This window comes from Pleurodeles waltl, chromosome 5 (assembly GCF_031143425.1).
Source record: "Pleurodeles waltl isolate 20211129_DDA chromosome 5, aPleWal1.hap1.20221129, whole genome shotgun sequence".
In the NCBI taxonomy this organism is placed as follows: domain Eukaryota; kingdom Metazoa; phylum Chordata; class Amphibia; order Caudata; family Salamandridae; genus Pleurodeles; species Pleurodeles waltl.
This window is the reverse complement of record NC_090444.1, coordinates 1,566,406,282-1,566,478,370: the sequence shown is the minus strand read 5'-3', so window position 1 is coordinate 1,566,478,370 and position 72,089 is coordinate 1,566,406,282.

The following is a 72,089-nucleotide window of genomic DNA, read 5'->3' as shown; positions in this document are numbered from 1 at the left end:
TGCATGGATCCCCTCTCCTGCTGAGCTGTGTGGATTCTGCATTACGGGTGGTAGATTGAAGAAGTCTTGACAGTCCTGATGTCCTACTGTCCAACTTTGGTGGAGGTAAGTGCTTGCCTCTCTACGCAAGACAGTACCCCGTGCACCACATGTTTTGCAGTTGCCAAGCCTTGTTGGCATCCTTCCACAAAGTTCTTCATGCATCTTGCAGCTCTGGTACCCAGCACCCTATCCTGGGACACACAGCTTCCTGAGTGGTTCTCGTCGGCGTGGAAACCTTTGTCATAGTGCTGCGTGGGCCTCTTCTTGCACCTCCTTTGTCCCCATGCTGTGGGTGTCCTGTGTACGCTGCCTGGTCTTCTGTGGGCTTTCTGAGATGCTGGGAGCCCCCTCTGACTCTCCATCCTGGGTATAGTCCATCTGGTCCTTTCCGCTGTTGGCGGACTCCAGCGACACAAACCAGACTGCAATCCTCCATCCAGCATGGGACATCACTTGCACCAACCAGGAACCTGACTCCATCTTCTTGGGTGCAATACTGACTGTTCTTTTTCACCAGTAGTTCTTCTTTTGCACCTTCATCCAGCTTAGCAAAGGCACTTGTTCTTCAAGGACTCTTCTGTGCTTCTTGGACTTGGTCCCCTTGTTCCACAGGTCTTCAGGTCCAGGAATCCACTGTTGGTGTTTTGCAGTCTTTTCTGGTTCTTGCATAATCTTTCTTGTGTCTCTGTGTATTCTGGAAAATTTACTATGGTTACTCCTGCTTTCATGGACACTGGGGTGGGGTTTAGTACTTACCTTTGGGGATTTCTAGAACTCCCAGCACCCTTCTACACACTACACTTGCCATGGTGGGAAACCAACATTCGCATTTCACTTTCTTAGTATATGGTTTGTGTTGTGGCCCATTTCTAACTATTGTGATTTTCATTAATTGCACTTTTTTATGTTTTTGTACCTGTTTTTGCATACTAGTGTATAAAATGTGTGTAGTACTTACCTCCTAAAGGAGTATAGTCTCTATGGTATTTTAAGCAATTTTGTCACCAAAATAAAGTACCTTTAATTTTGTAACACTGAGGCCCATATTTATATTTTTTTAGCGCCTCATTTGCGTTGTTTTTTGACGCAAAATCGGCGCAAACGTACAAAATGCAATTGAATTTTGTAAGTTTGCGCAGATTTTGCGTAAAAAAATGATGCAAATACGGCGCTAAAAAAGAATAAATATGGGCCTGAGTGTTTTCTTTAAGGTGTCCAAGTACTGTCTGTGACTACTGTGGTCTTGCATGAGCTTTGCATGTCTCCTAGAGAAGCCGTGACTGCTCACCTACAGCTACCTCTAGAGAGCCTTGCTTCTAGACCCTGACTACACTACACGTATAAGGTATACCTGGACGTGGTATAAAGTATAAATACCTTGGGTACCCACCACACACCAGGCCAGTCTCCTACAGACCACTTTACTGTCCCCCAGAGGGTGTGCAAGGACCAGTCCTCAAAGATCTTCATAATTTAAATAAATACAAGTTGAGAGTGTCTTATGATTCCAACAATGGGTTTAGTTATGAGGTAACAATCCATCCGTGTGTATTGCAGATTCTATTGCTTCTGATACCCTCTTCCTTGTGGGACTTTCTAAGTTGGTGACGACAAAAGGTCAAGGGAGACAGCCGTCTGAGAGCTTCAAAAGACCTCCTGCACAGATTGATGACAGAAGCCCGGCTACTCACCTATTGGTTCTTGAGGAAGGTGTCAGGAGTGCTTCAGTCCACATAAGGGACTATGGTGCATTGAATTCAGATGATAGTCCACCAGTCTCCCTGTACAGATGTCTCAAGAGACAGGATAACAGAACTACCTCAAGAATAAGGTTGGAAATGGAGAAAGATGGGATTAGCAGTAAAGGAAATGAGAGAGAACAAAACATGCCTGCTTTTGTACAAACAAAGCCTGATGGCTTATGGGATTTGTTAAAAGAGAAAGAGAATAAAGCACACCTCCTGCAGAACACAGGCGAACCCCAAATGCAAACTAGATCATATCTCCCTTGCAGATCCAATCTAAAGAAGTCCTTTGTGATCCTAACCGATGCATTCATACAGAGGTCAATAACAAGGGCTTCTAATTGAGAATGGTCATGTGTCTGAGTTCACGGTGGTTAATGCATGTTCTCTAGGGCTCATCTGATTTTGAAATTAAGAGTATGGGGGTACCAGCAGGATAAGTTGAATGCCTGATAAATCTTTCCTCATATTTCCTTTCCAGATATTCATTAAACATTTGATATTTTTAAATGGTTATAGAATATATTTCTGAGGAATTACAGCACCAAGATCTAGATCAATGGGATAGTGATACTTCCTATTAGTTTGCATTGAATCAGCTTCAGGTCTACTAACTATGTCAGACAATTGCTGATAAACTACTGGGATGGCATGTGGCATATGTCCTGCTTGCTTCAGATCTAAACAAATGATATTCTTTTGCTTTGGTTGCCCAGGTTAATGTCAGCACATTGCTTGTAAAGTTTATAGGAAATGTTAATAGCATAAATCCTCCAAGTAATTATGAGATTTTAGTTCTCAACCATGATGCCCACAGCACAATGGGAAATGAAGGTGCATTAATCAAATCAAATGTAAAAGATTCCAAGTCATGCTGAAGTTAAAATCAGAACATTGCTTGTGAAATGTTGCTGGACATCAATGGTTTTACATCAATCTCTTTAATGGGTTCAGCTTTGCTTTTGTCCTGGATGGGATTTGCAGCCCATTTTGTAATGCATGATCTATAAAACAGCCAAGTGCTTTGCAGTCAAGACAAAGTGTACAGGTTCCAGTAGAATCCAGTAGGTGTGTGCTTTCCGCTGGTAAATAGTAACGAGATTTGGGAGAGAGCAAACTCTTTTTTCCCTTGTGTAGGGTTTAAGGGACTTTCTTTCAAAAGGCCCCCGTTTCCCATGATCAAGACCAAAGCCTTCTTTGCACCATTGAACTTTTGTTTATTTGGCTAAAGGTGTCCATTTGTTTTCAATTTTAATGGGCTCCTCTACCAGTATATTCAGTCTCCTTGACAGCTAAGGTCGCACCCAAACTCACCATTCATTCTAACAATTTTATTGTTTTGCCTATATTTGATGGGTAAAATCAATCAAAGCCTCTGTTGTACTGAGAGGATTTACAAAAAGGACCAAAATGTATTTCATTTGTTTTCAGAACTCACTATAAAAAGGAGCTGCAGCATCTTCATCTGTGCATCAAATTTCACTTTTCAATTGATAAGATTTGCTAGGAAGCTGGCCTGGTGTGTGGTGGGTAACTAAGGTACTCATACCTTATACCAGGTCCAGGTATCCCCTATCAGTGTAGTGTAGGGAGTGTCTAAAAGCCAGGCTCCCTAGTGGTAGCTGTGGATGAGCAGCTATGGCTTACCTAGGAGACATGCAAAACTCATACAATACCACTGTAGTCACACAGCACTTAAACACATGAAAGAAAACACTTAGGTGGTCATTACAACCCTGGCGGTCGGTGTTAAAGCACCGATAAGACCACCGATAAGACCACCAACAGGCCGGCGGAAAACAAAAATTGAATTACGACCGTGGCGGAAACCACCAACAAAGACAGCCACTTTAACACTCCGACCGCCACAGTGGTACAAACAAACAGCATGGCGGTCACCACCAACAGGCAGGCGGAGGACAATGTTTCGCCCACACTATTACAACCTACCAATCCGCCACCTTTTCCGGGGTGGATTCACCGTGAGCAAAAACACGGCGGAAACAGGACTTTGAAGGGAAAACGCTCACCTCTGCATACCCCACGAGGAACCAGGATGCCATGGAACCAGAGCTCCACATTTTTCCAGCCATTATCTTCTTGCTCCTCTACCAGGAGCACGAACGCCGGCGGCGAAGACCACGGTGAGTACTGCACCTACGGCACAGGGGAGGGGGGAGGGAAAAAACAGTGACACACACATGCAACACGCAACACGCCCACCCTCACCCGCGACAACACACACACACTAATACAGCATGATACATTACAGTTACACCCCCTAAGCCCCCTGGAAGAATGCAAAGACAAAACGAAATGAGGTGAACGATTGTACTATATTAAAATTCAGTATTCAAATAATATACATACACTAATTACAAATATATACACCAAGAATATTAGTCCAAGGTATTCCACCCTTAAAGTCCGTGGACCACTGGGCCCACAATGTATGGGCGAGGCCCACACAAGATACCCGAACAAGACGGAGAGAACACTGCAGGGGCATCAGATAGAAATAAAACAGACACCTCAGGGGGAAGGGAAAGGGTGGGCACCTCAGCCGGTTGAGTGCACAACGCCAAATCCACGAGAGGGCCACATGCCCACTGTTACATCCTGGGGAGTGCAAAGTCACAGTCTCTCAAGTCTCTACAGTGGGTGGGTTGCCCACTGTTCAATCCTTGGGAGGGCAAAGCCACAGTCTCTAAAGTATCTACAGTGGGTGGGTTGCCCACTGTTCAATCCTGGGGAGTCCAAAGCCACAGTCTCTCAAGTCTCTACAGTTGGTGGTTTGCCCACTGTTCAATCCTGGGGAGTGCAAAGCCACAGTCTCACAAGTCTCTACAGTGGATGGTTTGCCCACTGTTCAATCCTGGGGAGTGCAAAGCCACAGTCTTTCAAGTGGATAACAGTCTCCACTGGTTCTGGAGGGGGCTTAGTGGGCAGAGTGCTTCATCCTGCCAAGGACAGAGGTAGTGGATGTCTTTCTCCACTGGTTCTGGAGGGGGCTTTGTGCCCAGAGTGCTTCATCCTGCCAAGGACAGAGGTAGTGGATGTAAATCTCCACTGGTTCTGGAGGGGGCTTGGTGCCCAGAGTGCTTCATCCTGCCAAGGACAGAGGTAGTGGATGTCTTTCTCCACTTATTCTGGAGGGGGCTTTGTGCCCAGAGTGCTTCATCCTGCAAAGGACAGAGGTAGTAGATGTAAATCTCCACTGGTTCTGGAGGGGGCTTTGTGCCCAGAGTGCTTCATCCTGCTCGTGGCGGCCTCAGTAGCGTCAGAGCTTTTGGTGCTCATGGGCCTGCGGTGCTTGTGGCGGTGGTGTCTTTGGCAGCCATGCTTGTGCCGGCGGTGTCTTTGCCAGCGGTGCTTGTGGCGGCGGTGTCTTTGGCAGCGGTGCTTGTGGCGGTGGTGTCTTTGGCAGCGGTGCTTGTGGTGGCAGTGTCTTTGGCAGCGGTTCAGCTGCTGGCAGTCCTGTCTTGGGCAGCGGGGCTGCTGACGGTCACCTCCTGGGCAGCGGGGCTGCTACTGGCGGTCCTGTCTGGGGCAGTGGGGCTGCTGCTGGCAGTCCTGCCTGAGGCAGTGGGGCTGCTGCTGGCGGTCCTGTCTGGGGCAGCAGGGCTGCTGCTGGCGGTCCTGTCTGGGGCAGCGGGGCTGCTGGCAGTCACCTCCTGGGCAGCGGGGCTGCTGCTGGCGGTCCTGTCTGGGGCAGCGGGGCTGCTGCTGGCGGTCCTGCCTGGAGCAGAGGGGCTGCTGGCGGTCGCCTCCTGCGCAGCGGGACTGCTGCTGGCAGTCCTGTCTGGCGCAGCAGGGCTGCTGGCAATCGCCTCCTGGGCAGTGGGGCTGCTGCTGGCAGTCCTGCCTGGGGCAGCGGGGCTGCTGCTGGCGGTCCTCTGGGGTAGTGGGGCTGCTGCTGGCGGTCCTGTCTGGGGCAGGGGGGCTGCTGCTGGCGGTCCTGTCTGGGGCATTGGGGCTGCTGGCAGTTGCCTCCTGGGCAGCGGGCTGCTGCTGGCGGTCCTGTCTGGGGCAGCGGGGCTGCTGGCAATCGCCTCCTGGGCAGAGGGGCTGCTGCTGGCGGTCCTGTCTGGGGCAGCGGGGCTTCTGGCAATCACCTCCTGGGCAGCGGGGCTGGGGGAGGTGAGGGAAAGAGGTCAAGTTTGGCCAGGAAAAGTTTCTTAGGAACACTGGGACAGGTAGCTGGAGGGGGTTTGGGAGTGGAGGAAGAGGTAGTGGTTGTAGGAGATGTACGTTTGGTGACTTTGGGTGAAGGTGCATGGGCTGGAGGCTGTTGTGAGGTGGATGGCTTTTGGGTGTGTGTGTGGCAGCGTTTGTGTACCTTGGGAGGTGGCCTCACAGACACACTGGCAGAGGACACAGGGGATGTGTGCATGGTAGTGGGGGTGGTGACTGCACGTGAGCGGGGTGTGGTGGTGGGTGTGCTGGTGATGGAAGTAGTGGCTGTAGAAGTAGTGCATGCAGGTGTGAGTGGGACTGGGAGGGATGAGGCAGACGAGGAGTAGGGGGACACAGTGGAGGCAGTGGATATTGGTATGTCTGCATGTGTGTGATGCTTGCGTGAGTGCCTGTGGGATGTGTGGTGCTTATGTTTGCCTGAGCTTCCTTTGTGTGTTGAAGTATGTGCATGCTGGTCTGATGGTGTGCTTGGGATAGGCTGAGGTACAGGTGATTGGGGTTTGGGTGGAGGAAGTTGGAGGGGGGAGGCTAGAGACAGGGACAATGGCTGCCATCAGTGCTGAGGCCAGAGTCTGAAAAGCTCGCTGAAGGGCTGCCTGACCAGAATGAATGCCCTCCAGGAATGCATTGGTTTGTTGCAACTGCCACTCTACACCCTGGGTGGCATTCAAAATGGTAGACTGCCCAACAGTGAGGGACCTGAGGAGGTCAATGGTCTCCTCACTGAGGGCAGCAGGGGTGACTGGGGCAGGGTTTGAGGTGCCTGGGGCGAAGGAGATGCCCACCCTCCCGGGTGAGCGGGCACGGGGCAAAGGCTGAGGGGCTGCTGGGAGGGCAGCGCTGGAGGGGGGGTGACGGCTGTACCTGTAGATGCAGGGGGCATAGATGGGGCCGCCAACACCAGGGAGCTCCCATCAGTGGACGAGTTCGTATCACTGGTGTCAGCTCCTGTCCCCGCCGTCGAGCTCCCCTCGCCCTCCGTCCCACTGGTGAAATCAGACTCCGTAGTGTCGCCCTACAGGGCCATGTGGGATTCAGCTCCCTCCTGCTCCGGTGCCACTGCTCCTCCGCCTGATGATGCTACGCCAACACAGTTACCTCACACCCCATTGTTCCACTTTACAGGTCAGGCAGCCACCATTTCAGGGGCCCACATGGCTTTATTTTTAAGTGTGTCACACATACCTAGGCCTTGGCTCAACACTCATACAGGCAAATTTTGGGTTATGGATAGTAAGCTGTGTTTACGTACCTCTGAGTTGGTTGACTCACTGCTCGCTGTTCTCTTCCATAGAGCACGTCCGCTGGGGCAGGTGAGGAGATGGCGGCATCCTCCGGTATACAGACCGCTAGTGGACCTGTCGACAATGAAGGAAAGACATGTAATCATCACCTACAGGCTTGATCGTGCCGCAATCCTGGAACTGTGTGCCCAGTTGGAGCCAGACCTGATGTCAGCTACCCGCCATCCCACAGGAATCCCCCCTCAAGTGCAGGTGCTGTCAGTACTCCATTTCCTTGCAAATGGGTCTTTTCAAACTACAGTGGCCATAGCATCAGGGATGTCCCAGCCTATGTTTTCCAACGTGTTGTCCAGAGTGTTGTCTGCCCTACTGAAACACATGCGGAGCTACATCGTTTTCCCTCAGTTGGAGGATTTGCCTACAGTGAAAGGTGACTTCTATGCCCTGGGACATATCCCCAACATCATAGGTGCCATTGATGGGACATATGTGGTCTTGGTCCCCCCCGCAGGAGTGAACAGGTGTACAGAAACCGGAAGAGTTACCATTCGATGAATGTGCAGATGGTGTGTTTGGCAGACCAGTACAACTCCCATGTGAATGTCAAATTTCCTGGCTCAGTGCATGACGCTTACATCCTGTGGAATAGCAGCATCCCTTATGTGATGGGGCAACTACAGAGGCACCGGGCGTGGCTATTAGATGAGCACCTGGAACCAAATCAGTGGGAATAGTTGTCTGGGTCTGGGGATATCCCTAAGAGTTAGTGTGTGTCTAACAGTTGTCCCTCGCCATTTGCAGGTGACTCTGGTTACCCCAACCTGTCATGGCTACTGACCCCAGTGAGGAATCCCAGGACAAGGGCAGAGGAACGCTACAATGAGGCCCATGGGTGAACTAGGAGGATTATAGAGAGTACCTTCGGCCTCCTGAAGGCCAGGTTCCGGTGCCTCAACATGACAGGTTCCCTATTCTACTCACCAAAGAAGGTGTGCCAGATCATTGTGGCCTGCTGTATGCTTCACAACTTGGCTTTGCGACGACAGGTCCCTTTTCTGCAGGAGGATGGTCCAGATGGAGGTGTTGTGGCAGCTGTGGAGCCTGTGGACGGCGAAGACGAGGAAGCAGAAGAGAGGACATCGACAACAGGAACTCTGTGATCCTGCAATACTTCCAGTGAGACACAGGTAAGAAGACAAACCTGCCCACCACATGTACTTTAACACTACTACCTCTCTACTGTCTGTCCTTTTCACCCCGTGTATGGTCACTGAGTTGTCACTTTCCCTCACGATTTCACAGATGTGGGTCCCACTGTGTGACATATGCTTTGTTTCCTCATGGACTAGAGCTGTGTGACATAGGTATGTCGACAATACAATGGATATTGCATTTTTCCTCAGTTATTACAAATACACATTTTCGGAATCACAGACAGACTCCAGATTGTTTTGTGCTTTAAGGGTGTTTATTTAAGTGCTCAATATTGGAGAGTGTTGTAAAATGGTGAGGGGTGATGGTGGAGGAATGTCCATGGCAGAGTCCAGTCTATTAGTCTCACAGGTGCATTGTCCAAAGGGGCATAGGAAGTGGAGCTGGTGCAGTTTGAGGATGGACAGGGTGACAAGGTGGGACAAGAGAATGACATTCAGGGTGGTCTCATTTCTTGGCGGGGGTCTTGGCATCATTCTCTGTCTTTGCCCTGGATCTCAGGGACCGTTTGCGGGGTGGTTCTCCCTCTGCAGGGGGTGGGGTGCTGGTGTGGTGGTCCTGTGGCGGTGCCTCCTGTCCACTAGTGCCGGCGGATGTGGTGGGCAGTTCATCATCCAGGCTAGTGTCAGGGGCCCCTTGTTGTGCCACAGTGTACCTCCTGGTGTTGAGGACTTCCTTCAGCACCCCTACGATGGTACCCAGGGTGGAATTGATGGATCTGAGTTCCTCCCTGAAGCCCAAATACTGTTCCTCCTGCAGCCGCTGTGTCCCCTGATATTTGGCCAGTACCATTGCCATCATCTCCTTGGAATGATGGTAGGCTCCCATGATGTTGGAGAGGTCCTCTTGGAGAGTGGGTTCCCTGGGCCTGCCCTCCCCCTGTGGCACAGAAGCCCTCCCAGTTCCTCTGCTTCCCTGGGCCTCTGTCCCCTGAACGGTCCGCCCACTGCCACTGCCCCCAGGTCCCTGTTGTTGGGGTGGTGGGTTAGCCTGGGTTCCCTGTAGTGGTGGACACACTGGTGATTGACGTGTCCTGGGGACAGAGGTATGGGCCCGCTGGGTGGGTGCTGTGCTGGTGTTTCCAGAGGGGGGAAGCTCTGTGGTGGCCTGTGACAGTGTCAGGGGAACCGACTGTCCCGAGGTCCCAGATGGGCCGGGCTGGTCGTCTAGATCCAGTTGGACAGAGCAGATGTCATCACTGTGGGCCTCTTCTGTTGGTGGTGTGGACATGTCTGGACCCTCCTGTGCGGTGACGTTGGGTAGGGGTCCTGCAGGGGTGTAAAAGCATGATTATTGCATCTGTCTGTGCCATGGTGTGGAATGGGTGGGTGACAGTGTACCCCAGTGCTTGCATTCCTGTGTGGGACCTGGTGTGATGATGGTTTAGGAGTCAGTGTGGGTATGTGCAGTGGCCATGCATTGGTGATGGGTGTCCATGCTTTGTTGTTGCATACAGGGCTTGGTGTTGGGATGGGTCGTTTGTGATATTGGGTCATTTGTGAGGAGTTGGAATGATGGGGGTGAGGGCGAGGGTGAGGGTATGTGATGGCATGCAGGTAGGGTGGGGGATGTAATAGTAAAGATTTGACTTACCAGAGTCCATTCCTCCAGCTACTCCTGCAAGGCCCTCAGGATGCAGAATAGCCAAGACTTGCTGCTCCCATGTTGTTAGTTGTGGGGGAGGTGGTGGGGGTCCGCCGCCAGTCCTCTGTTCCGCAAGGTGGTGTCTTGAGACAACGGAATGCACCTTCCCCCGTAGGTCGTTCCACCTCTTCCTGATGTCATCCCTATTTCTTGGGTGCTGTCCCACTGCGCTGATCCTATCCACGACTCTTCGCCACAGCTCCATCTTCCTAGCTATGGAGTTGTGCTGCACCTGTGATCCGAATAGCTGTGGCTCTACCTGGATGATTTCCTCCACCATGACCCTGAGCCCCTCCTCAGAGAACCTGGGGTGTCTTTGCCGTGCCAAGGGGTGGTGTGCGTGATGTGTGGGTTGGTGTGTGTTGTGATGTGTGGGGTGATATTTAGTGGTGTGTTGTCTGAGGTGCGTGGATGTTGTGTGAGTGATGGTGTTGAGTGCCTGTGGATGCTTGTTTGTAGATTGTGGTGTCTCTCTCTGTGCCTCTTTCTGAATTTTTGGTAGTAGGGGTTTGTGGGTGATGTGGGTGTGGGTTTTATATTGTATTGGAAGTGTGGGAGTGGTGTGTGTATGTGTATCAGGTGTGTGTATTTTGAATTGTCCAATGTGGTTGTGTTTTGTAAATGTGTGTGTATTTTGTGCGTGGGGGTGTGTACCACCAATGGAATACCGCGATTGAAAGACCGCCGTGTGGATTCGTGGGTCGTGATAGTGTTGGTGTGACAGTGGTGGTTTTGTTTTCACCAGTTTATCACTGACCTTTGGTGTGGCGGACTTGTGTGGGTGTCTAAATTTTGCCAGATTCCGACCTGTGGGTCATAATGACCACGGCGGTGTGTTGGCGATCCTCGGCACAGCGGTAAGCGGCTTTTACCGCCAATGTTGTAATGACCCCCTTCGTGTTATAAAAATAAAGGTATTTCATTTTAATGACACAATTCCGAAAAAGTACTAGAAAGGCAACCCTCCAAAGAAGGCAAGTAACATACTAGATATGTACAATAGTAATCAGAAATAGTCATTAATAGTAGTAGTAAACAGTGCAAATATCAATAGACAATAGTGACCCTTTGGGGAGCCCAAACCATATACTAAAAAACTGGAATGCAAATGCAGGACCCCCACCTAGGTAAGTGGATGATGCAGGATCCAAGCAGCAAAGGATGAGAGGATGTCCATGCAGCTAGTCATTGTGACTGGAAGTGAGTGTTTAAAAAGTTTCAACTCTTTGTCCATCATCTTATTTTGTGATATTGCCTTGTGTGTCCGAAGTGGCTAAGGTATCCCACATGTGGGTCCCTTTCTTGCTGCACCACTGGATTCAAGCTACTCTGGCTGCTAAAGGGTGATACCCTGAAACCGGTCCTGGGATGCCTGAATCCTGTCCATGGAGGACATGCCTTGCAGTTTGGGCTGGATTGCTCCCATTGGGATCAGGGTCAAGATTGATTTGCATGTAGCTGGGTCCAAACTGGGGTGACGTGGCATGCAAAATAATAGTGGATTAAACCCAGATCTGTGACTTAAGGTGAGTGTTTGAAAAGCTTCATTTGTTTTCTGATATTGCCTTTTGCGCCCTAAGACCCATATCAACCCTCTGTTTGTGCTGGATTTGCGTCATTTTGTTTATCCAAATCCAGCGCAAACCCAACTCCATATTTATATTTTGACACTAGACCCATCTAACATCAAAAATATGGAGTTAACTTAATTTTATGGATGTGTGAAACTGCCTTGCACCAATGAGATGCAAGGTAGGAGTTCCTGCCCAAAAAATGACTCAAATACCCTAGCGGCATATTTATCCAACAGGGCAAAAATGACGCACGGTTGGGAGGCAGAACTAATCTCGATTTGCATCAAAATGTAACATCCTGGTAGGGGCAGGTGTTAAAATTAGGGAAACAAACCACTACTTAACGAAAACACACACAAGCAACACCATAGACCAACAGGACAACATGGAGGTGGTACTGATGCAGCTTGCAAGACAACGCCGAGCACAGGACCAACGGCTGCAGACACCACCACACCAACACGGCCCACAAAGGCAACGCAGAAGGTAGGAGAGGGTCTCCAGGAATAGGACAACCCTCCATTGCCTCATGTAACAGGACATCATCCGGAGGTATCGACTGAACTGGAAAGCCATATAGCAGCTGCTGCACCATATTGAGCCACCACTAACAGCTAACCTGCAGACACCACACAACATACCACTGGTGACCAAGCTACTACCTGTCCTACATATGTTGGCAAGAGGCTCCTTCCAGAGAATGGGTGACCTCGTCGCTGGGGTATCACAGCCCTCATTCTCGATCTTCCTGCCCAACGTGGTATATGCCATAATCTCCCTCACATCCACAACATCAGCTTCTCTAGCACCCAGCAGAAGCAGGAGGAGATAAAACAGGGCTTCTACCAAATTCATTGCTTCCTGCATGTGCTGCAAGTGACTGCACCCATGTCCGCATCATCCCACCAACAGCAACAGAGCACCTATTCCGGAACAGAAAGCACATGCATTCCATCAATGTGCAGGCCATAGTTGACCACCAGGGAATGATCACTAACATCTTGACCAAGTATCCTGGGTGTGTGTTTATGATTCTTTCATATTCCGCCACAGCAGGATCAATCAGCACTTCCAAGACCGCCAATTTGGCAATGGCATTCTTGTCAGTAAGTCAATAAACCTAGCAATATACACACAGCACAACAACGCTGTGGGACAAACAAAACATACACCACTACATTGACACATGGGCAGGATGACACTGAAGAGTGACACTGGTAGTTATGTTGTACACCCTTACACAATGGAATACACACCTCTGGACAAATGACGGCTGCCACAAACATTAGCTGCCACTCTAGAGCAACAAGAGACCAATGTCAAAGCCCACAGTGACAATGACATGGCATACCCTGGAAGTAAAACATGGAAGATGAACCATTTACAATTACATTAGGCCACATAGTCAATCCGACACCCTCCCAAGCAGTATGTAGCATGGAAGGGGTGTGCAATGTGTGTTGCAGCAGGTCTAACACCATGAGACACATAGCATGATGATGAGGACTCACATGTAGGTGACACAGAAATACTGAGGCACTCCCAACATCATACATCACTCCTGGGGTGCTGTTGCCAGGTAGCAATAAGGAAGTGTGCTGTGCTTTGAACTCATATTGATGTGGCACAAATGCAAACTGCACATTGCTGCACATACTGAAAGAGCCAATTGTCCATCAAAATACCATATGTACAGGGAGATGGCCCTTCCTGCACAGATACATCCACCTTCCCAAGGCAGTTAGCCAGGATCCCTGGGAGGTGCACGGTTGCACATAAGCCACTGGCAGAGGGAACAACAAAGGCTTGCCTAGAAGCAAGTCACACGTGGGACAATTGTGCATTGTTACTACTGGGCAGCTCAGTGCTGCCAACTTATGGAGATGTGTTGTGCATTGTCACCTAGCCAAATCAAAGGGCCTCACTGTTGCATTTCATCTGCCAAGACATATGTCTAAATGGATGGGAGGTCAAGGACATGTAGTGCAACCATGTTACTACCACATCGGAATATATTGTGTGTGTGGAAGTATCATGTTGCCTCCAGTGAAAACACATTAAAACATGTTGGACAATACACAATGCATGGTACATACATACTGACCAACAGTTTGGAAAAAATCATAGATCCCAGATCAATGATTCAAACACAAGTTGTCAAGTCAAACAACCCACAGCAGAAAAAAAACTCACACAAGTCTAGGATCTCATTCAATACCACAAACACATATGAGTCACAGACGACACAAGATATCAACTGCCATGCTACATGACATTCCTGTTCAAGCACTAACAAAATACTCACTCCTATTAACTTGTGCAGCGGATCACGGTTACGGGATCCAGCCATGGATCATGACCCGATTCCCCAATCCAAGCACAGCAGCAGATTGTGCCCATAATAAGGCACATCGGAGGGCACGCACCATTGCGGAAAGGACCATTGGCATCCTGAAGTCCAGATTCAAGTGCCTGAACATCACAGGCGGCAGCCTCTTATATGCCCCACACATTATATGTAAAATTATACTTACCTGTGCTATCGTGCACAACATTTGTGTGAGGAGGATCATCCCTCTATAGGAGCCAGAGCAAGAACTGCCCGAGGAGAAGGATGGTGCCAGGGAAAATGAGAGGGAACAGCAGATCACAGCTGCAGGAATGCGCCGCAGACAACAAATTGTACAAAACTTTTTCACTCAATAGTCACTCTAACACCTTGTTAAGATATGTAAATAAATAAGCACCTTACTTGATCACACAATCCTGCTCAGGGTTCTTCATTTTCCATTACATGTTCCCTAGGAATGTGAGTATTACCTCAGGGAGCATGTTACAAAGACAAATCTGACTACTTCTGATGCAACATCACATGTGATCCAAATGATTGTACAGCAAACATCGACCCTTTCTGATTCCTGTTTGCTTCCCTTTTCCACATGGGATGCTATAGAAGAACTACATTAGCTTGCATGGACTTTAGGTCTCATAATGCACTGCCTGGTAGTTTGTAAGACCTTAAATCTTCTGTCCATTGCTTCCTATGAGAAAAGTCAGGTTGTCCCTTTATACTGGATTCTCTCCTCCAGGACTTGTGAGAGACAGAAGCTGCACATACCTGTGACCTCTCTTGTGCAGCACAGCCATGTGACTCTGCCTTGGCCTGCTGCTGCCTGGAACTGCTTATAAGCTGCCATTCCCTGAAGCTCCTCATCGTGTATTGGAGTACAATTCCTTTGTTGTCCAGACCCCTGGTTGGATTGTGTTACAGTTGTGATTCAGCCTGAACCTGCTCTTTGTTTACCCAGTCCTGTTCCTGCTTGTTCCAGAGTCTGCTCCCTGTTTTGCAGCCTTGCCCATGTTTGTTTCTGCCAGAGCCTGCTTTCTGTTTCCCAGACCTGTCCTAGCCTTTGCGTCAACCTGACCCTGTTCCCTGTTTCTGGCTTTGCCTCCTAGTTGTTTTTTTAGCTTTCTGTTTCCTCTTTGGTTATCATGTCTTGTAAGTGCCCTATCAGTCTCTACCTGTGTGGAAGTGTTTTCCTTTGTACTTGGGTTGGCATCTGGTTTCCAGGAGGCAAATCCAACCCCATCCTTTGTCTAGTGTTGCATGTAGTCTTTAGGGCCTAACAGTGACAGTGTGCTATAGCTGTATTCTAGGAATTCCCACTGTGTCTCCAGCCGGACCACCTTTCTGCTGCCCCCTTTCAATGGGGCTTGTGTGGTGACTATCTGTAAGATTAATCTGCACAGAGGCACTGACGTTCCCTGTTGCTGTGGAAGGTTCTGAGCCCTACCTTTGTATAGCCTTAGTGATAACCCCAGCATGTTTGTCCATTACTGACCCGTTCCATATTTGTTCACACTAAGATTGCTGTGCCTTCATCTTTCTGTTTTCTCTGCCTTACTATAGCTGGCCTTTTCCCTGGTATGCCTTTAGCTGCTCTTCTGCCTTGGTACACTACCTCCTTGTGAGGAACTTTGTGAACTCAAAGGGTGCCCTTAACAGAGTCCTAAGTCGACCCGCCCGAAACCGGGACACCATGGAGCCCAATCCTGACACAGGGTACACATTCCAACACACCTGAACTGGACACTTCTGTGAAATGCACATCTGAAAATATGTGAACACTTGCAACCAGGGCAGCAGGTACACCACAGTAACACAAGTATCATAGGTAATTGTAACTAGTCAAACTGACGTGTGCCAAACATTTTATGGGTGGAATTAAGGCACAGAGGCCCTCATTATGACCCTGGCGGTGTTGCACCGCCAGGGCCAACGGGGGCGGGAGCACCGCCGACAGGCCGGCGGTGCCCCCTTGGGCATTCTGACCGCGGCGCTTTGGCCGCGGTCAGAAATGGAAAACCGGCGGTCTCCCGCCGGTTTTCCGTTGCCCATTTGAATCCCCCATGGCGGCGCAGCTCGCTGCGCCGCCATGGGGGATTCTGACACCCCCTACCGCCATCCTGTTCCTGGCGGTTCGCCCGCCAGGAACAGGATGGCGGTAGGGGGTGTCGCGGGGCCCCTGGGGGCCCCTGCAGTGCCTATGCCAATGGCATGGGCACTGCAGGGGCCCCCGTAAGAGGGCCCCGCCAGTATTTCACTGTCTGCATAGCAGACAGTGAAATACGCGACGGGTGCAGTAGCACCCGTCGCACCTTCCCACTCCGCCGGCTCGATTACGAGCCGGCTTCATGGTGGGAAGGACGTTTTCCCCTGGGCTGGCGGGCGGCCTTTCGGCGGCCGCCCGCCAGCCCAGGGGAAAAGTCAAAATACCCGCCGCGGTCTTGTGACCGCGGTACGGTATTTTGACGGCGGGACTTTGGCGGGCGGCCTCCGCCGCCCGCCAAGGTCCGAATGAGGGCCAGAGTCTCAAACATAGTATGTACCAAACATGTTCACATGTCAGACATTTGTGTAGTCCACACACAAGTCACCATGAAGTCGTAACCAACAATTAATGACATATGAGGGGTACCACATCCTACATAGCACTCATCAGCCATCCTCAATCATACCTGAGTTTTCTCTTCTGAAATGTAATGTCCCCAAAATCAAATAACTACACACATCACATGAGTCAACACATATTACAAACACATATCATAACTGTTGTAGATCAATAATTGCCATCAGATGTTGATAAACATTTGGAACACATTCATACATTTGCATGACGTCCACTATGTTCCATGCTGTTCCTTCAGAAACACACATATTGTTGTTACAGATCATTCACACCCAAAACACACAGTTGCATGCTCTAACACATGTGGCTAACCACTATACCACACACTGCGGGCCATACCATCCTATCTTCATGTTGATACAGGGTGCATGCATGTTAAATATTAGAAAATCACGCAATAACAGATTGACTAAAAAATCTTGATGCATATAAGAGTAGCAGATGTTGTGCTGCATGCAATGTTTGTGACCATGTTGAATGCAAGCAGAACAAAGTGTTAGTGTCTCAGTACTGATATGGTTTCCACATGTCTATACATGTTAACAATGTAGGCCTGAGGTTTGTTGAGTCATTTACAACAATCACTTAGGGCCCACTGTACAAAGCTATTTTTAATTGTCACATAAGGCCTATTTTTTTTAATTTGTGTGTTTACGTCTAGAAAAAAATGTTTATTCCAGTGCACATACCCAATTCTTCCATTCTACAATCACACTGCCAAATCACAAAACAGGTTTTGCTGGTGGCAATTAGGAAGGGGCGTTCCCTTCCTATTTGCAAGTCGCAGACCGCTGATTGATTGTTTGGTGACCGCGAATGCCATCACAAAACAATTGCAGTTTCCACACGTTTCAAGTTGGCACTAACCCATTCACAAAATGAAAGGAGTCCTCTGCATGTGACTGCATGCCAAAAAATTGTATCAGAGCAGGCAGTGGTCCCACGGACAATGTTGCTTTAAAAAAAAAAAAAGAAAAATGTTATTATATTTGTTTTTGACATGCTTGCTGTTTACCCTTAATGAACTAAGGCTGCATTTAAAAAAACTGAAAATACATCTTTATTTAAAAGTCACAGACATGATGGAGTTCTGCTGAGACCAGCAAGCCAGCATCCATGTGAGTGCTGCCATTCCCAAAGGGTTTGCAAAATGAGACCTACCTCATTTATATTCATGAGGTAGGTCATTTGCTACCCCATTTGTGATTTGCAAACAGTATCATTGACAGTGTTGTACACCAGATTATCGTACTCCCAAATTACGAGTTGCTAAGTCTTGCAATGTGTCACTCGTAAAACCTGATCTTCGTACATGTAGCCCTTAGTCACACATTTGAGGTGCAATGGCAACACCTGTGCCCATGCATTCTGTCAATGATGACAGACTCCATGGCAAAATTTCAATCTCTCTCTCTCTAGCATGAACATTCATCACAAGAGGTATCTTGACATTTTAATTGTTTCTTGAAGACTAAACACACAAGGAACTTTTCCGCAGGTGCTTTTAAATCTCACGTTTCGGAAGTTATTGCTAAACCCGGCGCCGTCCTGAGGTCAGCACCCGGTGCGGTTGCACCGCTCCCACCGCCTAAAAGCCGGCCCTGCTTGTGCATCAAGGGACACTGAGTTAGTGTGTGATGGACATGTGGCTCAATTTTCAGTCTGCAATTATCATGCATTCAGTGGTCCATGACAGATGTGGCACAGTTGTATGGAGGTAATAAATGCCCCATTGGCAGTGTACCCTAAGCTGTGTATGCCCCCTTTGCCAACATAATAGCAGAGATCATATGTGTATAATGATGACAATGTAGCGCTTAACATGGATTTCCCACCTTGCTGTCCTGAAACAGTGAATTGTAGTATGCCGACAGTGTTTTACCTGATCATCATGAGCCAAAGACAGAAGAAACTCCCTACAGGGGTGTGGAATTGATTAAAATATCTACTTGTCCAGGGGACAGGTTGCTTCTCAAATCTACTTGTCCTGTAAAAAGATCTACTTGTCCCTTTGGTGCCATGTAGTGTGGTGACAAATTATGGCAGCAATTAATAGCCTCTCTGATTATGCCAGGGCTACTACCATAGTAGGGCTTGAATACTTGGAGTTTCAATCCCTACTGTAGCAATTTCCTTATTTTGCCACCTTTCTGCAGATCTGCATACTGGGGCTGGAGGAAGCAGTAAGCAATAGTTCCAGGGCTGGAATGCCTTTGAGTCTGCAAACCTACTAACCTGCATGTTTTAAAGATTTTTACCAGCTTCTCTCTAATATTTTCCCATAATAAGAAAGGTTGGACATTTACTCCTGACAATGGCAGAATTAGAACTTCTTCCAGGGTTGGGAAGAAAGTGGCTGGAGGGAAAATGAACTTGCAAATGCTCAATAGATTTTCACATGAGCAAATCTACACATCGTATTTACCCATGCTAAAATACAGTTCACAAATATTTTATAGGGGTACGACATATACCATGGGTGCACTTTTGTGACTTTCTTTAAGAATTTGGGGCCACATGTAGGTAGGTTCAGATTTGTGACCTGCAAATTGCGAGTCGCAAATCCGAATGTAGGATGGTGTCCTTAACGCCATCTGTGATTCGCAAGTGCTTTGCAAATGCCCCTATCATGAATAATCATGAGGTGGGTCGCAATTTGCGACCCCCTCGCGAATGGTGGCCTCCTGGAGACAGCAGACCACCATGTCTGTGACTGCTTTTCAATAAAGCAGTTTTTTTTGTTTTTTTTTGTAATGCAGCCCGTTTTCCTTAAAGGAAAACGAGATGCATAACAAAAACGAAAAATGAAACGTTTTCGTTTCATTTTTTCAGAGCAGGCAGGACCACTGCCTGCTCTGAAAAAATGTTTACAGTGACATTCACAATGGGGAAAGGGTCCCATGGGGATCCCTTCCCTTTTGCGAAAGTGTTAGCACCCATTTGAAATGGGTGCAAACTTCGATTGGTTTGCGCCCGCGTTCACGGTCACAAAACAATCCTACATTGCACTGCGAGTTGCAATTAGGAAGGGAACACCCCTTACTAATTGTGAGTCGCAAACCCGTTTTGTGATTCGGTAACCAGGTTACTGTATCGCAAAACTGGGTTTGTGCATCGCAATGTGCTTTTTGCACGTCGCAAACAGCTAAAGTCGCTGTTTGCGACATGCAAAAAGCTACCTACATGTGGGTCTTGGTCCCTAATTAGGTCTGGTGTTAACAAAGACATTTTGTTTTTATTAAACTTCTATTTCTCTCTTTTTCGGCTGGCTTTACTGTGAGTGATCGCATTTTGCTCTTCCACAAGGAGCATATTGCCACACAAAGTAGTTTTGTTCAGTGTCAGGAACTACAGTGGCAATCAGTGACGTAACGAAACTGGAGGGTGCCCCTTTGCAAAGGACATGGAGGAGCCCCCTCTCCAGACTCACTCAGGGCAGGTGCTGTGCTGAAGGGGCCCCCTGGAGGGCGGCTGCGGGGCCTTTGTTATGCCGCTGGTGGCAACGTGTGCTTTAAGAGTTCAAAAACTTTTTTGGGGGGTTTTGACAATGTTTGTTACAATGTTGAGGGCCTGGTAGCTCCCACAACAATAAAGTGTTACAAAAGCCATGTCAAAACATGACACGCATTGATGAAACTAAAAGACTTATAAAAATAAGTCAGATCAGTTGGCTTTGTCAGTGTTTGTTTATTTTCATGCTTCCCATAATCGTGTTGAAAATGGTTACACTGATTTTCCATTAGAAATATTTTTGGGAAATGCTAGCATGCATCAACACATTTTACTAAATGACACTTTGTTTGCATATAATCAGAGAGCATTCTGGGAGCATTATACTTAGCCTCTTAGCCTAAACTTTTCAAACATTTGTGTACATGTTTTTTTTTTCTGTACTGGAACCAACGTCAGTAGTGAAGTGTGACCTTAAAACATTTAATTACAGCACGCACCCTAATAATGAAGGCTTTCAAATAATGAACCATAAATACAAGTTCGAACAGCATTATCTTTTGGAAACATGTTACCTCAACTGCAGAGAGTTCCACTCTCTGTAAACAGGCAGCCAAAGGTTTTGTGCTGCAGGGGGTTGGAACTACTTGTCCCAAGGACAAAGTAAACATAAAAACTTGTTGCCCTTGACCCCAAACAAGATGTGTTGGGTGATAGGAATTCCACAATCTTGTCCTTATACTGCAAAGGGATGGCCACTCTCCTGGCAGCTCCAGGTTTAGGGTCCCTTGACTCAGTGTAGAGGAGGTTATCTTCCCAATCTACTTTATGGCTATCAGTGATGTCCCCATTCTGCTGACTGACAGCTTGCTGTCTTAAACCCTCTAGGGTTGGGCAGGTCTGTTGTGCCACACTCCGAACTTCCCTAGCAGCCCCCCCCTTCACCCACAAGCTCAGCAGTGTCTGCTGCCAGCTCATCTGGTGTAGGTTCTGGACAGAGAGAGGATTCCTCTTCCTCAAAAGGGGAATCTTCTGGAGAGGGAGGGATAGTGGGCAAGGATTTACCCTTTTTACCCCTAGCTTTTGGGAGCACTTGGTCCATTTTCTAGGATCCAATTTTCCCTGTCCTCCTTGCTTCTGGGCCTGAGCCGTTGTGAGAGCAAAGATATGCCCTGGAATGCTCAGCATTGCTGCATGAGCCTCCAACTCCACTTCAGCCCAAGCTGATGTCTCCAAATCATTTCCTAGTAAGCAGTCTACAGGTAAATCAGTGGCTACCACAACTTTCTTTAGGCCTGTAAACCCCCCCTCCCCCCCAGTTGAGATTCACAACAGCCATGGGCTAGCTAAGACTGTTGTTATGAGCATCAGTCACTTGGCACTGCTGACCAAGTAGGTGTTGTTCAGGGGCAACCAGTTTCTCCATCACCATGGTGACACTGGCTCCTGTGTCCCTGTAGGCCTCAACCTCAACACTATGTATTAGGGGTAGTTGTTTGTACTTACCCATATTAAGGGGACAAGAAACGAAGGTGGCAAAATAAATACCACCATCAGAGACTACAACATCCTCTGTGGTCTCCCTAACAAGACCAACCCCAACTACATTACCAATGGTGAGCCCAGCTACAACCTTTGATTTGCTTTTTGTAGTGTTCCCACCACCACTGCTATAACTAGGGGCACTAGTGTACGCAGTTGGGGTTGTGGTGGTGGGAACCTTGGTGTTTTTCTTTGGACAAGTGGAATCTCTTGCCCAATGGCCTTTACTTTTACATAAATAACACCATGGCTTCTTTTGATTGTGTGAAGAGCATTTGGACCCAGCTCCCCCAGAGGATTTTTGTGGGCCTGATGAAGACTCAGAATTCTTTTTGTCTTTGTCCCAAACCTTGTCAGAAGACTTAACATTCTTCTTCTTTCCATCCTTGTCACCACCTGTATGAGCTTTTCTGCTCACTCTTGTTCTTACCCATTTGTCTGCCTTCTTTCTCAATTCTTGGGGAGAGGTCAGATCTGAGTCTACCAAGTACTGATGCAACAAGTCAGACACACAATTATTCAAAATATGCTCTATCTAAATACGATAATATAGGCTTTCATAGTCAGTCACCTTACTGCCATGCAACCATTCCTCCAAGGCCTTCAATGAACAGTGTACCACGTCTGTCCAGTCTTGAGAGGACTCTTTTCTGGTATCTCTCAACTTTATCCTGTATTGTTAAGTGATTAAGACAAATCCATCTAAGAGTGCATCTTTCAAAACTTTGTAGTTGTTGGTATCACTCTCTCTGACAGAAAGGAGTCTGTCCCTACCTTTGCAAGTAAAAGATAGCCACAAGGTAGCAGCCCACTGCCTTTGAGGGTCAAACTGTAACATACAGCCCCTCTCAAGTACAGAAAACCACTTGTTTATGTCATCCCCCTCCTTGTAAAGGGCGACAATCTTATGCAGGTTTCTTGAATCTGTTTCTCTAACAGAATGACTATCATGATTGCTGCTGCTGCCTCCATGGGGAACTAACCCCAACTTCTGTCTTTCCCTCTCTACATCTAGGGATTCCCTATCTAAAGCCACCTGCTGCTGTCTTAGCTTCAGTCTGGCCTCTTCCAACCTCACCTTTCGGAGTTCTCTGTTTAGGGTGTTATCCTCAGGGTGGGAGGTTTGGGAATTGTCTGACACAGAGGTAATGTGAAATTGAGCAGAAGTGGACCTTTCTCTAACTATCTGAACCCTAGTGACCTGGCCTTTTGTAGTGAAAGGTGCCCTACTGATGTGTGACCCTCTCCCACTACCAGCTTCACTAGGTGGCCTGATAACTGAAAGGTCTTTGGAAGTACTCTCCCCAGAGTCCTCAGGGCCCTCCCCCTGATTCTATATGAGTGCCCCACTCCTCTACCTCTTGATCCTGGTTTTGACAAGTCTGACTCTGGTCACTTTCAAGGAGAAGGCTAAGAAGGAGATCCTTAGTAGGGTTCTTACCAATCCCTAAACTCCTTTATATACAGAGGCCCCTCAAACTTTTAAAGTTTAGATTCTCATAAGTTGTCTTCACAAATTAAGGAGTGGCCTCTACCACAGACAAAGTGGAAAGAAAGAGGTTAGGGAAGAGAAAAAAAGTTTAGAAAACGTTTGAAGAAAAAAGAAAAAACTTTTTCAAACTTTTCAGAAACTTTTTATAAAGTTTTTAGAGGGAAAGTAAGACTGTTAAGGTTACTTGTGTATATTTCTAAGTATTTAGAATATGTTTTTCTTATAAAAAGCACCAATGACAAAGTGGTAAAGCAGTTAGAAGTACTTATTCCACCGCTGCACCACCAATGTAGGAGGCTGCCCTGGCTTATAGTGGGTACCAAAGGTACTTACACCTTGTGCCAGGTCCAGTTATCCCTTATTAGTAGAGTAGTAGTGTTCTAGCAGCTTAGGCTGATAGAGGTAGCTATAGCAAAGCAGCTTAGACTGAACTAGGAGACATGCAAAGCTCCTACTATACCATTTATATCATATAGGTATTATATCACAAGAAAGACAATACTCAGTGTCACCAAAAATAAAGGTACTTTATTTTAGTGACAATGTGCCAAAAATAACTCAGGATATACTTCCTACTATTTTCTAAGAAACTCATACTGTTTGACTCCATGCGCTAGGGATTTTGTGATTTGTTTGGCTGCTGTCTGTTCTGCGGACGTCATCATGGACAAGGCTGGCTGCCATAGTTTGCATCCCCACCCGCACATCCTTGGCCAGCTCCATCTGTACTCCCACTACTGTCCTCTCAAAGGTGGTCCCTGTGTCATCAGAGTCCTCAGCTGTGTTTGAGCTGGTAGGTCGTACTATTGAGGTGGTGGGAGGGTCCTCTGGGATGGCTGCTACATGAATGCTCCTCCTTGCCACTGGAGGTGGTGTCTGGAGGGTTCTCAGGACATCTTGGCAGATTTCCTGACTGATGGTCGTCAGCTGGTCATCCAGGTCATCAGGGTAGTCCAGGACAGGCAGATCCACAGGAGAGCCATCGTCCTCTGCAATTAGATATTCTACAACTAGTGTGTCTGTGATGTGCCAGTTGTGCCAGACATCACTGACTTCCTATTGGTGGTAAATTATCATCCTGGTTCCCATGCAATGTTCCTGTATTTAATGTTTGCAGTCTCTCATCCCTATGCCCCACCTGCATGTCACATGTAGTGTGGGCGGTTTGGGCATTTGTCTGTGTCACATGTTCTAGGTGTCAGTTCTGTCCAAATTGTGGCCTGCCACCTTCTTGTCCTCATCAACCCTCCCTCTGCTTCCATTTGCATGGCGAGGCCTTGCAAGGATCGTTGGTGTGCTGATGCCACAGCACCACTTAGGACAATATGGCCCTGGCCCAGTCTATCATATTTCACATACACCTCTGCGGTGCTGAGACCTAGCACCACACCATGCATGTCATTTCCATGGAACAATGCACATGTTACCATTGGTAGTTTCTCATGTTGATGTTTGCGTCTGTGTGCTACATTGCATTGCACTGATGGACCTGGCAGAGTTCCATTCCCTCTTGTGACTGTGTGGGTGTGTTTGCCTTCCTACACACATATGTCCTCCCGCTCAATGCAGTTGTCTTAGCACTATGATACCTGAGATGTTGCATGGTGGCATTGCAGCTATTGGGACACAGACACGGGGTAAAACCAGGGATGGGCAGCATTGGTATGAGATTACTGCTGTGTACATCATTATGTATGTGACAGTGCCTGATGGTTATTGAGTCTATGGTCATGACCAGTTGACAGGAGTTGCACTTGGATAGGGATTGATGGGGATTGATAACGTAGTCATACTGAACCCTCATTTCGAGTGTGTTTGTTCCATGGGCACCTAACTGGCATATCCTAATTGACCATCGCACACAGCACATTACAGGTAGTTGTGGCAAATATTGTCAATGGGTAATGCCGCTTGAGCCAATGGCCTGAGTCTGGGCATTGTCCTCTAGTTTACATTCTGACAATACCAGCTGTCCTGTGACATAAGACCAGTTTTACATTTTACCCTACCCTCCATTTCCAGCAGCCCCGGCATGGCAATGTATCCCCATGCAAAGGTTGTTGGTGTTGTGTTGTGATGTGCCCCTGCACAGCCCAGTCACCTGGCATGGGAAGTGCAGGGAGTCCCATGCCATGCCTCTTTGCCCCTTCCACTGCCTAATCTGCAGGGCTAACATGCATTGTGTAGTAAGTATGTGCCTCCCCCTTATTGCACTTGACATTTTGGCACTGTGGTCCCACATGCAACTTACACTGCATATGTGTTGTTTCCTGGTAGACTGCGCTTTCCTGTCCTGTGATACCAGTGATGGCTGCAACCATCTCATCCATCTCGTCCAAGTCCTCTTGCGGTGCTGGACTCCCACCTCCAGTTTGCAGTGCTGCCTTCCTGTTCCTTGCCATTTTTTCCTTTATCCTTCGCTTGCAGTCATGTCAGCGTTTCTTGCACTCAGTGACAGTTCTCCTGACTACTGTTAATCTTGCCCACAATCTGTTGCCAAATTGCCACTCTCCTCCCAATTGGCAATTTAGAGGTGATGAAGAGCTGATGCTGGTTCTCCGTCACCTCTCTCACCAGTATTTCATGCTCCTCTGCGCTGGAGCGACACTTCCTCTTCTTTTTGTCTCTCCCCTGGTGTCCTCCTGGCTGGTTCCTGGCAGTCTGGGGTCTCCCTGCGGTCTCCCCTGGCTTTTGGAATCCATTTTGGGGCTCCTTTGCACTGTTTGCTCAATTTACGTCGCTTTTTGACGCTATTGCAGGGAAAATTGGTGCATAACCGTTTTGTGACGTGTTTACATGTCGTAAACCAGATTAAAGTCAATTTTCCTGCGTTAACGTCATTTTGCCGTACGACAAGGCGCAATGGTTAGTGTCAGGAAAAATGACTCTAACCTCTTCTTAGCGCCTTCCAGTGTCAAAGTATAAAATGACGCATGAGTAGCGTTAAGAAATGGCACTTTTCAGCGCTAAACATTTTGACGCAAAGCTGAACAGTTTTGCATCAAAAAGTATAAATCAGCCCTAACTGGCCCCCAGGTACTTGAATGCTGTCCAGGGAGATCCTGGCTTGGCAGTTCAGGCTGGATTGCTCTCATTGGTAGCAAGGTCAAGACTTATTTGCATATAGCTGAGTCTAAACTGGGGTGACGTGGCAAGCAGAATTACAGTGAATTAAACCCAGATCTGTGACTCGGGGTGAGCGTTTATAAAGTTTCAACTCTCAATCCATCATTTTATTTTGTGATATTTCATTGTGCCCCCTAAGTGGCTAGGGTATGCCCAGATGTGGATCTCTTCCTTGCTGTGTCACTGGATTCAAGCTAGCCAGGTTGATGAAGGGTGATGCTCTGAATCTAGTTCCAGGATTCTTGATTCTTGTCCCGGGAGGATCTGACATGGCAGTTCAGCTGGATTGCCCCCATTGGTAGCAAGGTCAAGACTTATTTTCATATAGCTGAGTCCAAACTGGGGTGATGTGGCAAGCAAAATTACAGTGAATTAAACCCAGATCTGTGACTCAGGGTGAGTGTTTACAAAGTTTCAACTCTCAATCCATCATTTTATTATGTGATATTGCTTTGTGCGCTCTAAGTGGCAAGGGTATGCCCAGATGTGGGTCCCCTGCTTGCTGTGCCACTGGATTCAAGCTTGTCTGGTTGATGAAGGGTGATACTCTGAAACCAGTCCCAGATTGCTTGAATCCTGTCAAGTAATGACCTGACTTAGCAAATTGGGATGGAATGTTCTCATTGTGAGTAGGGTCAAGACTGATATGCACATAGCTGGGTCTGAACTGGGCTGACGTGGAATGCAAAATAATGATGGATTAAACCTACGTCTGTGAGTGCGGGTGAGTGTTTGAAAAGTTTCAACTCTTTGTCCATTATTTTATTTTGTGATATTGCTTTGTGTGCCCTAAGTGTCTTGGGTATGCCTAGACGTGGGTCCCTTGCTTGCTGCGTCACTGAATTCAAGCAAGCCTGGCTGATGAAGGGGGATATTTTGACACTGGTCCCAAGATGCTTGAATCTTGTCAGAGGAAGGCCTGGCTTGGCAGTTTGGCGTGGACTGCTCTCATTGGGAGTAGGGTCAAGACTAATTTGCCTATAACTGGGTCCGAACTGGGGTGACGTGCAAGCAAAATAACAATGGATTAAACATTGATCTGTGACTGGGGTGAGTGTTTGAAAAGTTTTAACTCTCCGTCCATCATTTTATTATGTGATATTGCTTTTTGCACTCTAAGTAGCTAGGGTATGCCCAGACCTGGGTCCCCTGCTTGCTGCACCACTGGATTCAAGCGAGTCTCAGGATGCTTGAATGGAGTCCAAAGAGGACATGGCTTGGCTGTTTGGGCTGGTTTGCTATCCGTCGTCCAATGGGGAGCCAGTGGAGGGAGGAGATAGCTGACTTCACCGATTTGTACCTTGGGATGTCTAGGAGGATCTGAGCAGAGGCGTTCTGTACCACGTGCAGCTTTTGAATCACATACATGCAAGAACCAATGTATAGAGCATTCCCATAGTCAAGGCGCAAACTCATCACGGCCTGTATTATAAGTCTTTTGGCTTCAAAAGGGAGGATTCTGAAGACCTTCCTCAAAAGTCTGAGCAGGCCAAAGGCAGTTGCAGAGACCCTATTGGCCCTATAGGCCATGGTAAGTTGCGGATCCAGCCAGACTTCCAGGCTCTTAATGCGTTCTTTAGGGGGTAGAAGGTTGCCCAATTCTTCCTGGATGGTGTAATTTGGTTTCTCCTGTGCCTTGAGACCGAGTACCATAACCTCAGTCTTGTTATCATTAAGCTTAAGCCTGCTTTGGGACATCCATATTGCGACTGCTTGTAGACAAGGGGCAAGTGCTGAGTCATTTGCGCTGGAATTCGTAGATAATGATACAACCAGCTGTATGTCATCTGCATATGACACTAGGGACAGCCCAAAAGGCTTAACAACTTCAGCTAAGGGTAACATGTAAATGATAAATAGAATGGGACTTAGAGAGGACTACTGAGGTACTCCACATTATTCTTCACTGGTACTGAGAAATATGACCTATCGAAGACCTGGTAAGGTCTTCCCTTCAGGAAGGCAGTAATCCAGTCTAGGGAAGACTCCCCGATTCCTATGTCTCAAATTCTTTCCAGTAATATGTCGGGGACCACCGTATCAAATGACGCCCTGAGATCAAGCAGGATGATTTCTGTAGTTAATCCTTGATCCATATGTCTTTTGGCCTCTTCTGTGACTAGGATCAGTGCTGACTCTGTACTAGGACTGGGTCTAAAACCCATCTGAGAAGGATATAGAATATTGTTGTCCTCTAAGAAACGTGATAGTTGGGCATTCACATACTTTTCAATTTTCAATCCCCTACCAGGGAGGAGTTCAATCCCCTACCAGGGAGGAGTTGAGTGATGAAGGGTGATACCCTGAAACTGTCCCCAGGATGCTTGAATCCTGTCCAGGTCGGACCTGGCTTGGCATCTCGGACTGGACTGCTCCCACTGGGAGCAGGGTCAAGACTGATTTGCATATAGCTGGGTCTGAACTGGGGTGACATGGCAAGCAAAATAACAATGGATTAAACCCAGATCTGTGACTGGGGGTGAGTGTTAGTAAAGTTTCAACTCTCCATCCATCATTTTATTTTGTGATATTGCCTTGTGCCCCCTAAGTTGCTTGTGTATGGCCAAATGTGGGTCCCTTGCCTGCTTTGTCACTGGTTTCAAGTTAGCCTGGCTGATGAATTGTGATTCTCTGGAATCTAGTTCCAGGATGCTTGAATCCTGTCCAGGGAGGACCTGGTATGGCTGTTCGGGCTGACCTGCTCCCACTGGGAGCAGGGTCAAGACTGATTTCCATATAGCTGGGTCCGAATTGGGGTGACATGACAAGCAAAATAACAGTGGATTAAACCCAGATCTTTGAGTGTTTGAAAAGTTTCAACTCTCCGTCCATCCTTTTATTTTGTGATATTGCAGTTGGTGCGGATGCAGGGTAATGACTCCTTTACACCAAGGGAGATTCCTTCTTATTTTTCATACCGACTGAAGGCTTGCCATCCTCAGAATATGCACAGCTGGAGAAATGTCACAGAAGCTGGAAGGAGCCATAGTAACAATGATGCAAGCAGAGTCCTCTTGTGGATGCAGTTTGTCAGTTCCCTGAAGGTCCAGTCACAGTTCCAATGTCTAGAATTTGAAGAAGAGGTTGCAGAGGAGTCCTGCTGGAATCTTGCATGCCGAATCTGAGGATTCATCCCAGAGGAAGACCCTTAATACTCCTGAAAGAGTTATTGGTCAAGTATAAAGGTGAGCACCTTTCAGGAGGAGGCTCTGACATCACCTGCCTGACCTGGACACTCCGATGCTCCCAGAGGCCCCTGCCCACCTTGGATTCAAGACAGCAGAATAAAAGGACCCTGTGAAGGAGCTATGGGCAGCACCCCAGGGGTGGTGATGGACAGGGGAGTGATCACTCCCCTTTCCATTGTCTAGTTTTGCACCAGAGCAGGGACTGGGGGTCCCTGAACTGGTGTAGACTTGTTTATTCATGGATGACACCAAATGTGCCCTATAAAGCATACCAGTGGCTTGGAGAGGCTAACCCTTCAAAGCCATGTAACACCTATTTCCAAAGCGAGAGGGTGTTAACCCCTCTCCCAATGGAAATCCTTTGTTCTGCCGTCCTGGACTTGAGCTGATCAAGCAGCAGGAGGTCAGAAACTTGTCTGAGGAGTGGCAGCAGCTTGGCTGCCCATAAACCCCAGAAGGTTGGTAGGAGCAATGCTGGGGGTCCTTTAAGAAGCCCCCAGAGTACATGGAATCATACTTACAATACTGGCAACAGTATTGGGGTATGATTCTGACATGTTTGATACCAAACATGCCTAGGTTCCAAGTTACCATTATGTAGCTGGACATGGGTAGTGACCTATGTCCAGTTCACACATAAAATGGTGTCTCCGCACTCATGAAGTCCATAAAAATAGAAATTGAGTTTATGGGGACACCTCTGCTAGAGCAGGGGTGCCCTCACACTCAGTTACTTGCACCCTATAGCTAGAAGGGCCTACCATAGACCTACAGTGACCTACAGTGACCTTGTGCAGTGACTTGTAGTGAAAAGGGTGCATGCACCCTTTCATGCAGGCTGCAATGGCAGACCTGCAGATACACTTTGCATGGGCTCCTCATGGGTGGCCTAATACATGCTGCATTCCATGGGAGTCCCCTGGCACCCCAATGTGGTTCTAAAAATTCTGGACCCATGTAATTTACTTTGCCACAGCAGTACGATTTTAGTATCAAAAGACCGATAATGACTAGTACACTAAGCATGAGCATTTTCGCTCAATTCCAGCAGCGTTTTCACCTCGAAATCGCCATTTTCGTCCTGCACTCGTGGCTCCCATTTTATACATGGCAGCCATTTTTAAAAGTTGCCCTCACATAGGCTTATAATACAGTCAGATTTGATTCCAAGGACACGTACACCTTGATTGACTTTTCTCTGACCTGGGCAAGCTGGAACCATTGCCTCAGGCCAAACCTGTTTGGTCAGTCCCTCTCCCAGTGGCCGAATCAGATAGCATCAAGGGACACCATGCCATAAAACCCTTATTATCGCTCACACACCCTGCCTAATCTTGCTCACACCTGCACCTGCTCTTTTCTTCTTCTTACTTTACGAGGGGGAGGTGCCCGTTTTTATTGGGGGTCCACACTTATCTGATGTAAAATACTAGGCCTTGCCGGGTAATTTATTATGGGTTGGATGACATGAAATATGAGGTTTCATCATGACACTGTTTTTTCCTTTGTAGTGAAAACATGTGAATGACCAACCAAAATATCAAGAATGTTTGCCTGAAGCTTAAAAAACTGTATATATGGAAACCTGACTTTGCATTGAAACACAGTCTCCTGAGAACATACAAACCGTGCTGTTGTACTTCTAGGACGCTTGTCACTTGGTTGCAGCCAATAAATTCGATCTTTGACTTCACCTAGAAGACTCTGAGTTTCTGTGGTCTGAATCAGGAAAGTACCCGAGATCTTTGGGTGTACCCTGGCACCACTGGGTTACCGGATCAGTACCGGTTCTGAAAAACCCAGTACCTCAGTTGGCGCCCAACGTGGGGCGATACCAGCAGTACCGGTCCAAGCCTGAGGTCCGTGGGGAGCTTCGTGTGAAAATTCTGGAGGAAGGCCACCACTTCATCGACCCCTGCATGTCGACGTGGTCCGAAAGTCTTTGCTGCGAGGTTCCCCGCTTCCCGACGGCTACGAAGGACTGCTGCCCTGGCTATCGCCCTGATTTGGACCCTTGATGTTTGGTAGAGCGAAACGATAAGACAAATCTTCTGGTGACGTCATCGATATTTTCAGTTAAGTATAAGTGGAGCGTCTCCCAGTCCTTAGTTGGACACTTGGTTTGGTCCTTAGTTGGACATTTGGGCCCATATTTATACTTTTTGACGCTAAACTGCGCTAACGCAGTTTAGCGTCAAAAAATTTCGCGCCGTCTGACGCCATTCTGAAGCGCCATGCGGGCGCCGTATTTATGGAATGGCGTTAGCCGGCGCTAGCAGACCGGCGCTGCCTGGTGTGCGTGGAAAAAAACCACGTAGACCAGGCAGCGCCGGCGTAGGGGGAAAATGGCGTTAGGGCGTCTTAAAATGGGGCAAGTCAGGTTGAGGCAAAAAAAATCGCCTCAACCCGATTTGCGCCATTTTTTTCGACGCCCAGACGCCATTTAAATGACTCCTGTCTTAGTAAAGACAGGAGTCATGCCCCCTTGCCCAATGGCCATGCCCAGGGGACTTATGTCCCCTGGGCATGGCCATTGGGCATAGTGGCATGTAGGGGGGCACAAATAAGGCCCCCCTATGCCACCAAAAAAAAATAAAAAATATAGAAAATTATACTTACCTGAACTTACCTGAATGTCCCTGGGGTGGGTCCCTCCATCCTTGGGTGTCCTCCTGGGGTGGGCAGGGGTGGCAGGGGGGGTCCCTGGGGGCAGGGGAGGGCACCTGTGGGCTAATTTTGAGCCCACAGGCCCCTTAACGCCTACCCTGACCCAGGCGTTAAATAGTGGCGCAAATGCGGGGTTTTTTGACCCGCCACCTCCCGGGCGTGATTTTTGCCCGGGAGTATAAATACGACGCATTTGCGTCGCCGTCATTTTTTTAGACGGGAACGCCTTCCTTGCATCTCATTAACGCAAGGAAGGCGTTCACGCAAAAAAATGACGCTATTTGCCCATACTTTGGCGCTAGACGCGTCTAACGCCAAAGTATAAATATGGCGTTAGTTTTGCGCCGAATTTGCGTCGAAAAAAACGACGCTAATTCGGCGCAAACGGAGTATAAATACGGGCCTTGGTTTGGTATCCCTTCGGGATCACTTTGATTTGGAACTTGCAAGTACCAAAGCCGAAGGACTCGTGTATTCACGAGACTATCGTAAACGATAATCCTTTGAAGTTTGAAGCTAGACTAGTGAGCGAAGATGCCTGGTCTTAGCAGACTTGGAATTTTTTTTTGTCTTGGTTGTAAAAGGGACTCCCGGTTGGAGGACTCATGTCCGGTTCCTCCGATTGGAACTCCAACCTATAAACTATATGTGAAGCACAGAGTGGGCCCCATCACGTTTAATAAAGTATGGGTCCGCTATTCTTGGAAATAAATGTCTGTGAGGCTGTTTTTGCAGTTTTTTGGAACACTATTGAGAAAAGTTTTCTTTTCTCTTGTAAATATGACTTACAACTAGGATCTGCAAACGGTTCTGTAAGTAAATTGCGACGGCGCTATTTATGAAAAATGGCTAAAGCGCGCTGTATTGTGTGTCCTGAGTGTTTTCTGTTTATATCTGAAATGAGCTCAATGTGTGTTTGTGGGTCTTCTTGATGTTTTCAGTTTGTTAAGTAAAATGTTGGTTAATTAATATTAAGTAGAAACTTAGAAAAAATCCAGAAATTAACCATGTGATGTAGCTATATGTTGCTCTTTAATTTATAGAATGAGCAATTGTGCACATATACAAAACTGCCGTTAAATGCTTAATAAATTAGAAAACACATTCAATAGATATAAATAGGGCCCCAAAAAAAAAACGAAATTATCTATTTTTGCAAAAAAATAAATACATTTACAGCATTTTTCTTAGATGCATTGTATTAGATGTTCACAGGCAAACTTTTCAGCTGCAGTATATTTGATAGGAATGTTCAATTCAGCCAGCACTTTCCCAGTTAAACACGGGTGGAATTTTGCATAACCTTCCTTTTAAATGAAAGTGGCGCAAAAATGTGACGCATTTCAAGTTAGGCTTATGCGCTTAGGCTTGTGAGTTAATGTATCCCAAATAATAGGCAAGGGATGCAGCTTGCTTTTATATGTGGAATTATCACAAAAAAAATGAATAATTGGTTTTTTTTTAAAAAAAAGAAAATTATTAATTATGGAAAAATTATTAAAAAAATAAGTGCCTTTCAAAATCGTTTTTTAATATTTATAAAGCTTAATACCTATACTATGACCTCCTAGCATTAAAATTTAATTTACGTTATGTTGCACCGCTAAAATGACATTTGTATGTGCAATTTTCCCTTGGCGCAGGAGCAAACAAGCTCATTTCTATAAAGTATAAGTTAATATTTTCAATGGCTGACTCATGGATTGTGTAATAGACATTCTGGTAATGCATATTATGCAAGAAAATTGTAGGATATTGATTTTTAATGCCTAAAATATCAAAGTCGATTTTGGGCAAAAGCACTGTTTAAACTGCATTTTCTTTCATTCAGAGTACTTTTTAAAGTGTCTCTGGCTTCAGTAAATGCATACATTTAGGTTTGATATATATTTGCAGGTTGTGCCTTCTTATGATTCAATGAGTCAATGTGCCAGTACAAAGGCTTGTTTTAATATCGAGGTTGAAGGTTCTAACTTCAGCTGGGCCTACTGAGACGTTCATTCATTCGAGGTTGATGAAATATGTACCATTGCATGGGATTGCAACAAGCATTTATTCTAACAACTGGTATGTGTGTTATTAAGGTTTGTGAATTATTCACAGTAAATGTAGTTTAATAATCTGGAAATAGGGATCATTTTTTTTAGCGCCTAAAAAGGAAATTTTTTTTTTTTTTTAATAGAGTGAATTATTGCAGGTTAGAAGGAAAACAGGAAGGCCTACTGTCTTTGACAGATTCAGAGTGGCAGAAGCTAGGAGAGCTACAGAGGCTGGCTCAAGTCACGCTGCTGAGATGCTATCTCTAGTTTTCCCATAAACAATGGAGGAGGCTGTCATGTTGACACTTGTGACCTTTTAAATTAGGGCCTTGTCTCTGTGAAATGCAGAATGACCCTACAAGCCTCTAAAAGTGGGATTTCTGGTTTCTCCAGAAGAACATCAATACAATTAAAGAACTTAATTCCAAAGGGAAAATATTAAAAAAAGGGGTTTCTTCGAAAGTCCCAACATCATGTTAAATGCTCTGCAGAACTGATACATTTGTGTCTCCACTCTAAAAAAATAAAATGATTCCTGCTAGTTGCTTTTATTTGACAGAAAACGAAGTGTTGCATTAAGTCTTGGACAGAAAATAAGATGCAGCCCTTTTCTAAAATTTTGAAGGCTACATGCCTTAATGAGAACGATTTACCAATTAAGACTTATTTTTTCACAGTGGAAATTGTAGGTGCCGAATTAATATGGAGTGTCAGTGTAACAATTTTTACTTTTAGAAAGGTAAAACTAAGGTGGCTTGATGTTGCGAAGTAACTGACAAGAGGGTAACAGTTAAGTAATGGAAATTTATTTTCGTGTATTTGGTCCTATCATGAATTGTTCTTGCTGGTCCTGTATGTTAGAAGAGAAACAGTAAAGTTATATTTTACAGCAGATTTCCATTGCCTGGTGATCTACTGTCAAAAGGAGGGTAAGGATTTTAAACCTGACAAATTAAACAGGCCCAAATATTGGGTTTTGGGCTGCAGGTTTACAGTGCATAAAGTACATGACATGGTGTTGTGTGTCACCGCTTATTCACACATGCTATTGTTTTGTCTATGCTTTTTGTGCTTGATACACAGCAAGTATATCTGATAGCTTGACGTTTTGTGCGTGTTTATTATTTTTTATTTGTTTTTTTTGCATGTTTGTTGCTGCTTTTGATACTATTACAAGCTCCCCTGTGTTGTGAGGGGATGGTCATGACGATGCCCATCGCTACGCAACAGTTGGTTGAACTTGTTCTGGTTACTAAATTCCACAGATAATGATATCTCATGCTGTGAACATAAGAGACAACACTTCACCAGTGCATGTCTATTTGGCTATAATGGTATTGAAGGAAAATAAAAAGAGATATACAGGATCAAAGTGTGTCACCTGCAGTTAGTCACGTTACTGCCCCTTCCCTTAAAGGAACAGGCAGCCCTACAGTTATGTAGCCTTGATTGGACATAAGGATGAAATTATAGATCTGTGACTTAAGGTGGCCTAATTTCTATATTACATTAGTTAATGATGTTCTGTTTCCTTAGTAGCATATGGCTTTTGTTCCTTAAAAGAAAACCAGGTTTTCATTTTTTCCTGAAGAAGGAACTGAAACATTAGCTAGGAGTACCGTATATGGTGTAGTCACCAACGGTAGAGTTAAAATTTGTGTAACTTTGGCCTTTGTGTATCACCCGTACTCTCGGTGTTGTGTCACATGCCTGACTATCACCCAAATAATTTTTTTGTTCTTCCTATAGATTTTTTCTTTTGTTACTTCCCCTGACCAATGTCGCATCATGCTTAGTTATTGAGATTTTAGCTATGTCCTAGTCCCATTTCTCTTTTTCAAATTCCTTTCACCAGTCAGACCTTTTATTATTATTGATGTGTTGTTCAGGTTCACATTTCCAGACTGCAGTGATGTACCAGGGACCCCCATGTTATGTATAATTCCCTTTGGTATGTCAGACTGGTTTTCTAGAATTTGCCTTAGGCCTGCTTCAATGTTTTCCAGCCTGACTGTCAGTGTAGCGATAGACTGGTTAACTGACTCAATATTATAGTAAGACAAGTTTTCCATCTCAATAGGAGATATCTTATGTTTACCTTTTTGAACATGACAAATTTTCAATGTCTATTTTAATTTGGTTTTCGGTTCCCTTCTGTTCCTGTTACTTTAATTTTTGGTGGGATCAGATGTGTCCTAATCATGCAAATATCAGGACCCTCTAGTTCTTGTCTTTTTGTTTGCACATTTGACTATTAGCCTGTGTATTGCATAGTGCACCTGATGCACAGTTTTTAAAGGAAGGTTTCTACATGTCCCTGATAATCGGTATCATGTGATTTCTCTATTGAGATGTTCTAAGATAAGGAGGAACACTAATCATTGAGGAAAATATGTGTTTACCCCATTAGACAATGCCACTGTGTGAGGAAATCCATTCAGATAGAATTCTCATGTAGCTATAGATGGCAGAGAATAATGGAGAGAACCCAATTAAAGATGCTACAGACCCTGTTTTGCCCTTCTGCCTTTGTCTTTGTATTTTATGCCCATGGTGTATGGCTACTCCTTTGAAGATTGCAGACCACCTGCTTGCAGTCCCCTTGTTAAAAACCATGAACTGTTTTTGTACTAAATTGAAGGGAACTAACAACTGTGGCACATTTCCTACGTCACTAGATTCTGCCGGTATCAAGTCATAATAACCTGCAGGACATTGATTTAAGCCTAATTCCCATCAGTGACAGCTACAGATGAAAGACGGACGTTTTGGCCCTACAGTCTCAGCACCCAGAAAGTAGCAAAGCTGGACAGCGATCGCCAGCGCATGGTATCGTATTTGCTCCATCAGACGGCGTTGGACATCACAAAACCAAAATTTCAGTGTAAAAGAGCTAAAGAGAAGGATTCCTGTTGTTGATGGCAGAGCTGTTTTGAGGTTTCATTTCTCTACCTGTCATGTGCTGGTAACCTCTGACAGTGTGCAATCCCTTGAGCCCCTTGGCCTGAGTTTTGGCCACACACCCCCTTTTCTTTGCTCCAACGGAAGAAGGACAGTGCACCGGAGATTTCAAGTTTGGAAAAAGGCACTATATTGTGGTGCCCATGAAAGAGCAGCTTGAGCGTCCTCTGACACTAAATAATGAGTGTTGGAGTCTGAAAGTGCTGCTGAGCTTGAGCTATTTCCCAATTAATGGTGCTTGGGTCTGCACGAGATGATTTGTGCCCTTGATCAATGAAGAGCACATTGTTTGTAGTGTCTGCCACAGAGGAGAGACACTGGTGCATTGCTTTAAGACATTGAGACTTTCGAGTGAGCTGTGGGTGTTTGCCAGGAGGGCACTTCAACTAAGCAGTACTTTTCTCACGAAGAGGCCTGAATTGAGAGGCCCATGCGAAAGAAAAGAACAAAAGAAAATTTGATGGACAATAGAAGCCTGCCAGAGAGGCTTTTGAACGGACTCTGGGCATAGTTGGTTTCACAAGAGGTTTCCGTGTGATTATATAGACTAGGTGTTAGGAGACTGATTGTTTTGCTGGCATTGTTTTAAAGTACTATTCTGTTTAGTAAAAGCAGAATAAAGTCCATTTTCTGTGGAAAGAGTACCCCCTTTTCACCTTAGAGCATTGATGAGAGTCACCACTGTTCCACCTGAACATACCAAAATTACTGAAATGCAGAGGAGCCCTAAAAATGTTACTAGATAATTTTAGGATTTGCTTTTTGGTTAGGATTGTGAAAAATTATTATTTCATTTGTAATAGTGGTCACTACTTTCTCCCGTTGTCTATATGTTCTTAATAACGTGTTTTCTCGTGTCTTTTAAACATGACGTTGTCATTTATGGGTGGGATTGTTTTTCTCTACTCAATTGACTTCTGCACCCACTTCCCAACCTATGTCTTTTCCTACTATTGTTTCTTTGCACTCTTTTCACCCTTTTCCTGAACATGAGCAGGTTAGAAGATCAGAATTCGTAAGCAATTCTTTTGTACAGCTTCTGCATCAACACTAGTTAGTAGTGAACATCACTAATTGTTGGGTGTGTGATCTTATGCCACCTACTGCAGATAGAGGTATTCCTTACTTTGTCCTGCCATATGTGGCCTCTGTGTTACATCATGCATAAGGAAACCTGCACCAAGAGATGAGCTAAATACTAGGATGATGTTACAGCAACATCTCAACGACTTTAGAAACATAGACCTGGACTCAGATTAGCATGAGAATAGGTTTATTGCCTATGTAAGGGCAAAAGGAGGGTTTGTGGTTCTAAAAATTCTGGACCCATGTAATTTACTTTGCCACAGCAGTACGATTTTAGTATCAAAAGACCGATAATGACTAGTACACTAAGCATGAGCATTTTCGCTCAATTCCAGCAGCGTTTTCACCTCGAAATCGCCATTTTCGTCCTGCACTCATGGCTCCCATTTTATACACGGCAGCCATTTTTAAAAGTTGCCCTCACATAGGCTTATAATACAGTCAGATTTGATTCCAAGGACACGTACACCTTGATTGACTTTTCTCTGACCTGGGCAAGCTGGAACCATTGCCTCAGGCCAAACCTGTTTGGTCAGTCCCTCTCCCAGTGGCCGAATCAGATAGCATCAAGGCACACCATGCCATAAAACCCTTATTATCGCTCACACACCCTGCCTAATCTTGCTCACACCTGCACCTGCTCTTTTCTTCTTCTTACTTTATGAGGGGGAGGTGCCCGTTTTTATTGGGGGTCCACACTTATCTGATGTAAAATACTAGGCCTTGCCGGGTAATTTATTATGGGTTGGATGACATGAAATATGAGGTTTCATCATGACACTGTTTTTTCCTTTGTAGTGAAAACATGTGAATGACCAACCAAAATATCAAGAATGTTTGCCTGAAGCTTAAAAAACTGTATATATGGAAACCTGACTTTGCATTGAAACACAGTCTCCTGAGAACATACAAACCGTGCTGTTGTACTTCTAGGACGCTTGTCACTTGGTTGCAGCCAATAAATTCGATCTTTGACTTCACCTAGAAGACTCTGAGTTTCTGTGGTCTGAATCAGGAAAGTACCCGAGGTCTTTGGGTGTACCCTGGCACCACTGGGTTACCGGATCAGTACCGGTTCTGAAAAACCCAGTACCTCACCAATGCCCTGGGTACATGGGTACCATATTCTAGGGACTTACATGGGGGCTCCAATATGCCAAATGTGGGGGGTGTTGTCCAAACAACCACATTTAAAGGGAGTGAGCATAGTCACTGGGGTCCTGGTTAACAGGATCCCAGTAAACACAGTCAAACACACTGACAACAGGCAGAAAATGGGAGTAACCATGCCAAGAAAGAGGATACTTTCCTGAGGTACTTTCCTACACTCTTGTCCTGTTTAAGCCACCACAGAGTCACATGACCTGACTGAGTAGTTTTTTCCTTGCAAAAATACTAGCAAATTTATTTAAAAATATGAATATTGCCTTAACAACAGGCAAAGATTGACTGGCACTAATAAGGTGAAACTTGTGTCCTGGTAGTGTTAGTATGTCGACAAATGACAAAATAGTGAACTAACACTATCTCAAAATTTACCCCATTATAGTACATAATTACCATTTTCCTGCTGCATTATTTGGTCCTCCATTGACGCATAGTTCCAGTGGCCCTAAGTGTATGTGAGGTGTAGCTTCCGTGCAGTGATCAGGGTTTGGAAGGCATGTGAAATATTAGGATGTGTCACCGTAAGTATTTCCACCTGCCTTCATATGTATGTTTGTAGAATTAATGTATCATATTGAGAAGTGTTTGTAATAAAGTAATGTTCCTTTTTATGAGTAAAAGCACTGACGGGATAATGAATAATCAAGTGTTGTTTGTAGTGTCCCTGCAGACGGAGTTCAAGTTTCAAATTTTATTTTATTGACACGGTTAATTAAAACCATCACAATTCCAAAATGCATAATAATATAAATACTTTGCCTACTCATTATGTTAATAGAGACCCATAATACAATCATAAAAGCTTATTTGAAACTAAAACATATCATGGTAAAGAGTTGTGCATAGCTAAAAGTTTCTCCACTAATTCCAACCTTGATCTTGGACTTAACTTTAGGACTTTCTTGCTCCCTTACGAACACTGAGTGAGAATCCTAAGCAGTACCTAGGGCTGTTTCCTGGGTGGAACTAAACTTTCGGAGCTATACTAATCATAAAATGATGGCCCTTGCACACTCGGCTTCAACTTTATTAATTAATTCTTTCTGAGCCTGTACCATGAATTTAGTCCCTCAACAAGAAAACGGGATTGAAAGTCCGCTAAGCCAGCTTATAATGGCCGGTCTGCATGAGCGTATGTTCAGTGTCTTAAAAATGTTTTTCAAATATAGGGGGTCATTACGACCTTGGCGGGCGGAGGCGGTAACCGCCGTGCGGCCGCCAATGCGACCGCACTCACGTGGCCCCCATTATGACATTCCCGCTGGGCCGCATCATAGGAGCCGGCTCCTAATGGAGCCGGCGGTGTTGCGGCCGTGCGACGGGTGCAGTTGCACCTGTCGTGCTTTTCACTGTCTGCTATGCCCTGTTAGGGGTCCCCTGCACTGCCCATGCCAGTGGCATGGGCAGTGCAGGGGCCCCAGGACACCCCTTACCGCCAGCCTCTTCATGGCGGTGCAAACTGCCAGAAACAGGCTGGCGGTAGGGGGGTCATAATCCCCAGGGCATCGCTGCTTGCAGCGCTGCCCTGGCGGATTATCACCGCCGGGGCTAAAACGGCGGTAAACCGCCGGCCCCGGTGGTGCGACCGCGGCGCTACCGCCGCGGTCATAATAAGGGCCTCCGTACCGCCAGCCTGTTGGCGGTACGGACGCCACATTACCCCTGGCGGTCTCTGACCGCCAGGGTCGTAATGACCACCATAATGTCCTGAGGCCTAGCAAAGCCGGGCACACACAAAAAATTTGTTCTAATGACTATTGTCTGTACTCACACAGTTGACAGAAATGGGTCAGATCATGCTGTCTCCATGAAGGGACCATTTCCTTTGTTTCCATCAACCCAAAGCGGAAAAGCATAAACCGATGTTTCAGCGACTGGTTGAAGTTTGCTGCTAGGTATTCCTGTGCCCGTAAAGTTTTGTATGATGTTATTATAGTCCTTCTTAGTGACAGTGTTTGCTTTCCGAAAAAACTCCTTTTTGTCCGGGTTCTGGTCCCAGGCATCTAGCAAACCTAGTGCTTTAATGCAGTTATTTAAGTGATGACCCCAGGTGCTTTTATCATTGTGTCGCTGTTGCTCCTCAATTTCCATCCAACATAGGTTGTTTAGAGTGCCAGTCTCAGCTGCACACATCCTCCAGCATAGTTTAATGAAGGCACATCTACTCTGAAATTCATAATTTTTCAAACCCAATTCTAAACGAACCTGAGCTGGAGATGCTGGTCGTGGTAGCCGAAAAACTGTTTTGTAGGCCTTCGTCTGGACTTGATTGAAAGAAACTGCCTCCTTCCACAGCATCATTTTGGCGCCGTAAGTGATGGTGGGCATTAGCCGCGCTGCCATGACAGAAAGCAGGTGAGTGTCTTAAGGGCAGCTCAGTTTTTGTTTTAGAACTTTAAAGCCATAGGTCAGTGAGAGGGCTTTTGCTTGAGCGACAGCAAGCTGCGACTTGAAAGTCAGGAGGCGGTCCATAGTGAATCCCAAGTACTTATATGTGGGTGCAACCTCCACCCGGGATCCGTTTATGAACCATGAAGCAGATTTAAACTTCCTGTCAACTAGGCGGACAACCTTAGTTTTACTCAAATTCAATTCTAGGCCTTGCATTGTTATGTATGTATAAAATGCATCAATGCTACGCTGTAGTCCAGCAGGTGTTTGGCTGAGTAGAACTATGTCGTGTGCGCACTGTAGCCATGCAATTCCTTTCTTGGCCAATACTGGCGGATGGCTATTTACGGGAGCTAGAGCCTCGGCTAGGTCTGCAAGACATAAGTTAAACAGCGTGGGAGCCAATAAACACCCTTGCTTAAGTCCTTTTGCTGTTAATATTCTCTTGGTGAGGTGGCTGTCCTCTCCAATTTTTACTTGCGCCGAACTACCTGTGTACAAGTCCATCATTATTCTAAGAAGGCTGCATGGTAAGCCCCACCCTTTCAGTTTCTCCCATAGGCGGGTTCTTGGTACTCAATCAAAAGCTGCCTTTAGATCAATGAAGCATGCAAGTAGTCTTTTTTTCTTAAGCCTGGCTTTGTTTCCCAGCAGGGCCAGGGTTGCCACGTTGGTGGAAGCACCCATACCAGCTCTGAAACCTGTCTGGCATTGTGGAATTAATTGTCTGTCATAAATCCATTTTGCTAGTTGTTACAGAAGGCAGGATGCGTAGAGTTTTGCTTCCACGTCTATCAATGCTATTAGCCTGTAGTTTGAAGGATTTGCTGGGTTACCTGCTTTGTATACAGGGTGAATGATGTTGCCTTTCCATGCATCTGGGAGACCCGTAGTGCCTCGGAGCTCATTAAAAAGCAGCGCCAAATAATACGCCCAGAATGAAGGGTCTCCTCTAAACAAGGCGTTCGGAATACTGTTCTGACCAGCTGCCCCTTCCATTTTTAGTTTCTTGATAAGGCTTGTCAGCATTTCTATGTCAATGGTCATTAGTGCGTGCTTTCCTTCGTTTCCGTTTAGAGTTAAGTCTATTTGCGTTGTCACTCTGAAGCCAAAATTTATCTTGCTTAAGTCATTGGCTATCTGTGTGGCCTCCTCCTTCGCATGGTGCTCTGGAAGTGAGAACATTGTCTGTACGTGGGCTTCCCATGTTGCTGCATCGATACCTGCATTTGTGTGTCGATTTTGTCCCTTAGTCCGTTTATTAGTTCCCAGAACTTTTTGTTATTTTTCTGTTTGTTGGAAATAAGCAGCTTGATCCACAGATCCTTGTGATAACTCTGTTTTTCCATCCAGCAGTTTTTCTTATATTTGGCTCCTAATTCAGAAAGCCTTGTGTCATCAGATTTCCTCCGCCAGTGTACGTCCTTTAGGACTTTTTTTGATTCTCTAGAGGCTTGATTTTTCAGATCACAAACCACAGGTGGAGTCATTATTTTTGACGCACACCGCAGCGTCAAGTCGTGAAGCAAAACGACGTTAACGCCGTGGAAATGACTGTGGGTCGATTTACGACACCGCAAACCGGATATGCACCGTTTTTTGACGTAATAGCGTCAAAAAAAAACGCGAACACTGCCATTTCACCAGAGGAGAGCCAAAATGGATCCCAGATGCCACTACAGACCCCAGGAGGATGACAACAGACCAGCAACCAGCCAGGAGGACCCACACAAGAACCAGGACACTTATAAGAAGAAACAAAGTGTCACTTCAGTGCAGAGGAGCAGGAAATTCTGGTTAAAGAGGTGACGGAATACCAGCACCAACTGTTTGTCACCTCAAAGTTGCCAATCAGTAGGAGAGAGGCTATATGGCAACAAATTGTTGACAAGATTAACAGTGTGGCTGAAGTACACAGAACAGTCATCGAGTGCAAGAAACGCTGGCATGACTGCAAGTGCAGGACCAAGGAAAAGATGGCCAGGAACAGGAAGGCAGCACTGCAGACTGGAGGTGGGACTCCAACACACCAGGAGGCCCTGGACCACATGGAGGAGATAGTTGCAGACATCATCCCTGAGGAGATCGTCACAGGGATCCAAGGACAGGACAGCGCAGACTACCAGGAGACAACGCACATGCAGGGTAAGTCGCATGGGGAATCAAAATGCACTAATGTTAACCGTAAGCAGGGAGGGGAACCGACCACAAAATGCATGGAAGTCATCATATACATGGAGTGGCATGGGTAAAGGGGGGCATGACCTGCAGAAACAGAAGCTGGGGCACACCATTACACTACACCAACAACAGTCCCATGGGGGCATGCTGTCATGCCAAAGATGGAGCAAAGGGAAATCCACGCCAGGAGGGAAGTCCACAACATCACCTGCACAGTCAGAGGAGGAAATAGGACACTGATACGACAATCAGGGCAATCCAATGTACCACACATTCCCCAACATCAGCAGTACACATTACCAATGCCAACATCCATCTTGTGTCATAACATTGCTATGCATAGGATATGCCACATGTCAAATAAATTTAAGTGGATGTGAAAGATCAGAGATTGGGGCAGGTCCAGATTGTTAAGTGTGCTGCCAGGGTCATCAGAACACCCACAGCCAGTGAAAGGTCTCACCATGAGAATGGATGTAGACGAAGGCTTGAGTAGGACAAGAAGGTGGCAATTCTCTATTTGACCAAAACCAACACGTAGAAGAGATGATGCTGACAAGTCTAATAACTCAATAACATACATGTGACATGCAGGTGGGCCATAGGCCTGGGAGAATGTCCATCTGAAGGACTGGAGCAATGAACACGAAACTAGATCACAATGTGAATTCATCACAAGGCAGGCATGTCACATCACTTATGCCACAACACAGACACACTAATTGTACCCTGTTTCATTGCAGAGGAAGATGGATCTCCTGCGGATATGCCTGTCCCAGAATACCCTAATGACATGGGTGACGAGCCAATAAACATTCCCCAGGAGACTATCCAAAAGGTCCTTGAAACCCTCCAGACCCCACCTTCAGTCACAAGGAGGAGCTCAGAACAAGCAGCCATCGCAGAGGATCCACCCACCACCATTGTAAGACCTGCCAGCTCCAATACAGCTGAGGACTCAGACGACACTGGCACCAGCTTTGAGAGAACTGTAGTTGGAGTACAGCGGGAGCTGGCCAAGGAGGTGCGGGTGGGGATGCAAACTATGGCAGCCAGCCTTGAGGGGGTGCGTTCGTGCATGATGTCATCTGCAGATCAGGCAGCAGCTATGCAAGCCCTAACATCTATCTTGCAGGAACAGCAAAAAACCCTAAAGGAAATCAGCACAGCTATAATACAGTTGACCCAACACCTACAACAGAAATCCTGTCAACGCGTGCACGAATGCAACATTGAACCCCTCAGGGCCGACCTGGCTGCCTACCATTGTGATGTGGCTGCTATTCTCAAGAACCAGCAGATCCTCCTTGCTGCTGTACTGCCCTTAAGACCTTCACAGGGAGCAACGACCGGGATGTCTGACTCCACGTCTTCTAACACTGAGGTGTGTGTTGCCCCTTCACAACCACCAACAACAAGGACAGAGGAGGCAACACACACATCAGAAGAAGAAGACATGGAACAGATCACATTCACAAGGAAAAGTACCCGGAAGCACTAGTCCCTGCCACATGGTCAACTATTACCAAGGTCCGTGCGCTTTGTAACATGCCAGTCTTGCAACAACTCTACGTAATGACTGTTCTGCTTACCACTGTATATCTTGTCAGCCTGCCCAGTGATTGTCTCTCTCCTACTCATTGACAAATCCTGTCCCTCTGCACTGTCTGAAACATCAACCCCAGCATGTCAAAAGCATTTCCGTAACCCCTTGTGTAGGATCACAATGTAAGATGTCACTATAATGGACTTACAATCATGGACAATGTACAGATAGCACTACAGCACTTTTCAATAAATAGCACTTACACAACAAATCTGTCTCTGGGTAATGTGACATATGAACTGTGCAGTAGATAACTGAAATGCGCCTACTATCAAATTACGTAGCTTGTCAATACAACTGTCCTGATATTATGCAGTCAGATACATCTGCACAGTGCCCATGATTGCATCATACTCTGCCCATCCTGAGGGACATATCTGATGAAGTGAGAAACCATACACCATCATGCTGTGTTGGACAGAAGAATGCTTCCTCAAGGGATATCTAAGTCATCAAATGGTGGCCGCAAAATGTTGTCACCATGCAATACTAACACATATAACATTGCACACTAATCTAAGCAAACACTACAAAAACTGCATAAATGAAGGTGTCTGAGTTTACGTACAAATAGGTAATCATGCTGAACTGTGTCACAAATGACGTATGAGAGTCATGAAGACAAGAATACAAGAGTGCCTATGAGAACTCATCTTCTAAGGGTGTCCTTGATCATCACACTGCAGTCAGACCTAAAACTATTCCCCCATTACCAAGTCTGGAAGCACTGTTTGTGACGTAGAAAACACACTTATCAACAGAAACACATTGTCATCCATATTAACTGTGATTGGTGGTTGCAACGAAGGGTGGAAACTTTGCAAGGTAGCTCTGGGGTAGCTGCCAATCATACAACTCAGTTGGGATTTGTTTGTAGCATAGGACACAAATGTAATAGTACAAAATTCATGTACACTGATTCCAAACCCAGGATCAAGTACCATTTAACACATACTGTTAAGGGTTAACCAAATATTTATTAAATGCTAATCACAGAAGAGGAAACTGAGGGAAAAATCTTACCTACCCTAATCTACCCTGACTACTCATTACCACAACTGTCCCTAACTAACCTAAGCTACACTTACTTATCACATGTAACGAAACGTTCTAAACATCCACCCCCCTTATGAGACGGGACACATGGAGGACAACACATATTAACCTAAACACATACTATACTATCCTAAACAAATATTTTTTTTTTGTATTTTTGTATTTATTTTTTTAATGTTTTTTTTTAAACACAAAAGAACCCCATCATAGCCCCCCACCCACCCACACACTGAATAAGTAAAAGTAGAAAGAATCAGGACCCCCACCCGCCACCCACTAACACTAACTAAACTAATAGCCTATACTAACCTAACACTAAGCCCCCTAAGCCCACTAACTATAAGAACAAGGAAAGAAGAGAGAGGGGAGGGAATCATGTCCATTTAAAAAACAGTCTAGAGGTTGGCCCTGCGGAGGTTCCTCTTGATTGACTTCACACGCCGGTTAATGTGGCGCACATCCCGGCTCAGGTGGCTTAACTTGCGCAGCACATGGTCCATCTTCCGTTCCATGTTGTGGAAGGCTGCAGGGTCATCAGATGGAGCTGGGGCAGTCTGGGTACTGGTGGAGGAGGTCTGTGTGTGTGTGGAGCCAAGGCCAGTGGGCTGTCCTGCACCTGTAGCAATGCTGGGGCCTGGAAGTCCAGCAGATGTAGGCACAACAGTCCAAGCTGTGGGTGGGGCCACCTGGCTTGAAGTGGTGGTTGTGCTGGTGGTGGCTGTGGTGGGCAAAGTCGGGCCACCCTGTGGGAAGGCCCCCCATGCCCCGGAGGCCCGTTCATGGCGATATCGACGGGCCATACTCCTGAATCCCGACTCCACCAGCAGGATGTGCTGGTATCTCATGGCCCGATGCTGGAATTCACGGACTTGGTCTGGAGTCATGTTTGCAGCTGTGAAGACAAGTGCAAATATTCTACATTAGTAACTGCATTGTGTGAAATGGCACAAGAAGTTAATCAGACAATACATCTACTGTACTTGTAGCAGCTCATATCACAATACAGATCATTGAATGTCCCTGAGGAAGTACATGGCAGGCCAGCCTACAAAGGTCACATCACACATAGCACATCCATAACCTACAAGATGGGTAACAACTGGCTTTGACTTGCCATCTGAGTTCTGCCAGTTATTAGCTAACAATCATGCTGCATATCCTCCGCCAAGACCTGAGCTACAAATGTCAGTGTACGGAATGCAAAACTAAAGCCACATGGTCTGCAAGTTGTAACTGGACTTGCCAGTATAGTACCAAGTGCCAAACTTGAGTGTGTATACTAGGTTCCAACCAAACAGTCACTTATTCACATGTATGTGTAACATACTGGTAGCATCAGTACTAGGTACCCCATTCACAAACCCATGCCCGTGTTTGAGGGTGCGGGGGTAGATAAACACCTATCACTTTCCAACAACATGTACACCGACGAGTGTATAGAAAACTCCACACGTGTTTGGCTCTACACACACACCACAGGTAAGGTCTATCAACAATTAGGCATCAGCAAACCCTAGACCAATCATAGGCCCACACATGTCAGGAAATGCAGAACTTGGTACACAACATATACTTCCAGTAAGAACTGACTTACATCAGACACAGAGTTGCAAGAACACCCATGATCATGATTAGCATGCACACCCATGCCATTGCACTCAAGTTCCACATACTTTTAGCACTACATGTGGAAGTACATGCTGCTAGGAGGTTCTACCTACAGTTTAATAAGTACCTTGGTAAATAGGGAAGCAGAAGTCTATTGGAAAGCAATTTGCTGTACCAATATTGGAGGATTTGGGTCTGACAGCGCTGACTAAATCTGAGCTGACTTCCAGTGCGACTCTTGTTGATACAAGTGTCATCCACATGACTCACCCCAGTACTCACTGTGGGGCCTACAGGAATGGCCTGCAATCCCTAGATAATACCATAGGATACGCATTGGCCAACTCAAAACATTTGAGAAACTGAAATCCCACTCATGGAACAAGGGAAATGATTGCCCAACGTATCACACCTTGCTATGCGTTCAACACACAGGAGTCCATAACCAGCAAACACAACACATAACAGACATCTACTGGAGTGGTCGGGGTCCTCAAATGTAGCCACCTCTCCCACAGTGTAGGGTGCCGGTCCACCTGTGAGGCATGGAAGGAAGAAATGAGCTCAAAATCTGTGCACTGACCAACAATTTCATTAACATATACAATGTGTAGGCTGAATAAGGAAATGGCAGCCATTCAGACATGATGACACTGCATCTGATATATCACAGCCAACTTGTACATAGCATGGGTCTCCTGTGACAGTTACACACATATCTGCACACTTGCAGTGGCCCTAACTATTATGTGGTGGCAAACATGCCCCGTCATTGGTGACCTGAAAAAAATATGGAGTGTAATTGTCTCATCATGCGCATCCAAGAGAGACATCCAAAGCCTGGTTACTTGAGGACTGCATTACCAGTCAAACATGCTATGTGGCCATGACACATTTATGACACATAGGTACAATGTACAGAGGGAGGGGCAGGGACTTTTGTAAGCCCTCCTTTTGTTACAGTTTATTCAATTGATGTGGCCCAGCTATGGTGATTTGCACCAACCATGGAGATGTGAACCCATGTGCATACCTTTGGACTGCCATCCCTAATTGGAATGTGGCACAACTAACTCCAACAAACATTCTAAGATGTTAGCTGAGGGCACCTTACACCTTTTCATGATGTTTCCAAATCCAGATCTGACATGTATCCAAAAAGATAAAGGACTACAATAATCCCAAACATTCATAGTACTTCCCTGAACACTTTCCTTCCACACTCACCAGACTCACATGAGACCTATGTCTGAGCCACTTTGCTGTAATCAATTGACGTGAAGCCAGCACTCATTTTCTGCATGATGTAGTGATTCTAAAGTCAATCTAGCTATTGCATTAGCCAATATGTTGGTACATCTTTACCTCTCTGCCAAAAGTGCCCTATTTAGACATGATTGGCTCCTATTTTGTTTGGTTGTCTGACACAAAGGCCGCACCAATTTACTTCATGGAAAAGTATCCTGTAAGTTTGCTGAGCACGTGCTACCTGGCAGCTAGCAATTGTGATCCTTACCATAGTGCATCAATTATCCCTGTATGTTTCCCCAGCATTACACACAGTCAGCAAGTTAGCTGGCAGACATAGTACAAATCATCTGATGTCACTACAGTGCATTTAATCGTGCACATTTACATGATTAGTACTCACCAACAGGGCCACCAATCACCATTCCCAGGTGGTCCAAGAGATCCTGCTCCCTGGTGATGAGGTCAGCCCACCGGTGCTTCAGCTGGTGGTCACTGGCTGGCATGCACACACTGCAGGTGATGCAGCACCTTTCCCCACCGGATTCTGCGCGCCTCTGTGTGATACCCCTGTATCACCCTGCCCCCTGCCTCGATCATCAGTGGCAAGAAATGGCACACAAGCCATATGAAGCCCCCCCAACTCCTCTTCACCCATCCTGCCAAGACGTGGCCTACCAGACATTGTAGAAATGTGAAAGAGAATAGGGGTTAAAGAAATAGAAAGGGGAAAAGGGGGAAAGTAGGGGTACAATACAGAAGAAAAGTAAACTTAACCACTAAAAGAGACCAACTATCCCCAAACTACCACTACCCACAACAGACTCCCACAAACCACAAAAAAACTAGGTAAATGGACAAATGTACACAAAACACAGTAGGACAGTATACACCAACAATATTTATTTCACAAATTGACAATAGAGACAGCACACAGGACAAAAAAGCACAAAATCTTAGGACACCACTCTCTAAACAGCCACACAGTCTAGAAGAATCATAGACTGCAAAGTGAAAGTGAAAGTACACCCACTGTACATGATCTGTAAACAGGATATCCTATTACATCACTTCCTGTATGAAATGTCCGCCCTTTTTCGCGTTATGCGTCATTTTTATGTCCACCAATACTGTATTTGCATCATTTTTTTTTTACGCACAGGAGTGAAAATTAGCCCGCATCCAAATAATAGTACTTGGCCTGTACAAATATCTGGATGCAGCCTAATGTTCACTCCTGTGCGTCCCAAAAAATGACGAAAATACAGTATTGGTGGACAAAAAATTACGCATAACGCTAGGAACGTCAACATTTCAGTGCATGAACTGGTTTTGGGCATTTTTTCAGTTTTTATGTTATGTTACATTTGGGACACAGCAGAGTTGGGCTGATTGCACCCACTATGGTGTTGATGGTGTATGTTCACATGTGTGACATCATATTGCAGCGGACCATGATCCGCTACTTCCTTCACAGTATTTTTATGGTTGGCTGACGCACTAGATGGCCATATGTGTGGCCTACATATATGTGTTGCACAAATTGGGCATGTTTGGCATAAGGGGAGGATAGCAATGTGACGCACATATGTACAATACCTAAATGCCTTTGGCTCAATGTGTGTGCTTTGGCAAGTAATGTATTTGTTGACCAAGTGTGTGTGTATCACATGAAGCATTATTGCACATATGCTTGTATGAATGTGACGTCCATGTGTCCAGTCCTTAGATGCAAGTCATTGTGGAAATGAGAGAGGACATGTGTTAGTCATCCATGAAGCAACATCCGTAATGTGCACTTCCAAGATTTAGAGTAACGTAGACACCACATGTGACAAAGCATGCACCAGATAGATGGCAGACGCTTGGTCATGTCAATGGTCCACATTTTCAACATCCTATGTCCTAGAGTTTTGGTAACAGCTTCCTAGGTACTAGTTGGTGAATCCCACAGTGAGTCATACACATGCATTGAGGAAGTGGGTACCATGTTGTTTGCTCAGACAGATGAAGGTGAATCACAAATGTATGATGACACCACAGTTGAGATCATAGAAGTGAGTCACAACTCTCAAGTGGCTGAGGTGGACCAGCAGACAAGGCAGCACGTATCCACATATTTCCAGTGATCAATTGCACATAGGTGTCTTGTTCATGTGTGTGGTCCAATGATGATCCTGTATATTTTTTGGGGTGTAATTTGTCACAGTTCGGTCCAGGACTCATCATGAGTCAGTGGCAGCTATTCCTGTATCTACTCAGTATCCTTGGTTGATCAATGTGAGTAAAGTGGATGAGGACATGAGAACCTACATGGGGAGGGTCCCGCCCTGTCACTAAAGAGGGTCCCACCCTGTCACTAAAGACATGTAATGAGACAGTCAACAGGGCAACCTTGGTGTGCTGAGTGAGATGATGTTTCAGGTGTCATGTTCCGGCAGGTATCATTACAACATTTGTACACAGGTTAGCCTCTGCAATTCCCACTGCATCTGGGAACATCATAGCCTCTGTGCTGATTATTCTTGCAGCTATTAACCACACACGGCCCATCAATATGTTGTGAGCACTGTGATTCTGTGTGTGAACTGTCAGCGTCCTGACATGTGTGGATTTTTCATGGACATTATCAGAGGTTGCTGGTTCTGCTGAAGGCCCCGTACTCAATCCCTGCATACAGCCCTGGGACACTGTCACACTTTGTCATTCATGCATAAATGAGACCCAGACAAGGGATGGGCCATGAATTTTGCTTTTCATGGAAGATTTAACTCAAATGGTACAGTTAAAAGGCAGATGATGCTATACAATGTATTTGTGTATGCATTGAAGAAGCCCATGCCCAATACCCCCTGATGAATGAGAGGTATGCTAACGCAAGTGTGGTACATATGTAGACACAGGGATACTTTAGTGTGACGCACAGACAGATGCCAGTCAGGCTGACAGAATGCAGGGTGAATCAGGATCCAGCAATTTGACAAGTTACATAATCAGTGGTCTGACTAAGACTGTTTGGAGGACGAACTAGACAGTTGACATGTCAAACTGTGTATGTCCTGTGTTTTTGAAGGTGACAAATGAACCCAAGGGCTGTGTTACATGGCTTAATTAGTATCAGTGCTTAACGGTGTATTTGACATAATGGCAACTCCTATGCTGTTCCAGGCATCAGCAGGAGCAAAGCTTGTTGAAATGGGTGGTGTGCATGGAGGTGATCACAGGTGTGGGCTGCATCTGTTTTTCACAAGTCCTGTAGGTGAGATTTGCATTCTAATGGCCAACAGACTTTTTCACATGGGAAGCAATCTACAGGTGCTAACAGGGCTTAGAAACTAGAAGCCAGTGTATTAATTGATCTGACGTCCATGCAGTCAGATGTTCTATGACAGTGGCATACCATAGGAAAGGGTGTAGCACACTGGATTGCTATTGTTTGTATGTGTAGAGGAGGGAATATCAGGGTACACATCTTAGTATTCCAGGGGCCTCTTCAGACAGGTGGGTTGTGATCAGGTGCATGGGTGTGTCAGGAGTTTGGAAATGGGCTGACATGTACATGGAATGTCATGTGCGCAATGCTGCTCATATGAGTGGCACTTGTGCTGCCTATGTTCTGCTTCTATGGAACTCTGGTCACAGATAGTCCTTGCAAATATTGGATGCAGTTGGACTTACTGCTGTCAAGGGCCTGGTCAGACATTCCTCTTACTGATGCAAAAGCACAACGACTGCCTCATGTATGTGGCTAGTTTTCCCCTTATTGAGTGATGGTGTCTTAGTTGTGTGCCATATGCTGCGTTGGACTTTGATTTCAACATGTATGTGTGAAATAGGTGTGGTCCTCTGCTATTGGCCTTCAAAGGAGAAATGTACATGAAATATGACATTTACAGTGTGTGTGTATGTGACCATTGTATGTTACGCATCACATTATCTCTGGGATTTTCAGTGTCCTAATCAGTATATCAGCAATGCTCCATGAGGCAACACTCTTATTCTGATAAGTAGAGATGAAGGTGTACAAAAATGTTTAGCCAGACCATGATATGGTGATTATTATAGGTGTTTATTTAAATTAGTTCATTAAAGTGGTGATGGTGATTATATTTAAAAGAAATTGTTGACGATATGTTGCCGCCTGTGTATACCAGCGGCTGTGTTCTGTAGTTCCCCCTCATGTTGCAGGCCACCATCCTCCTCTTCCTCCTCTTCAGGCATGTGTGGCTCTGGTTCCAGGAGGGGAATGTTCCTTTTGATGCAAATGTTGTGCAATATTGCACATGTTAGGATGATCTTACAGACCATCTCCGGGGAATATAGGAGGCTACCACCAGTGATGTCGAGGCACCAGAACCTTGACTTGAGGATGCCGAAGGTCCTCTCGACTATGGTGCGTGTCCTCCTATGTGCGTCGTTGTAGGCACGCTCTGCTGCAGTACTCGGGTTGCCAATAGGTGTCATTATCCATGGCTGGATGCCATACACCTGATCAGCTGCAAGAGAAAATGAATGGGATCATGTTGATGTAGCTGGCCCTATTGAAATTACCTTTCATGGCAGTAGTTGCCTTTTGTTGTCTGCGACTCTTTTGTGTTATAATGTCACATCCTAGGCTTCTAGGATGTACCATCTGCATTGTGTTGTTTCCTTGGCCGAACGAGTGTTTGTTTGCTGACCGTTTGTCAGCAGTATGTTTTGGGATTTGCAGTACAGTGTTTCCTCACTAGCATTGTGACTTGTGATACAGGTGTCCCTGTGTCTTCAGTGGGGGTGAGATGATAGTTCCATTCACAGGTTAAAAGTAACAGTGTTGTTAACACGTTCATATCAATGTTCCCTGGACATCTCATACCTTTAAGACTTATGCAATGGATTTGTGTAAACGTCATTGGGACACTTACAATTTGCAAGGTGACATTTAGGCAACCCACTCCACACGATGTGATCATTGACGTCTTAACATTAGACTGTACACCAATTTCAGATGTGTGACAGGTTCACTGCAGACCTATGAAACATGGCTAGCAATGTCACGACCTCAGTGTGTTCCTGTCCACATGTTGCTGTTGTGGTGTATGTGTTGCGTGTCCTAGAGGGTCCTAGAGGGTTGCTGGCAGTGTATATATAAGTAGGTTTTTGTACTTACCAACAAGTAGTCCATTGCCATACCGTCCATCCTGGAAGTGTTCATTGATGGTGCAGTGACGGAAGATGGAGGGGTCATGGACACTCCCAGGATATTTAGCCACGATGTTGGTGATCAATCCCTGGTGATCGACAATAGCATGCACATTGATGGAATGTGTGTGCTTACTGTTGCGGTAGAGGTGTTCAGTTGCAGCAGGTGACACAAGGCGTACATGTGTGCAGTCGATTGCACCAAGGACGTGTGGGAAGCCACTAACTTCTGCAGTGTGTTAGGGAAGCAGATGTGGCGGGTTGTAAGTCCAATGATGGCATCCAGTTCTTTGGGCAAAAAAGGAGAGAATGATGGTTGTGATATTCCTGCAACCAGGGCACCAGTTGTTTGAAAAAGAGCCACTTGCCAGCATGTGAAGTACGGCAAGCAGCTTGGTTTCTGTTGGGATGGTGCGGGGTGTCAGCAAAGTGGGTGCCAACTGCGGTTCAATGTTTTGCAGCAGCTGCTGAATGGCCTGCCAGTTCAACCTGTACCTCTGGATGATGTTGTGTTCCCTGAGGCCATGAAGGGTTGTTCTGTTGCGGAATATCCTCTCCTGCCTTCTGCGCTGCCTTTGGGGTCCCTGCTGGTGTTGTTGTAGCTGCTGTTGTAGCTGCTGGGCTCTGCGTCTGCGTGCACGCTGGATAAGAATCACCTCCATGTCTCCCTTTTGCTGCTCTGCTGCTTTGCTGTTGCTTCTGTGTGTTCTGTTTAAATACAGGTGTGTTTGCCCCATTTTAACACCTGCCCTGACCCAGGCGTTAAATTTTGACACAAATCGGGCTGTGCATCATTTTCTGGCTCCGCCGCCCGGCCGTGCGTCATTTTTGCCCGAAAGCATAAATACGACGCACGGCCGTTTAATTCATTTTTTGGACGGGAACGCCTACCTTGCATATGATTAACGCAAGGCGGGTTGCCGCATCCAAAAACTGACGCACACAGCGGAATTTTGTCATCCGCGGGCTCGGGCATCAAAGTTTAAATACGGGGCAAGGTTTGCACTGAATGTGCGTCAAAAGTTTTGGCACACATTCGGCGCAGACAGAGTATAAATATGCCCCTTAGTGATTCTTTCAGCTCTTTAGTTGTGCCTGCACTGCGGTACACTTCTTCCATTACTTTGTCAAGGTCCGGCCCCTTCCATTTCAGTTTTTTTGTATCATAAGTCACTGGGGCTGAAATGATGATATTGGCAGTGGGGAGCCAATTCCATTCATTCCGGATCTTAATAAGTAGTGGAAAGTGATCGCTCTCTGTGCGTTGTTGGATCCTGTGTGCTGAAACCAGTGGCAATGCCGTATCGTTTATTAATGTAGTCGATGTTGGATTTTTTTGTGCCATTTGAAACGGTTACTTGTGCGGATGAGGCATCCTCAGGGAGAGGCGTCAGGCAGTGCAAACAAAGGGTTTCAAACTTTACATATGTGCATGCTCCGTTAGGGTGTTTTGTGCTGCCTTTTCTCAAATCAAGGTTGAAATCGCCAGACAGAATGAGTATTGCGTCCTTATTTTGTCTCTGAAGCATTTTTAGAAAACTGGTCAATGTTTCAATGTTTCCACTGTTTTGGATTTTGTTAGGGTGTGTGTATACATTGATCAATAGTAAAGTTCTGTTGTTGCCTGATGGCGCCCGATGTTCCAATTTTATTGGAAGCAGCCAGTCAATTCCCAGGTCGGTGTGTTTGATCACCCAGTTGATTTTTGTGGAGCAATACATTGTGAGGCCCCCCCTTGGGGTGTCCATGTTTTTGAGGTAGTTTTGCAGAGTCGTCTATCCCAGAATAACCCGAAATTTGTATCGGCCCCATGCACCATGTTTCCTGCAACATGATGATTTCAAACTGCTGAAGGAAACTCAGAGCCGCCCTGTCGGTAACCAGATTTTTTAAACCGTGAGTGTTCCAGGAGCCAATATGGATATATTCTGGGTTTTCGTCAGGACCATTTCTAAATGTTGTCATTTAAATTTTGCCTTCCAACCTGTTTGATTGTTGATGGGGTACCAATGAAGATCTGTTGGTGCGTGCCAGGATGGAACGCGCTTTGGTGCTTTACAATTGTAATTTGGTCCCAACTGCTTAGGGAGGTTTCTACTCCCACGGCCCCTTTTAAGATTGAGCCGCCCTTCTTTTGTTGCGGTACCAGAACGTTAGGGTATCTGGGCAGTTCTAGTTTTTGCACGACGATGCCCCATGCACTAAACGTTTCTTGATGTGCTAGAATTTGGTCAATAATGGCGGACGTTGCCCAGGATGTCAGCGCTGCCTCTTTATCTTTATTTTGTGGATGTGGAGTGAACTCCACAGTCATCAATTCTGTTGCTGAGGTGTGAGCCAGGGGCAAAATCGCATATATTAACTTCAGTATGGTACCTCTATTTAGAATGTCAAAAGCCCCCTTCGAATTGTAGCAAGGAATGCAAAGTAATTTATTTCCCTCTAAGGCCGTATTGTCCTGCGTTAACTGGTGTCCTGGAATTCTTTTTTGTGCTGAGCTGTTTGTGCAATCATCTGACCAAGGATGGTAACCATGATCTAAAATCTGTTTGTTGTTGCCTGCAGGTTGATTTGTTGCGGTCATGTTGTGTGCGGAGCTTGTGAATTGAGGGTTATGTTCCTAGGGTTTGCCAGTTTCCTGCCTGTCAGTAGACCGCTGAGTTCCCTGTTCTGGGCACTGCCTGATGATTGTTCTATTTCCCGGGAATTCTCTTAAGGCCGTCTCTCTGTGCAAAAGTCTGCTACCCTGTTTGTTGCTGGAATGGGGTTTTTCGGAGACTGTTGCTGTGATGTTGATTGATTAACAAAAGTGCTTGGTTCACCCGTAGAATTGTCCTCGCTGGCTGGCCGTTCTGCCCTGATCTGTCTAGATTGGCAGATCTTGTTTCTGTTTTCAGTGCTTTCTGATTCCTTGGACTGCGTGCCATTTGATTTAGCAAACGATTTCCATATACAGATTAGCTGGACCCCCTTTATTTTTTTCAATGCCTTCCTTTTTCGTTTCTTTTCCCGTTTCGTAAGGGATGATTCCTCCACTGTTGAATTGTTGGGAATTAAGTCCTTCGATCCACCCGTGAGGGGTCCCATTTCTTGCGTACTAATGCATGGTCTGCCCTCTGTGTTGCTCTGAGACATTCCCTGTCCGGATAAGTGAATATCCTTGATATTATTACTTTCCTCATAGGATATCTTTGCGTTTTGTGGGTTATCCTTCTTCGTTTGGTTTTTGGGGATCTTCTCACCACAACTACTAAGATGCTCTTCAGTTCCAAGGGTCTGGATTTTTACCTCTTTCAAGATGTTGTTTAGGATATCCAGGGATCTTTGTGAGTTATCGCCTGTGATGGAGCACTGACATGTCACCTGCTGAGTGTATGAGTGGGTTTGAGCCCCTTTATCAGATCATTCAAGGATTGTAGCTTGTTGTCGATGCTCACAATGTGGATGGCCAGGATGTTGAGTAAGTCTACCTGAGTGTCTTTCTTATCTGCTTGAAATTGGATGGCTGCTGATATCGCATCCATTGTTGCTAGCAAGGCCTTCCACGAGTCTCCAGATGTTGATGGTTCTACATTTACTTTAGCCCCCGTTGTGTGGTCTAGTGATTCTTCATGTTCCTCTAGTTGCTCTGGTTGCTCCGTTGCCATGACAGCTGAGGATACATGCGTGTCGAATGTTGTTGTAGTTGTTATATTACAAGATGAGAGATCTTTTCGTGGTGAGCTTATAGTACAGGTAGATCTCATTTTTGTTTTGTTGTTTGCAAGCTGAGTGCCCTGAGGTGTATCTGAGCAAGTATCTGAAAGGTCTATTAGCGGAAATTCCTCAAATATGATACAGTCAGTGTCGTTCTCTACTTGCGAGGGTTGTTTGGAAAAAGGAGTGCAGCACAGACTCTCACCCCAGTTGTTCCAGTTACTGAGGTTTAAAGTGGAAAAAGTATCATCTAGGTAACATCTGTGAATTTCTGTGCTGATCGTTAAGCCGGTTTTATTTGACTGGGGAATTGGTAAGTTGATTTTTCCCAGAGCCGCACAGGTCCTTTCGATGTCCTGCCCGGTCTTCACGTCAGCTACACATGTTGTCTCGGAGTCGTCGGCGGGAGCTATACCCATTAAGGCGCTGGTGGGATTCGATTCCTTCTTAGTGAGCAAGAAGTCTGTGATTTTGTATCCTGCTTTTTTACCTTGCTTGGAGATTTGCAAGGCAATTTCTTAGTTTGTGCCGGGTTTGGGGGTACTTTCCTTTCTGTAGTTTCATTTCTTGGCTTGTGCTGGCCTTCCCCTGTTGAGCCTCGCCTTTGTCTCTTTACTGCTTTTTTCCTTCCACGTGTTATTGTCATCCTTGCTGCCACCCCTGGTGCTTGAGGAAGAGGCAGGCTCGGCGGTCCGCTCTCGGAGCACAATTCACGCAAAGGCACCGAGCACCGAGCGGCACTGCCAACTCTTGCAGTGAGAAGGAGCCGCGCGCCTCCGGAAAGGAGTCCAAAACAGCCCAGCCTTTAGGACAATCCCAGGCACCCCTGGCTGAGGTGGGAGTGGGTTATATCTCGCGGGGCGGGGGCCAATGGCGATCAGTTCCTTACCAGGAAGGGGAGAGCACATGAATTGCAGCCTGTGCCCCCGGCATGAGAAAGGCGGCTGCAGGGAGCGGAGTGGAGCCTGGTCCAGCGGCGGCTCCTCCTGTGGGTGGCTCACGGCCCCCCAGCAACCCCGGCTCTCAGCGTAGCTCCGGCGGCAAGCCTGGGAGACCGCGGTGCCCAGTGATCAGGGGCTGCGGGTACATTGTCTCCTGTCGGGGGTGCCGCCGCGGGTGTCGCTGCGGGTGTCGCCGCTTTGTGCGCGCGGACCTGGCCGACCGGAAGTCAGGCAAGTCAGCCGGAAATCAGGCGTTCACTCGTCCGACACTGCAGACTGAGATACAAAGCCACACCACCTCTCAAGAGGTGGCCTTAGACTGCTCAGCCTCACTACCCTTTGAGGGTCAAATGTTTCCAAAGGGTACTTGGGGCCAGATTTAAGAAAAGTGGCACTGCACCCAGTGCAGCACCACTTTTCTTGCAGCCTTTAGTGCTCCCCTAACGCCACCATGTGTGTGCTGTATCTATGATACAGTGTACCATGGTGATAGGGAACTAACATCATAATAACTAACATCTAGTTCAGAGATGTGCAGGATTAGCATAAAAAATGTTAACACAAAGGGACGGATTTATATTTTTTCACTCAAAACTGCGTAAATATGGCACCCGGCTGGCATCTTGGAATGGCGCAAATGCCCTGTTAGAGTCCTTGGAAAGGACGCTAACAGGGCAGGGGAGATGTAGAGGAAACCGGAGCTGGTGTGCTGAATTATGGCGCTACACTGTTTAGAGGCAGAAAAATGCCTCTAAGCAGTGTAGAGCCATTCTGTGGTGCACAGCCCCCATGGACATGGCTCCTGTTTTAGTAAAGGCAGGATCCATGGCCACCACCCCAATGGCATGTCCATTGGGGCCAGCGCCGGGCAGGGGACCCCACATCAGGGCCCGAGCAGGTAAAAAAAATTACTTACCTGGACTTACCTGGGATGGGTCCTCCATCCTGTAGTGTCCCTCTGGTGTGGGTGGGGGTGGTTGGTGGTGTCCCTGGGGGCAGGGAAGGGCACCTGTGGGCACTTTCCATGGTCTCTGACCATGGAAATATGCCTACATGTCCCCTTACGCCTGCCCATACCCAGGCGTTAAATAATGCATTATATAAGGCCCCCTGTGCAGGATTTTAGCACAGGGAATAAATATGGCGCAAAGGCCATATCATTCTTTTCTGGACGGGAACGCCTACCTTGCATCTGAATGACGCACTGTAGGTTTTCAAGTATAGAAAACAACATAAACTCCATAACTTTGGCACTAGACATGTCTAGCGGCAAAGTATAAATATGGAGTTTGGTTTGCGCTGAATTAGCATAAAAATACCAAATATAAATATGGGCCTAAGCCTGCAAAGCCCATTGTAAACAATGATGTTGTTTCCTTTTAACGCCTGCTCTGAGCAGGCGTTAAAAGTGCAGAAATACATTTTATGCTAATAAATCTCATAGATTTCTTTGCACCATTTTTTCCAGCCCCCTCCCCAATGGAGGAATACCCCCTTTGCATACATTATGCCTTGTACAGGCATAATGTAGCACAAAGGGTTACAAAGTGGGGAAATGCATGTATTGCACCACTTTGTAAATTTAGCACAGCGATTTTGGCTTCCTTGGACCACATTAGCAGAAAATAATTGCGCTAATGTGGCGCAAGGAAGCTCTAGGGGCTCTTCAATCTTCCCTTCGTTTCCCATTAGATGGAAGATTGAGGACTTATTACATGAAAATGACCCGTATCCTTCCAAAATAATAACCCACGTTCTTTCAGTTGCACACATATGGAAAAAACATCTCTCGGGCCCCCTTCCTCTTTCTCTAATCTGTGACTCCTTCAACAAATGTAATACAATAACACAAACTTCGTTGTGCAAACATGTGGAATAACATTGATTCGTAAAACGCCACATGTGATATTGTTTTAATTATAAATAGCAAAATCGCCTGTTAATACTAATTGCAACAGTGGTTCTTGCACTGTTTACAAAACAGGTGGAATTCGTTTTCATAATGATGTCAATTTCTCAAGAAGGGCGTCATTAAAGGAGATTATCTGTTTCCATATACTGAAAAGTGAATGTGGTTAAAAGTGCATAATGGGCGAAAGCAGGTAGAAAGTTGCATTTATTCTACAGGGCTCTCTATTTACTCGGATACCAGCATCCGTGGGTGTCAGATAGAAAATTGCAGGTACGAAAAACTAAACTAAAGTAATTCGTGTTAATTCGAAAAATTGGTGGAAAACAGTAAACTATCCATCACGAACGCCATTATATAGCCTGATTTATGTACAGGGGAAATGAATAGAACCGATTTAATTGGACATCATAGGTAACTTGTAGGTTGCAAGGGTCATGTAGCTCCAAACAACTACACATCATTTCAAATGTTGTACTGTTAAAATAAGGCTAGCAGTGTTATATGTATTATGATATGACTGAAAGATAAAGATTGCTTTGTAAAATTGTAATGTCTATCATGCCACAAAATAGAGCAGTGCGGGGCAGTCTCTAATCTTGCGCCAGCTGACCAAATCTATTCTCCAATAATGATTGACTTGCAAGCTGCACGTCTGTGGGTTGCAAGCTGCTCTTGTGAGCAGCAGGGAACCCATAAATCAAATCTTCCACGTTCTTTTCTTCTTGTGTGATAATAGTAATGAACCAAGGGGCTCATGTGTGCAGGTTGCACAATGGGCATCTACAATTTATCATTATCTGCTCACTAAAGATAATTACAAAGGCAAAATGAGCCATGACAATGAGAGCTTTCTGGGGGTTTCATGGTAAACCTGCTCCATGTATAATTGGTGCTAAGTTAGGAAAAGAGCAGCAGCTGACCCCAAGAACAGGATGAATTGTGGGACTGAGGCAGTGCCATCTAGCTGCGTGTATTAATAGAAAACGGGTGCCTTGATACATTCAATTTAATACAATTTAAATGTTATTTTTAAACCACACAGTGTTCCTCAAATACAGAATACAAAAGTGAGCTATCAGTTTGTAATTTTCTTTTCTTGTTTTAGAAAATACCACCCTGTGGGGGCTCTTTGTTTATAGGCTACCTACCTTGGTGACATATGAAGAAGTAACTTGCTTTACATAACCGTATCCAAGCCATATATGATGCAGTTATCGTTAACTTTTATTTTCAATCGGTGTATAATATGTAAACTGAAGTTGAACTAACGCCATCACCCAGAATCGTCATTGGTCGGGATAGAGCACCTTTATCCGAGGCAGAGAGCCCAATCTCCTCAAAGCTACATGGAGCTCTTGTTTAATCATGTACATTTGTAACTGGATTTGTAAATTGTGTATTACTTTGCTGCCTGACATCTCAGAATAGAGTAGGCACAACAACCAACTAACCAAAGGTAGCAGGAGTGGCAGATTCCTTTGTGAAGGCAGATGTGCACTAGGCAACATAAGTTTATTATTTGGCGTGACAATATTAGAAATAAAGATCAATGAGAAACATCAGGCTATTTTTTAATTTATTTTATTCTTTGTTCCTATATGACACCATCACCTCTAGGACAATTATGTCAAAGGAATGTTGTATTAATGTATTTGTTAGGGGTGGGTGTTAAACTCCGCTGTACCTCGGAGTTCACAGAATTTTTTACGCACTCCACACTACGCTTGGAGTGCGGAGTTCAGCGAAAGCTCCACCAACAGCCGTGTGGTGGAGTTTATCACCCACCTGCAGCTTGTGCCTGAGATACCCGTTACCCGGCATTGTCTATTTCTATTCTTCCAGCATGGGTGGAACAGTCACGGTCCTCCTGAGTGCTCTTCAGAGCAGTGTCATGTCAGCGCAAGAAGCCGGGCTTTGATCTTTGTCTCAGTCAGTACCGACAGAGCTGACAGCCACGTGGAAGTTAAATTAATCCCGGTTTCTTTCTTCTGCAGCATTGAGCCTGCTGTTGACACATTCCATATGGTATGACACGCTCTAGTTTTTTTTTCATTATAAGTCCTTAAAAAACTTGCATTTGACTTAGTTTTAGCCAATAAGCATATGGGGCCAGAAACATCCACATTTTCAAGCTATTTCAGTGGGCAGCAGAAGTGGACATTACAGTAACAATAAATGTGCTGTTCCTTTCTGTTCCACAGAGAAGGTGGATAGTTGTTTACTTTCTCATGACCGCCACCTCTTCAATTGGAATGGCACTCTGCTCAATCTATGTTTGTTGTCCCTCCCGGACCATGGAGGTTTCTGGGAATTGCAGTGTTCAGACGGTTGGAGACAGCTGTTGACATGCTTCTGTAAGCATGGGTCGACTCTGTTTCCCAGTTGAACCTCCGGCCCTGGGATGTAGAGTACATTGGGTCCAGGCTGCTTTGCACAACTGCCTGATGGGTGAATCGAGAATTGTTGTGTTGCTTTTTGTGGGTCTGCACTGGATTACAGCAGGCCAGGTGGTTTATCACCCCTCCTGTGAGTGTTGGGAGGCCTGAGTGGTGTAGCCCTTCAACCGTGCGTCATTAGATCTTTTATTTTTATGAAGATTACTCTGGATGGCAGGGGATAACATTTTTACTGAGGTCTATGGAGATATTTTACTTGATTCAAAAGAAAAACAGTGTCCTTGCAGAAGGTGTTGAAGCGCTTGTACATGTGTTGTCTCAGTAGACATGTAAGTCAGACTGGAATTCCGCCACTCACAGAACTCTTCATAATCTTGTGGAGCTTTTAGGAAACTCAGCCGAATTCTGTGGAGTAAAACTCCACACATTTCACCCACCACTAGTATCCATTTGCAAAGCTCACTACAACCCAAGGGTATCCGACTCTAGCCCCAAACGGTAGAAACAAGATAAAACACAACATAGTCCAATAAAGAAAGGGTGCTGAGCACAAACAACAAATAACAGAAAGTATGTATTTAAAGTAACTTGCTATTATGTTATTTGGAAGGAAGTGTCTATTTACCCAGTCACTAGCCAAATAGTGCACAACCTCTGCTCTTTACCCATTGGCTAGGAAAGTAGTACATAATCTCTGCTCTTCTCTGGCCATAGACTAAAGAGTAGATATGACATACAATTTGATCATCTGCTGGATAAATAGTGTGAAGATCTTTATTTAGCCGTCCATAAATTAAAAAAGAACCTCAGGCAATGGTAGCCTGGTGGCCATCTTGTATTGGGGATGCTACAGGTGTGAAGCATTTGAAAGTAAGTGCATACACATAGGTAGACTAGTTTATAAAAAGGTAAGTGCATGAATTAGGCTAAACTGTTTACAGATTAAAAAAACAAAACAATTTTGAATAAAAACATTTTTGTCATTTTGCTATTCAAATAAGACATGAAAAACCCACTGAAGCTTCAGGATATGGCACACAGATATGTTGTGCTTCAGTCAGGAAGTAGCTGGCTGTCAGCAAAGAATTAAGAGTATGGTTTTGTCATGTTATGAAATATTGTATTCACTCATGAGAATGCATTGTTTTTAATGTTCATGATGCACCTTTTGATGTTCTGGGCCTATTTTAGGGCTTCCTATGGAAGGCCATGTGCTAGCTTTAGGCTTCATTTTAAGGGGGGTTGTGCTTGATTAATATTTGAAAGCTGGCCACACAGCAGCAGTCAATAAGCAACAGCAAACAAAGAATGCAGACAGATAGGTGGTATCTGGGCTACAGAGCGAGGAACACGTACATTAGGTAATTGGTGTTTGGGGGAACATTTGAAGGAGGTAAATTGAGTGAGACACAGCAATGGGGCTTCTGTGGAATGAGGCAGTGAACGCAGGAGACAGGCACGTAATGCATCTGGGTAATTCACAGGATGAATTCACTCTGCTACCTGTAAATAAGCACATTGTTTCATACTATTCACCCAGTAGTTTACGGCATTTATGTTTATTGGTCACCTGTCATGAGCGCCCCCTTCAGCCACACTGATATTTTGGCCATTTGCACACTGCATCTTGGGGATACTGGTCTTGATTTTTAACTCATAAATCAGTGTTTTAAGTGTGGAAGTTCTTTTCTCTACTGGCCCCTCTTTTCTGTACTTGACAGTGCTGTCTCAGCAAAAGAAATCTGGAAACAAAAAAAAAAAGAAAAAATCTGTGGGATGGGCTTGGAGGCTGCAGATGACTAAGGTCATTGTGGAGCAAATGCTGGGGAAGGAAGCAGTAGGAGGAGGAATATTAATTGTGGGAAAATAAGGGCCACTAGGAGGACTAGGATGATCAGATCTACAAGGACATGGACAAGATGAAACAGGCTAAGAGTTACTGATGCCAAAGGGGACCAGGAACAAACAGTCAATGAGGACCAGGACAATAAAAAACAGCACTGGGGTACTGAAACCAGGGTGAGAGGGATCAGGATTGGCAAGAGGGTGTGGAATAGGGAGATATGGAACCAGTGGGCAAAGCCCTAAAGGAACAGAGGGGCCAGAGGTGGAAGTAAGAGAAAACACTAGACCATAATGACAAGTAGGGCTACTAGGGCCTGTGCACACTAACCAGGACCAAATGAATGATGAAAACCAGTGCCAGGATTAACAGACCCAAGTAGACAGACCAAAAAAAAACCTGTACCAGGAGGCCAATGAAGAGAAGGAACAAAGACTGGAGGGCCATGACCACATACATCAGATCAATAAGTGCCAGGAGGCCAGTAGCAATAGAAAGAAGACCAGGAATACCACAACCAGAAAGAACCAAGGCCAGCAGAAGCTGGAGACCCTAGATTAGAATAGCCAGGAGCTCATAAAAGAAGAGAAGGTCTAGGTTCTGTGCCACCAGGATCATAAGGTCCAGGAGTGTCAGACTCCAGTGGATGCTAAACCATGGTGAAAAGAACCACATGAACCATGGTGACCCACAACATAAGAACTAAGAAGACCCATGCCAGAGGGATGAAGAAAAGCAGACCAAACAGTACCATTACTAGGAGGGCAACAATAGAGGGGCTGATGGTCAGACGGACAAGATCAAGGTAGAATAGGTAAAACAAGATAGCAGGAGGACTAGTAGGAATAGGATGGAACAGGTGGACGAGAGAATAGGAAGGTGAGGAAAAGCAAGTGCAGTGGAACTAAGATAATAAGACCCGATACATGAGGGCCAGACAAAGGAGAACCAGAACTAAGAGGAGGACTTCCTTGACCAAGGTGACCAAGCTCAGAAGGATTAGGAAGAAGCAAACAAATGTACTAGATAAACCAGAGAAGCCGGATCAAGAGGATAACAATTAGGATGAAGAAGATGAGACACTCTAGGACTGGCTGCCTGTGAAACAGGATAACCAGGATCAAAATGACTAGGCAGGAGTATAAGGGAATGGTGATCAGTCAAACACAGTTCTCTATTCAAGATGACAGTACAGAGCCAGGAAGCTCTTAGACTAGCATGATCGCTAGTCAATGAACATCAGAACTAGCAAAGGGAGAATGATCTGTGACAGAACAAGTTATTGCAGAGCCACTCAGGCAAGGAACAGGGGATTGAAGGCCAGAAAGATCAGGACCAGATTGAAGAGGACTAAGAAAATCAGGATCTGTATGTCCAGGGTACATAAATAAACAGAACAGGGATTAGGAAGACCGGGGGCATTACAAAGGTAATCCAAAAGACCAGCTCAAGAGGATTAGACAAACTAAAAGTATCATGACCAGGAGGACCAGAAACAGGACTAAGAGTGTCATCAAGCTCAGGATCTAAAGGTCAAGGGTTCAGATTACCAAGTGGGGTAGAGAAACCATTAGACGTAGCAGAACTAGTAGCAGGACTAGGGTGAGGAGGATCTGAGGTAAGAAGTCCAACCAGCTTCTGGAAGACCAGAATTGACTGGTTTGGGCAGGAGGACCAGGTCCAGAATGACCAGGCTCCAGAGGACCAGAACAAGGAGAACCTGGATCAAGAGGGCCTGGATAAGTGGCTGCAGTACCAGTAGAACAAAACTGAGAGGGAACATAGCCAGGAGAAAAAGGACACCCCAAAGCAGGAAGACAGAGACTAAAACGTTCATGACACAAAAGGCAAAATGGACCAGGGCCTGTGGTACCAGGGCTAGGAGGTTGAAGGTGACTAGAACCAACAGGACCAAAAAGGAAAAGAACTAAGGGGCCAAGACAGGGAAAGCCAGGAAGAGTCATGATAGCCATAACAACAAGCACAATAGGACAAGAAGGACCAGGACAATCAAGACTAAGGTGACCAAAACAAAGGTAGCAGATGGGTCATGTCCAGGAGAAACAGGTCCAGAAGAAGCCAAACTATAAGTAACAGGACAAAGTGGGTCAGAGACAATGGGCACAGAATCTCGAGAAGGACAAATTACTATGAAAAACAGAAATAACATGACCTTTACCAGGAGTGCCAGGTAGCTAAGAACAGGGGAAGAGACATCCAGCGTCAAAAGGAAAAGTTCTAAGATGGCCAGGTAACAAAGGAGTAAGTGGGCCAGGAAGATCAGGGCAAAGAGGATCAGGACCTTGATTATCAGGAACAGGAGGACCATGGGGAGGAGGAAAGGAGGATCAGGAGGATCAGGACCAGGGACATCGGGGCCAGGGTAATGACAGCCTGAAGTGCAGGCCAAAGGGCTAAGTAGACAATGTCCAGGAAGATGAGCAACAGGATGGCCAGGAATAGGAGGCCCACAATAAGGAGGATCATGATGAGTCTGTGTTGCAGCATGAGGGCAAGTAGGAGGGGCAGAGCCAGAAAAATCAGGGCCATGTCAAGAAAGACAAGATCCAGTCCAATAGGACTGGGGGCAGAATAAGCAAGAAAGAGGAGGGGGTCAGTACCAAGAATACCAGGAGGACCAGAGTCAGGAGAACCAGGACCAGAGCAATAAAGATTAGAAGGATCGGCATCACTAGGACCGAGAACAGGCCTAGGATTCCAAGGGGTACCATGCACATAGAACCAGAGTACCAGGTAGAGCAGAAAGAACAGGACATCATGGTACCAGGACAAGGGTGAGGAAGATCAGGAGGACCGGAATAGCCAGAGCCAGAATTACAAAGGGTACTGAACCTGGATGTCTCGAAAGACCAGGAATAAAACTACAAGGCTCAGAAAGGCCCAAAGAGAAACAGGAACAAGAGGGCCCAGACCATTGGGGGCAGTGCAAGAAGATTCATGAGCACAAGGCACAGGTCCAGTAGGACAAGGGTGATCCAAAGCAGGAAGATAAGAGCTAAGAGGGAAAGGCCTCAGAGGGCCAGGACATAAGAGGCCAAGTAGACTGAGGGGACAAGCAGAACCAGAAACTGATGTACTGGAAATCAGATGAGCAAGGTGAGACAGAAGAAAAGGACATGGTAAACAGACTAGGGTCAAGAGGATCAGGAAAAAAAAGAGCTAGGAGGAGGCCTAAAGGACCAGAACCAAGAGTATTAGGTATACAAAGACCCAAACAAGGACCAGAAACAAAAGGATCAAGTCTAGTGGGAAGAGAACATGAACTGTAAGAACCTTTAATAGGAAGACCATTGCTAAGCAAACCAGACTGAGAGTGAGAAAGTCTAGACGAACACTTCCTGTACAATGAAGAGGAGATGGCTAGACAACCAGAGCCAACATGACAAGAGCTAAGAGGGCCAGAGCAATGGCAACCAGTGGTACCACAACCAAGGAGAAAATGAAGCTCAATTCACAGCTCAATGCACAGACGCCCAGAGTATCAGGATTTGGCATACCAGGACACATGAGACAAGGGTGAGAAGAAAACGGAGGACCAGGACAAGGAAGGCCAGGATAACAGGAACCAAGACGGATGGCTACAAACGGCTAAAAACAAGATGATCTGAACAAGGAAGATCAGGATAAAGTGCACAAGTTAGTCCAAGATGAAAAGGAGCTGGAGGACGATGCCAAGAGAATCATGGCATGTTGGAGGAGTACCTGGGGAACTAGTTTGGTCAGCAGGACGTGGACTAGGACCTTTAAGGCCAGGGATCAGATGGGGACTAGGTGGACTGGAAGGATCAGAATAAGTGGAAGCAGGACCAGGAACAGGGCTAGGAGGTCCTTAGAGGTCAGATCCAAAGGATCAGGACATGAAGGTCCAAGTGGAGCAGGAGGAGTAGGGACTGTGGCATTAAGACAATCCTGGAGAGGATCAGGACAGCCAGAGCCATGAGGATCAATGAGACCAGACCAGGACCAAAATGACCAGGCTCAGGCAAGGAGGACCTAAGAACGAGGGCCAGGACCAGTGGAGGCAACACCAGGGGGATCCATCAGAGAAGCAGGATCAGGTAGGGCTAATAGAAGGATGAGGTATGTGCAGGGCTAGGAAGACTAGGGTCAGAAAGTACTACAACCAGGATTCCCAATTCAGGAAACCAGTACCAGGGTGACTAGAATTACTTAGACCAGGGCCAGGATGAGGATCAGGAGAATCAAACCCACACAGAAAATGAGTACTTGGAACATGACTTGAAGGAGGGCCAATGCCTAAAAACACAGAATGACCTGGAAGTGATGGAAGAAGACCAGGAGCAGGAGGTCACCTGTGTGAGTCTAGGCCACATGTATTAGGTTATGCCTTTTGTAAATGGTTCTTTTTCATGCTTCTTATACTGGCAATCCCTAGACAACCCTATCTCTTCAGCCCACGTATAGAACTGATATGTATTTGCTGAAAAATCAGAGCATGCAAAGTGAATAAACAACAGGTACCTGTTTACACACTGACCTTTGATTGTGGAAGATGCTGTCTGATGCTGGCACAGTAGTATGGTGGTGGATCTGATGGGCATAAGGACTGAAACTTGGAAGAGGAGATGCCTCATGATGCATGGGTGCCTGCATTATGAGTATGATTATTTATGTAGAGGTAGGGCACACACCTGCACAAAACAATCCACTGAGGCATTTTCCTCATTCTGTGTGTGATCCAGAATGCAGCATGCACAAAAAGAGGAAGTAACGAGGAGCAATACTGATATATCTCCTTATTATGCCTCACTTGGGAAGGCATACCAATTTAACGTAATCCCATGTTTACTCACATCTTGGATTGCATCAAAATCCATGGGTGAATGCATGAGAATGTCCATGCTCCACCCATGGAACACTTTCTCAACACAGGGTAATGCAAGGCAGTGGCCTTGCATTACTCTGCATTTGTTAAGCCACACATGGTGGCTTTGTGTGGCTTAGCAAATCCGGTTTCATGGCTTGTGTTGCAGTGTATTGCCCTGCTTGACACAAACGGAACACAAGCTCTTAGTAAATTTGACCCTACATGTGTAGTAGTAGAACTTCTTGTGTGATGAAAATTTTAATGCATGGACCAGTGGGATGCATTTTGAATGACATGATGGAGAGTAGATACAGCTTCCCTCCACAGTGGAAGTGTATTGACTACATTCCTGTGGATGGATGATGGAGATGCAGAACTCAAGTGAAGGAGAATGGAGAGAAAAGCTACCCAAAACAATTATGTAAGGTCCTTCTTAACAAAGGGCTGCTGATCAGGTCTTCCTTAGTGATGACATAGGGAAGATGGTAGAAGAAAGGCATAGGTCATATATTTCTCTTGTTAAAGGTGTCAAAGTTACTAAGCAGGGCTGTCTTTTTGTCTGTGCTTGATGACTTCTCGGAAAGGCTAACAGCCAGTTGCTGGGCTCTCGTGCTTCACTGTATTCTTCTTTGGCTACGTCTGCTTGGTATCACCTCTATTTCCAATGCTCTGAAAGCCATCCCCTAGCACAAAAGCTATGTGTGAGTGAAATACAAAAATTTATATTTTAGAGAGAAACACAACAAAATAGATTCTCAAACCCCAATAGTGAATCCACACCCTTTTGTCTGGAAACTATTAAAGTATTATAGTAGAAGTGTGATATGATCAATCAGTAGGTCACTAACTGTCTTTATTTTTTCAATGTTTTTTTCTTACAATATTTGTAAGAAAGTCAATGAATAAAAATCTCTGCGAGTTTCTGTTTTTCAATGTCTATGATTCCTATATCTTTCTCTGATTTATTGGGAAAATTCATTCATATTTCAATGACATTCAATTCAGTTAATTATGGTCCCACCTCTTTGCATGTTACTTCTAGACAGAACACTTCTGTGATGGCCCGAGAAAGTATGTGTCATCAAAGGAAGGCCTTTCTACAAGCTACCCTATGTAAAGTAAAGCCTTGCTATAATGGACAGGAAAACAATAATGACTCAGTCATCCAGGAAGGAAACTCCCAGCATGTTGGGCCATTTATTTTTTTTGTTTTTCAAAAACAAGCTACTGAGTCTGTTTTTGTAATAACAACTGCCATCGTGTCTGACTATACTGTCCTTCAAAGATTTTGTACACAGACAGGAGCCACCATGACAGCAGTGTCTGTCAATGTAGAGAGTTTTCCACAGGGCTAACGGACAACTCTAAATTTGGAGATCAGAGGTCCCTCAGGATGTCATAAGTATTGTCCTCCATCATCCTGACTGAGTTAACTCTGTGCTTGAAACTCTAAATTAGTTCCATGTGGTGTTTCTTACTTCTCTCATGAGATTGGAATAAAGTCATGAGGTCTCTCAGTTATACTGTGCTGATCGCTTCATAAGGGGCCCTATGCAAATGTTTCTATTTTGATAAATATCATTCTAAATAATAGATGGCTCTATGGGCCAGATGTAAAAACTGATTTTGCTTTTCTTAACAGACCGATTAGCAATTTTGGTCCGTTAAGCCATGCAAAATCTGCATTCGTATGTACGAATGCTGAAAAACCAGTCACTAAATGTGATTTCTACGCTGTAGGAATCACATTTAAGAAATCACTAAGAAAGGAAATTGGCATTACCAATTTCCTATTTGTAAATCACTAAGAATCGTACAAAGAAATCGCAATTAGC